The sequence below is a fragment of the Coregonus lavaretus genome, assembly GCF_964263955.1.
Source record: "Coregonus lavaretus genome assembly, chromosome: 35".
Classification (NCBI taxonomy): Eukaryota; Metazoa; Chordata; class Actinopteri; order Salmoniformes; family Salmonidae; genus Coregonus; species Coregonus lavaretus.
The window spans coordinates 12,811,273-12,876,106 of NC_140022.1; the positions used below are offsets into that span (position 1 = coordinate 12,811,273).

Here is a 64,834-nt window from a genome sequence, read left to right on the forward strand (position 1 = left end):
ATGGGGGAAATCTTAGCAAATGGCTTAGTGGTGATTCATGAGAATCGTTTTTTTTGTTTGTTTAGGGTTTATCAAGGGATCTTAACTGTAACCTGTGGCTTGACTTTCAATGCGGCGAGTTCCAATTCCCTTGCAGACTATCTTTTTTCACTGACAAACACCGACCAGTTGTCCATTCCGAGATTCTTTTGTTATTTGCCTGTTTGTGGCCGCCTGTGAGCTTGCGTGATTCTTGCAATTTTCTTTCAACCTCTCATCAACTAGCTGTTTTTGCAGAATGTCAAAAATAGGATAGTTATTCACTACTCATACTAACTGTTAGTTCCATTATCTGAAGTAATTTATTCATCAACTGGTTATTACAAAGCAGCATGACATGCAGGCGCTGAAGGTTTGTCAGAAGTGGGATTCGAACCCACGCCTCCAGGGGAGACTGCGACCTGAACGCAGCACCTTAGACCGCTCGGCCATCCTGACTACATACAATTTAGTTGGGTATCGGGATGAACAGTATCGGTTAAAAGTAGGATTAGGTTTGCTGGTGCTAGTGTCTTCAGAATATGTGTCTGGAAGTATCGACAACCGTCAGGGTAAGAGTGCCAACAGGTCCACATGTCAAAATGGGGGAAATCTTAGCAAATGGCTTAGTGGTGATTCATGAGAATCGTTTATTTTTTTTTTAGGGTTTATCAAGGGATCTTACCTGTAACCTGTGGCTTGACTTTCAATGCGGCGAGTTCCGATTCCCTTGCAGACTATCTTTTTTCACTGACAAACACCGACCAGTTGTCCATTCCGAGATCCTTTTGTTATTTGCCTGTTTGTGGCCGCCTGTGAGCTTGCGTGATTCTTGCAATTTTCTTTCAACCTCTCATCAACTAGCTGTTTTTGCAGAATGTCAAAAATAGGATAGTTATTCACTACTCATACTAACTGTTATTTCCATTATCTGAAGTAATTTATTCATCAACTGGTTATTACAAAGCAGCATGACATGCAGGCGCTAAAGGTTTGTCAGAAGTTGAATTCGAACCCACGCCTCCAGGGGAGACTGCGACCTGAACGCAGCGCCTTAGACCGCTCGGCCATCCTGACTACATACAATTTAGTTGGGTATCGGGATGAACAGTATCGGTTAAAAGTAGGATTAGGTTTGCTGGTGCAAGTGTCTTCAGAATATGTGTCTGGAAGTATCGACAACCGTCAGGGTAAGAGTGCCAACAGGTCCACATGTCAAAATGGGGGAAATCTTAGCAAATGGCTTAGTGGTGATTCATGAGAATCGTTTTTTTGTTGTTTTTTAGGGTTTATCAAGGGATCTTACCTGTAACCTGTGGCTTGACTTTCAATGCGGCGAGTTCCGATTCCCTTGCAGACTATCTTTTTTCACTGACAAACACCGACCAGTTGTGCATTCCGAGATCCTTTTGTTATTTGCCTGTTTGTGGCCGCCTGTGAGCTTGCGTGATTCTTGCAATTTTCATTCAACCTCTCATCAACTAGCTGTTTTTGCAGAATGTCAAAAATAGGATAGTTATTCACTACTCATACTAACTGTTATTTCCATTATCTGAAGTAATTTATTCATCAACTGGTTATTACAAAGCAGCATGACATGCAGGCGCTAAAGGTTTGTCAGAAGTGGGATTCAATCCCACGCCTCCAGGGGAGACTGCGACCTGAACGCAGCGCCTTAGACCGCTCGGCCATCCTGACTACATACAATTTAGTTGGGTATCGGGATGAACAGTATCGGTTAAAAGTAGGATTAGGTTTGCTGGTGCTAGTGTCTTCAGAATATGTGTCTGGAAGTATCGACAACCGTCAGGGTAAGAGTGCCAACAGGTCCACATGTCAAAATGGGGGAAATCTTAGCAAATGGCTTAGTGGTGATTCATGAGAATCGTTTTTTTGTTGTTTTTTAGGGTTTATCAAGGGATCTTACCTGTAACCTGTGGCTTGACTTTCAATGCGGCGAGTTCCGATTCCCTTGCAGACTATCTTTTTTCACTGACAAACACCGACCAGTTGTGCATTCCAAGATCCTTTTGTTATTTGCCTGTTTGTGGCCGCCTGTGAGCTTGCGTGATTCTTGCAATTTTCATTCATCCTCTCATCAACTAGCTGTTTTTGCAGAATGTCAAAAATAGGATAGTTATTCACTACTCATACTAACTGTTATTTCCATTATCTGAAGTAATTTATTCATCAACTGGTTATTACAAAGCAGCATGACATGCAGGCGCTAAAGGTTTGTCAGAAGTGGGATTCAATCCCACGCCTCCAGGGGAGACTGCGACCTGAACGCAGCGCCTTAGACCGCTCTGCCATCCTGACTACATACAATTTAGTTGGGTATCGGGATGAACAGTATCGGTTAAAAGTAGGATTAGGTTTGCTGGTGCTAGTGTCTTCAGAATATGTGTCTGGAAGTATCGACAACCGTCAGGGTAAGAGTGCCAACAGGTCCACATGTCAAAATGGGGGAAATCTTAGCAAATGGCTTAGTGGTGATTCATGAGAATCTTTTTTTTTTTTTTTTTAGGGTTTATCAAGGGACCTTACCTGTAACCTGTGGCTTGACTTTCAATGCGGCGAGTTCCGATTCCCTTGCAGACTATCTTTTTTCACTGACAAACACCGACCAGTTGTCCATTCCGAGATCCTTTTGTTATTTGCCTGTTTGTGGCTGCCTGTGAGCTTGCGTGATTCTTGCAATTTTCTTTCAACCTCTCATCAACTAGCTGTTTTTGCAGAATGTCAAAAATAGGATAGTTATTCACTACTCATACTAACTGTTATTTCCATTATCTGAAGTAATTTATTCATCAACTGGTTATTACAAAGCAGCATGACATGCAGGCGCTAAAGGTTTGTCAGAAGTGGGATTCGAACCCACGCCTCCAGGGGAGACTGCGACCTGAACGCAGCACCTTAGACCGCTCGGCCATCCTTACTACATACAATTTAGTTGGGTATCGGGATGAACAGTATCGGTTAAAAGTAGGATTAGGTTTGCTGGTGCTAGTGTCTTCAGAATATGTGTCTGGAAGTATCCACAACCGTCAGGGTAAGAGTGCCAACAGGTCCACATGTCAAAATGGGGGAAATCTTAGCAAATGGCTTAGTGGTGATTCATGAGAATCGTTTATTTTTTTTTTAGGGTTTATCAAGGGATCTTACCTGTAACCTGTGGCTTGACTTTCAATGCGGCGAGTTCCGATTCCCTTGCAGACTATCTTTTTTCACTGACAAACACCGACCAGTTGTCCATTCCGAGATCCTTTTGTTATTTGCCTGTTTGTGGCCGCCTGTGAGCTTGCGTGATTCTTGCAATTTTCTTTCAACCTCTCATCAACTAGCTGTTTTTGCAGAATGTCAAAAATAGGATAGTTATTCACTACTCATACTAACTGTTATTTCCATTATCTGAAGTAATTTATTCATCAACTGGTTATTACAAAGCAGCATGACATGCAGGCGCTAAAGGTTTGTCAGAAGTTGAATTCAAACCCACGCCTCCAGGGGAGACTGCGACCTGAACGCAGCGCCTTAGACCGCTCGGCCATCCTGACTACATACAATTTAGTTGGGTATCGGGATGAACAGTATCGGTTAAAAGTAGGATTAGGTTTGCTGGTGCTAGTGTCTTCAGAATATGTGTCTGGAAGTATCGACAACCGTCAGGGTAAGAGTGCCAACAGGTCCACATGTCAAAATGGGGGAAATCTTAGCAAATGGCTTAGTGGTGATTCATGAGAATCGTTTTTTTGTTGTTTTTTAGGGTTTATCAAGGGATCTTACCTGTAACCTGTGGCTTGACTTTCAATGCGGCGAGTTCCGATTCCCTTGCAGACTATCTTTTTTCACTGACAAACACCGACCAGTTGTGCATTCCGAGATCCTTTTGTTATTTGCCTGTTTGTGGCCGCCTGTGAGCTTGCGTGATTCTTGCAATTTTCATTCATCCTCTCATCAACTAGCTGTTTTTGCAGAATGTCAAAAATAGGATAGTTATTCACTACTCATACTAACTGTTATTTCCATTATCTGAAGTAATTTATTCATCAACTGGTTATTACAAAGCAGCATGACATGCAGGCGCTAAAGGTTTGTCAGAAGTGGGATTCAATCCCACGCCTCCAGGGGAGACTGCGACCTGAACGCAGCGCCTTAGACCGCTCGGCCATCCTGACTACATACAATTTAGTTGGGTATCGGGATGAACAGTATCGGTTAAAAGTAGGATTAGGTTTGCTGGTGCTAGTGTCTTCAGAATATGTGTCTGGAAGTATCGACAACCGTCAGGGTAAGAGTGCCAACAGGTCCACATGTCAAAATGGGGGAAATCTTAGCAAATGGCTTAGTGGTGATTCATGAGAATCGTTTTTTTTTTTTTTTTAGGGTTTATCAAGGGATCTTACCTGTAACCTGGGGCTTGACTTTCAATGCGGCGAGTTCCGATTCCCTTGCAGACTATCTTTTTTCACTGACAAACACCGACCAGTTGTCCATTCCGAGATCCTTTTGTTATTTGCCTGTTTGTGGCCGCCTGTGAGCTTGCGTGATTCTTGCAATTTTCTTTCAACCTCTCATCAACTAGCTGTTTTTGCAGAATGTCAAAAATAGGATAGTTATTCACTACTCATACTAACTGTTATTTCCATTATCTGAAGTAATTTATTCATCAACTGGTTATTACAAAGCAGCATGACATGCAGGCGCTAAAGGTTTGTCAGAAGTTGGATTCGAACCCACGCCTCCAGGGGAGACTGCGACCTGAAAGCAGCGCCTTAGACCGCTCGGCCATCCTGACTACATACAATTTAGTTGGGTATCGGGATGAACAGTATCGGTTAAAAGTAGGATTAGGTTTGCTGGTGCTAGTGTCTTCAGAATATGTGTCTGGAAGTATCCACAACCGTCAGGGTAAGAGTGCCAACAGGTCCACATGTCAAAATGGGGGAAATCTTAGCAAATGGCTTAGTGGTGATTCATGAGAATGTTTTTTTTTTTTTTTTTGGGGGTTTATCAAGGGATCTTACCTGTAACCTGTGGCTTGACTTTCAATGCGGCGAGTTCCGATTCCCTTGCAGACTAACTTTTTTCACTGACAAACACCGACCAGTTGTCCATTCCGAGATCCTTTTGTTATTTGCCTGTTTGTGGCCGCCTGTGAGCTTGCGTGATTCTTGCAATTTTCTTTCAACCTCTCATCAACTAGCTGTTTTTGCAGAATGTCAAAAACAGGATATTTATTCACTACTCATACTAACTGTTATTTCCATTATCTGAAGTAATTTATTCATCAACTGGTTATTACAAAGCAACATGACATGCAGGCGCTAAAGGTTTGTCAGAAGTGGGATTCGAACCCACGCCTCCAGGGGAGACTGCGACCTGAACGCAGCGCCTTAGACCGCTCGGCCATCCTGACTACATGCAATTTAGTTGGGTATCGGGATGAACAGTATCGGTTAAAAGTAGGATTAGGTTTGCTGGTGCTAGTGTCTTCAGAATATGTGTCTGGAAGTATCGACAACCGTCAGGGTAAGAGTGCCAACAGGTCCACATGTCAAAATGGGGGAAATCTTAGCAAATGGCTTAGTGGTGATTCATGAGAATCGTTTTTTTTTTTTGTTTAGGGTTTATCAAGGGATCTTAACTGTAACCTGTGGCTTGACTTTCAATGCGGCGAGTTCCAATTCCCTTGCAGACTATCTTTTTTCACTGACAAACACCGACCAGTTGTCCATTCCGAGATTCTTTTGTTATTTGCCTGTTTGTGGCCGCCTGTGAGCTTGCGTGATTCTTGCAATTTTCTTTCAACCTCTCATCAACTAGCTGTTTTTGCAGAATGTCAAAAATAGGATAGTTATTCACTACTCATACTAACTGTTAGTTCCATTATCTGAAGTAATTTATTCATCAACTGGTTATTACAAAGCAGCATGACATGCAGGCGCTAAAGGTTTGTCAGAAGTGGGATTTGAACCCACGCCTCCAGGGGAGACTGCTACCTGAACGCAGCGCCTTAGACCGCTCGGCCATCCTGACTACATACAATTTAGCTGGGTATCGGGATGAACAGTATCGGTTAAAAGTAGGATTAGGTTTGCTGGTGCTAGTGTCTTCAGAATATGTGTCTGGAAGTATCGACAACCGTCAGGGTAAGAGTGCCAACAGGTCCACATGTCAAAATGGGGGAAATCTTAGCAAATGGCTTAGTGGTGATTCATGAGAATCTTTTTTTTTTTTTTTTTAGGGTTTATCAAGGGACCTTACCTGTAACCTGTGGCTTGACTTTCAATGCGGCGAGTTCCGATTCCCTTGCAGACTATCTTTTTTCACTGACAAACACCGACCAGTTGTCCATTCCGAGATCCTTTTGTTATTTGCCTGTTTGTGGCTGCCTGTGAGCTTGCGTGATTCTTGCAATTTTCTTTCAACCTCTCATCAACTAGCTGTTTTTGCAGAATGTCAAAAATAGGATAGTTATTCACTACTCATACTAACTGTTATTTCCATTATCTGAAGTAATTTATTCATCAACTGGTTATTACAAAGCAGCATGACATGCAGGCGCTAAAGGTTTGTCAGAAGTGGGATTCGAACCCACGCCTCCAGGGGAGACTGCGACCTGAACGCAGCACCTTAGACCGCTCGGCCATCCTTACTACATACAATTTAGTTGGGTATCGGGATGAACAGTATCGGTTAAAAGTAGGATTAGGTTTGCTGGTGCTAGTGTCTTCAGAATATGTGTCTGGAAGTATCCACAACCGTCAGGGTAAGAGTGCCAACAGGTCCACATGTCAAAATGGGGGAAATCTTAGCAAATGGCTTAGTGGTGATTCATGAGAATGTTTTTTTTAATTTTTTTTTAGGGTTTATCAAGGGATCTTACCTGTAACCTGTGGCTTGACTTTCAATGCGGCGAGTTCCGATTCCCTTGCAGACTAACTTTTTTCACTGACAAACACCGACCAGTTGTCCATTCCGAGATCCTTTTGTTATTTGCCTGTTTGTGGCCGCCTGTGAGCTTGCGTGATTCTTGCAATTTTCTTTCAACCTCTCATCAACTAGCTGTTTTTGCAGAATGTCAAAAACAGGATATTTATTCACTACTCATACTAACTGTTATTTCCATTATCTGAAGTAATTTATTCATCAACTGGTTATTACAAAGCAGCATGACATGCAGGCGCTAAAGGTTTGTCAGAAGTGGGATTCGAACCCACACCTCCAGGGGAGACTGCGACCTGAACGCAGCGCCTTAGACCGCTCGGCCATCCTGACTACATGCAATTTAGTTGGGTATCGGGATGAACAGTATCGGTTAAAAGTAGGATTAGGTTTGCTGGTGCTAGTGTCTTCAGAATATGTGTCTGGAAGTATCGACAACCGTCAGGGTAAGAGTGCCAACAGGTCCACATGTCAAAATGGGGGAAATCTTAGCAAATGGCTTAGTGGTGATTCATGAGAATCGTTTTTTTTGTTTGTTTAGGGTTTATCAAGGGATCTTAACTGTAACCTGTGGCTTGACTTTCAATGCGGCGAGTTCCAATTCCCTTGCAGACTATCTTTTTTCACTGACAAACACCGACCAGTTGTCCATTCCGAGATTCTTTTGTTATTTGCCTGTTTGTGGCCGCCTGTGAGCTTGCGTGATTCTTGCAATTTTCTTTCAACCTCTCATCAACTAGCTGTTTTTGCAGAATGTCAAAAATAGGATAGTTATTCACTACTCATACTAACTGTTAGTTCCATTATCTGAAGTAATTTATTCATCAACTGGTTATTACAAAGCAGCATGACATGCAGGCGCTGAAGGTTTGTCAGAAGTGGGATTCGAACCCACGCCTCCAGGGGAGACTGCGACCTGAACGCAGCACCTTAGACCGCTCGGCCATCCTGACTACATACAATTTAGTTGGGTATCGGGATGAACAGTATCGGTTAAAAGTAGGATTAGGTTTGCTGGTGCTAGTGTCTTCAGAATATGTGTCTGGAAGTATCGACAACCGTCAGGGTAAGAGTGCCAACAGGTCCACATGTCAAAATGGGGGAAATCTTAGCAAATGGCTTAGTGGTGATTCATGAGAATCGTTTATTTTTTTTTTAGGGTTTATCAAGGGATCTTACCTGTAACCTGTGGCTTGACTTTCAATGCGGCGAGTTCCGATTCCCTTGCAGACTATCTTTTTTCACTGACAAACACCGACCAGTTGTCCATTCCGAGATCCTTTTGTTATTTGCCTGTTTGTGGCCGCCTGTGAGCTTGCGTGATTCTTGCAATTTTCTTTCAACCTCTCATCAACTAGCTGTTTTTGCAGAATGTCAAAAATAGGATAGTTATTCACTACTCATACTAACTGTTATTTCCATTATCTGAAGTAATTTATTCATCAACTGGTTATTACAAAGCAGCATGACATGCAGGCGCTAAAGGTTTGTCAGAAGTTGAATTCGAACCCACGCCTCCAGGGGAGACTGCGACCTGAACGCAGCGCCTTAGACCGCTCGGCCATCCTGACTACATACAATTTAGTTGGGTATCGGGATGAACAGTATCGGTTAAAAGTAGGATTAGGTTTGCTGGTGCAAGTGTCTTCAGAATATGTGTCTGGAAGTATCGACAACCGTCAGGGTAAGAGTGCCAACAGGTCCACATGTCAAAATGGGGGAAATCTTAGCAAATGGCTTAGTGGTGATTCATGAGAATCGTTTTTTTGTTGTTTTTTAGGGTTTATCAAGGGATCTTACCTGTAACCTGTGGCTTGACTTTCAATGCGGCGAGTTCCGATTCCCTTGCAGACTATCTTTTTTCACTGACAAACACCGACCAGTTGTGCATTCCGAGATCCTTTTGTTATTTGCCTGTTTGTGGCCGCCTGTGAGCTTGCGTGATTCTTGCAATTTTCATTCAACCTCTCATCAACTAGCTGTTTTTGCAGAATGTCAAAAATAGGATAGTTATTCACTACTCATACTAACTGTTATTTCCATTATCTGAAGTAATTTATTCATCAACTGGTTATTACAAAGCAGCATGACATGCAGGCGCTAAAGGTTTGTCAGCAGTGGGATTCAATCCCACGCCTCCAGGGGAGACTGCGACCTGAACGCAGCGCCTTAGACCGCTCGGCCATCCTGACTACATACAATTTAGTTGGGTATCGGGATGAACAGTATCGGTTAAAAGTAGGATTAGGTTTGCTGGTGCTAGTGTCTTCAGAATATGTGTCTGGAAGTATCGACAACCGTCAGGGTAAGAGTGCCAACAGGTCCACATGTCAAAATGGGGGAAATCTTAGCAAATGGCTTAGTGGTGATTCATGAGAATCGTTTTTTTGTTGTTTTTTAGGGTTTATCAAGGGATCTTACCTGTAACCTGTGGCTTGACTTTCAATGCGGCGAGTTCCGATTCCCTTGCAGACTATCTTTTTTCACTGACAAACACCGACCAGTTGTGCATTCCAAGATCCTTTTGTTATTTGCCTGTTTGTGGCCGCCTGTGAGCTTGCGTGATTCTTGCAATTTTCATTCATCCTCTCATCAACTAGCTGTTTTTGCAGAATGTCAAAAATAGGATAGTTATTCACTACTCATACTAACTGTTATTTCCATTATCTGAAGTAATTTATTCATCAACTGGTTATTACAAAGCAGCATGACATGCAGGCGCTAAAGGTTTGTCAGAAGTGGGATTCAATCCCACGCCTCCAGGGGAGACTGCGACCTGAACGCAGCGCCTTAGACCGCTCGGCCATCCTGACTACATACAATTTAGTTGGGTATCGGGATGAACAGTATCGGTTAAAAGTAGGATTAGGTTTGCTGGTGCTAGTGTCTTCAGAATATGTGTCTGGAAGTATCGACAACCGTCAGGGTAAGAGTGCCAACAGGTCCACATGTCAAAATGGGGGAAATCTTAGCAAATGGCTTAGTGGTGATTCATGAGAATCTTTTTTTTTTTTTTTTTAGGGTTTATCAAGGGACCTTACCTGTAACCTGTGGCTTGACTTTCAATGCGGCGAGTTCCGATTCCCTTGCAGACTATCTTTTTTCACTGACAAACACCGACCAGTTGTCCATTCCGAGATCCTTTTGTTATTTGCCTGTTTGTGGCTGCCTGTGAGCTTGCGTGATTCTTGCAATTTTCTTTCAACCTCTCATCAACTAGCTGTTTTTGCAGAATGTCAAAAATAGGATAGTTATTCACTACTCATACTAACTGTTATTTCCATTATCTGAAGTAATTTATTCATCAACTGGTTATTACAAAGCAGCATGACATGCAGGCGCTAAAGGTTTGTCAGAAGTGGGATTCGAACCCACGCCTCCAGGGGAGACTGCGACCTGAACGCAGCACCTTAGACCGCTCGGCCATCCTTACTACATACAATTTAGTTGGGTATCGGGATGAACAGTATCGGTTAAAAGTAGGATTAGGTTTGCTGGTGCTAGTGTCTTCAGAATATGTGTCTGGAAGTATCCACAACCGTCAGGGTAAGAGTGCCAACAGGTCCACATGTCAAAATGGGGGAAATCTTAGCAAATGGCTTAGTGGTGATTCATGAGAATCGTTTATTTTTTTTTTAGGGTTTATCAAGGGATCTTACCTGTAACCTGTGGCTTGACTTTCAATGCGGCGAGTTCCGATTCCCTTGCAGACTATCTTTTTTCACTGACAAACACCGACCAGTTGTCCATTCCGAGATCCTTTTGTTATTTGCCTGTTTGTGGCCGCCTGTGAGCTTGCGTGATTCTTGCAATTTTCTTTCAACCTCTCATCAACTAGCTGTTTTTGCAGAATGTCAAAAATAGGATAGTTATTCACTACTCATACTAACTGTTATTTCCATTATCTGAAGTAATTTATTCATCAACTGGTTATTACAAAGCAGCATGACATGCAGGCGCTAAAGGTTTGTCAGAAGTTGAATTCAAACCCACGCCTCCAGGGGAGACTGCGACCTGAACGCAGCGCCTTAGACCGCTCGGCCATCCTGACTACATACAATTTAGTTGGGTATCGGGATGAACAGTATCGGTTAAAAGTAGGATTAGGTTTGCTGGTGCTAGTGTCTTCAGAATATGTGTCTGGAAGTATCGACAACCGTCAGGGTAAGAGTGCCAACAGGTCCACATGTCAAAATGGGGGAAATCTTAGCAAATGGCTTAGTGGTGATTCATGAGAATCGTTTTTTTGTTGTTTTTTAGGGTTTATCAAGGGATCTTACCTGTAACCTGTGGCTTGACTTTCAATGCGGCGAGTTCCGATTCCCTTGCAGACTATCTTTTTTCACTGACAAACACCGACCAGTTGTGCATTCCGAGATCCTTTTGTTATTTGCCTGTTTGTGGCCGCCTGTGAGCTTGCGTGATTCTTGCAATTTTCATTCATCCTCTCATCAACTAGCTGTTTTTGCAGAATGTCAAAAATAGGATAGTTATTCACTACTCATACTAACTGTTATTTCCATTATCTGAAGTAATTTATTCATCAACTGGTTATTACAAAGCAGCATGACATGCAGGCGCTAAAGGTTTGTCAGAAGTGGGATTCAATCCCACGCCTCCAGGGGAGACTGCGACCTGAACGCAGCGCCTTAGACCGCTCGGCCATCCTGACTACATACAATTTAGTTGGGTATCGGGATGAACAGTATCGGTTAAAAGTAGGATTAGGTTTGCTGGTGCTAGTGTCTTCAGAATATGTGTCTGGAAGTATCGACAACCGTCAGGGTAAGAGTGCCAACAGGTCCACATGTCAAAATGGGGGAAATCTTAGCAAATGGCTTAGTGGTGATTCATGAGAATCGTTTTTTTTTTTTTTTTAGGGTTTATCAAGGGATCTTACCTGTAACCTGGGGCTTGACTTTCAATGCGGCGAGTTCCGATTCCCTTGCAGACTATCTTTTTTCACTGACAAACACCGACCAGTTGTCCATTCCGAGATCCTTTTGTTATTTGCCTGTTTGTGGCCGCCTGTGAGCTTGCGTGATTCTTGCAATTTTCTTTCAACCTCTCATCAACTAGCTGTTTTTGCAGAATGTCAAAAATAGGATAGTTATTCACTACTCATACTAACTGTTATTTCCATTATCTGAAGTAATTTATTCATCAACTGGTTATTACAAAGCAGCATGACATGCAGGCGCTAAAGGTTTGTCAGAAGTTGGATTCGAACCCACGCCTCCAGGGGAGACTGCGACCTGAAAGCAGCGCCTTAGACCGCTCGGCCATCCTGACTACATACAATTTAGTTGGGTATCGGGATGAACAGTATCGGTTAAAAGTAGGATTAGGTTTGCTGGTGCTAGTGTCTTCAGAATATGTGTCTGGAAGTATCCACAACCGTCAGGGTAAGAGTGCCAACAGGTCCACATGTCAAAATGGGGGAAATCTTAGCAAATGGCTTAGTGGTGATTCATGAGAATGTTTTTTTTTTTTTTTTTGGGGGTTTATCAAGGGATCTTACCTGTAACCTGTGGCTTGACTTTCAATGCGGCGAGTTCCGATTCCCTTGCAGACTAACTTTTTTCACTGACAAACACCGACCAGTTGTCCATTCCGAGATCCTTTTGTTATTTGCCTGTTTGTGGCCGCCTGTGAGCTTGCGTGATTCTTGCAATTTTCTTTCAACCTCTCATCAACTAGCTGTTTTTGCAGAATGTCAAAAACAGGATATTTATTCACTACTCATACTAACTGTTATTTCCATTATCTGAAGTAATTTATTCATCAACTGGTTATTACAAAGCAACATGACATGCAGGCGCTAAAGGTTTGTCAGAAGTGGGATTCGAACCCACGCCTCCAGGGGAGACTGCGACCTGAACGCAGCGCCTTAGACCGCTCGGCCATCCTGACTACATGCAATTTAGTTGGGTATCGGGATGAACAGTATCGGTTAAAAGTAGGATTAGGTTTGCTGGTGCTAGTGTCTTCAGAATATGTGTCTGGAAGTATCGACAACCGTCAGGGTAAGAGTGCCAACAGGTCCACATGTCAAAATGGGGGAAATCTTAGCAAATGGCTTAGTGGTGATTCATGAGAATCGTTTTTTTTTTTTGTTTAGGGTTTATCAAGGGATCTTAACTGTAACCTGTGGCTTGACTTTCAATGCGGCGAGTTCCAATTCCCTTGCAGACTATCTTTTTTCACTGACAAACACCGACCAGTTGTCCATTCCGAGATTCTTTTGTTATTTGCCTGTTTGTGGCCGCCTGTGAGCTTGCGTGATTCTTGCAATTTTCTTTCAACCTCTCATCAACTAGCTGTTTTTGCAGAATGTCAAAAATAGGATAGTTATTCACTACTCATACTAACTGTTAGTTCCATTATCTGAAGTAATTTATTCATCAACTGGTTATTACAAAGCAGCATGACATGCAGGCGCTGAAGGTTTGTCAGAAGTGGGATTCGAACCCACGCCTCCAGGCGAGACTGCGACCTGAACGCAGCGCCTTAGACCGCTCGGCCATCCTGACTACATACAATTTAGTTGGGTATCGGGATGAACAGTATCGGTTAAAAGTAGGATTAGGTTTGCTGGTGCTAGTGTCTTCAGAATATGTGTCTGGAAGTATCGACAACCGTCAGGGTAAGAGTGCCAACAGGTCCACATGTCAAAATGGGGGAAATCTTAGCAAATGGCTTAGTGGTGATTCATGAGAATCGTTTTTTTTTTTTTTTAGGGTTTATCAAGGGATCTTACCTGTAACCTGTGGCTTGACTTTCAATGCGGCGAGTTCCGATTCCCTTGCAGACTATCTTTTTTCACTGACAAACACCGACCAGTTGTCCATTCCGAGATCCTTTTGTTATTTGCCTGTTTGTGGCCGCCTGTGAGCTTGCGTGATTCTTGCAATTTTCTTTCAACCTCTCATCAACTAGCTGTTTTTGCAGAATGTCAAAAATAGGATAGTTATTCACTACTGATACTAACTGTTATTTCCATTATCTGAAGTAATTTATTCATCAACTGGTTATTACAAAGCAGCATGACATGCAGGCGCTAAAGGTTTGTCAGAAGTTGAATTCGAACCCACGCCTCCAGGGGAGACTGCGACCTGAACGCAGCGCCTTAGACCGCTCGGCCATCCTGACTACATACAATTTAGTTGGGTATCGGGATGAACAGTATCGGTTAAAAGTAGGATTAGGTTTGCTGGTGCTAGTGTCTTCAGAATATGTGTCTGGAAGTATCGACAACCGTCAGGGTAAGAGTGCCAACAGGTCCACATGTCAAAATGGGGGAAATCTTAGCAAATGGCTTAGTGGTGATTCATGAGAATCGTTTTTTTGTTGTTTTTTAGGGTTTATCAAGGGATCTTACCTGTAACCTGTGGCTTGACTTTCAATGCGGCGAGTTCCGATTCCCTTGCAGACTATCTTTTTTCACTGACAAACACCGACCAGTTGTGCATTCCGAGATCCTTTTGTTATTTGCCTGTTTGTGGCCGCCTGTGAGCTTGCGTGATTCTTGCAATTTTCATTCAACCTCTCATCAACTAGCTGTTTTTGCAGAATGTCAAAAATAGGATAGTTATTCACTACTCATACTAACTGTTATTTCCATTATCTGAAGTAATTTATTCATCAACTGGTTATTACAAAGCAGCATGACATGCAGGCGCTAAAGGTTTGTCAGAAGTGGGATTCAAACCCACGCCTCCAGGGGAGACTGCGACCTGAACGCAGCGCCTTAGACCGCTCGGCCATCCTGACTACATACAATTTAGTTGGGTATCGGGATGAACAGTATCGGTTAAAAGTAGGATTAGGTTTGCTGGTGCTAGTGTCTTCAGAATATGTGTCTGGAAGTATCGACAACCGTCAGGGTAAGAGTGCCAACAGGTCCACATGTCAAAATGGGGGAAATCTTAGCAAATGGCTTAGTGGTGATTCATGAGAATCGTTTTTTTTTTTTTTTTAGGGTTTATCAAGGGATCTTACCTGTAACCTGTGGCTTGACTTTCAATGCGGCGAGTTCCGATTCCCTTGCAGACTATCTTTTTTCACTGACAAACACCGACCAGTTGTCCATTCCGAGATCCTTTTGTTATTTGCCTGTTTGTGGCCGCCTGTGAGCTTGCGTGATTCTTGCAATTTTCTTTCAACCTCTCATCAACTAGCTGTTTTTGCAGAATGTCAAAAATAGGATAGTTATTCACTACTCATACTAACTGTTATTTCCATTATCTGAAGTAATTTATTCATCAACTGGTTATTACAAAGCAGCATGACATGCAGGCGCTAAAGGTTTGTCAGAAGTTGGATTCGAACCCACGCCTCCAGGGGAGACTGCGACCTGAACGCAGCGCCTTAGACCGCTCGGCCATCCTGACTACATACAATTTAGTTGGGTATCGGGATGAACAGTATCGGTTAAAAGTAGGATTAGGTTTGCTGGTGCTAGTGTCTTCAGAATATGTGTCTGGAAGTATCGACAACCGTCAGGGTAAGAGTGCCAACAGGTCCACATGTCAAAATGGGGGAAATCTTAGCAAATGGCTTAGTGGTGATTCATGAGAATCGTTTTTTTTTTTTTTTAGGGTTTATCAAGGGATCTTACCTGTAACCTGTGGCTTGACTTTCAATGCGGCGAGTTCCGATTCCCTTGCAGACTATCTTTTTTCACTGACAAACACCGACCAGTTGTCCATTCCGAGATCCTTTTGTTATTTGCCTGTTTGTGGCCGCCTGTGAGCTTGCGTGATTCTTGCAATTTTCTTTCAACCTCTCATCAACTAGCTGTTTTTGCAGAATGTCAAAAATAGGATAGTTATTCACTACTGATACTAACTGTTATTTCCATTATCTGAAGTAATTTATTCATCAACTGGTTATTACAAAGCAGCATGACATGCAGGCGCTAAAGGTTTGTCAGAAGTTGAATTCGAACCCACGCCTCCAGGGGAGACTGCGACCTGAACGCAGCGCCTTAGACCGCTCGGCCATCCTGACTACATACAATTTAGTTGGGTATCGGGATGAACAGTATCGGTTAAAAGTAGGATTAGGTTTGCTGGTGCTAGTGTCTTCAGAATATGTGTCTGGAAGTATCGACAACCGTCAGGGTAAGAGTGCCAACAGGTCCACATGTCAAAATGGGGGAAATCTTAGCAAATGGCTTAGTGGTGATTCATGAGAATCGTTTTTTTGTTGTTTTTTAGGGTTTATCAAGGGATCTTACCTGTAACCTGTGGCTTGACTTTCAATGCGGCGAGTTCCGATTCCCTTGCAGACTATCTTTTTTCACTGACAAACACCGACCAGTTGTGCATTCCGAGATCCTTTTGTTATTTGCCTGTTTGTGGCCGCCTGTGAGCTTGCGTGATTCTTGCAATTTTCATTCAACCTCTCATCAACTAGCTGTTTTTGCAGAATGTCAAAAATAGGATAGTTATTCACTACTCATACTAACTGTTATTTCCATTATCTGAAGTAATTTATTCATCAACTGGTTATTACAAAGCAGCATGACATGCAGGCGCTAAAGGTTTGTCAGAAGTGGGATTCGAACCCACGCCTCCAGGGGAGACTGCGACCTGAACGCAGCACCTTAGACCGCTCGGCCATCCTGACTACATACAATTTAGTTGGGTATCGGGATGAACAGTATCGGTTAAAAGTAGGATTAGGTTTGCTGGTGCTAGTGTCTTCAGAATATGTGTCTGGAAGTATCGACAACCGTCAGGGTAAGAGTGCCAACAGGTCCACATGTCAAAATGGGGGAAATCTTAGCAAATGGCTTAGTGGTGATTCATGAGAATCGTTTTTTTTTTTTTTTTAGGGTTTATCAAGGGATCTTACCTGTAACCTGTGGCTTGACTTTCAATGCGGCGAGTTCCGATTCCCTTGCAGACTATCTTTTTTCACTGACAAACACCGACCAGTTGTCCATTCCGAGATCCTTTTGTTATTTGCCTGTTTGTGGCCGCCTGTGAGCTTGCGTGATTCTTGCAATTTTCTTTCAACCTCTCATCAACTAGCTGTTTTTGCAGAATGTCAAAAATAGGATAGTTATTCACTACTCATACTAACTGTTATTTCCATTATCTGAAGTAATTTATTCATCAACTGGTTATTACAAAGCAGCATGACATGCAGGCGCTAAAGGTTTGTCAGAAGTTGGATTCGAACCCACGCCTCCAGGGGAGACTGCGACCTGAACGCAGCGCCTTAGACCGCTCGGCCATCCTGACTACATACAATTTAGTTGGGTATCGGGATGAACAGTATCGGTTAAAAGTAGGATTAGGTTTGCTGGTGCTAGTGTCTTCAGAATATGTGTCTGGAAGTATCGACAACCGTCAGGGTAAGAGTGCCAACAGGTCCACATGTCAAAATGGGGGAAATCTTAGCAAATGGCTTAGTGGTGATTCATGAGAATCGTTTTTTTGTTGTTTTTTAGGGTTTATCAAGGGATCTTACCTGTAACCTGTGGCTTGACTTTCAATGCGGCGAGTTCCGATTCCCTTGCAGACTATCTTTTTTCACTGACAAACACCGACCAGTTGTGCATTCCGAGATCCTTTTGTTATTTGCCTGTTTGTGGCCGCCTGTGAGCTTGCGTGATTCTTGCAATTTTCTTTCAACCTCTCATCAACTAGCTGTTTTTGCAGAATGTCAAAAATAGGATAGTTATTCACTACTCATACTAACTGTTATTTCCATTATCTGAAGTAATTTATTCATCAACTGGTTATTACAAAGCAGCATGACATGCAGGCGCTAAAGGTTTGTCAGAAGTTGAATTCGAACCCACGCCTCCAGGGGAGACTGCGACCTGAACGCAGCGCCTTAGACCACTCGGCCATCCTGACTACATACAATTTAGTTGGGTATCGGGATGAACAGTATCGGTTAAAAGTAGGATTAGGTTTGCTGGTGCTAGTGTCTTCAGAATATGTGTCTGGAAGTATCGACAACCGTCAGGGTAAGAGTGCCAACAGGTCCACATGTCAAAATGGGGGAAATCTTAGCAAATGGCTTAGTGGTGATTCATGAGAATCGTTTTGTTGTTGTTTTTTAGGGTTTATCAAGGGATCTTACCTGTAACCTGTGGCTTGACTTTCAATGCGGCGAGTTCCGATTCCCTTGCAGACTATCTTTTTTCACTGACAAACACCGACCAGTTGTGCATTCCGAGATCCTTTTGTTATTTGCCTGTTTGTGGCCGCCTGTGAGCTTGCGTGATTCTTGCAATTTTCATTCAACCTCTCATCAACTAGCTGTTTTTGCAGAATGTCAAAAATAGGATAGTTATTCACTACTCAAACTAACTGTTATTTCCATTATCTGAAGTAATTTATTCATCAACTGGTTATTACAAAGCAGCATGACATGCAGGCGCTAAAGGTTTGTCAGAAGTTGAATTCAAACCCACGCCTCCAGGGGAGACTGCGACCTGAACGCAGCGCCTTAGACCACTCGGCCATCCTGACTACATACAATTTAGTTGGGTATCGGGATGAACAGTATCGGTTAAAAGTAGGATTAGGTTTGCTGGTGCTAGTGTCTTCAGAATATGTGTCTGGAAGTATCGACAACCGTCAGGGTAAGAGTGCCAACAGGTCCACATGTCAAAATGGGGGAAATCTTAGCAAATGGCTTAGTGGTGATTCATGAGAATCGTTTTTTTGTTGTTTTTTAGGGTTTATCAAGGGATCTTACCTGTAACCTGTGGCTTGACTTTCAATGCGGCGAGTTCCGATTCCCTTGCAGACTATCTTTTTTCACTGACAAACACCGACCAGTTGTGCATTCCGAGATCCTTTTGTTATTTGCCTGTTTGTGGCCGCCTGTGAGCTTGCGTGATTCTTGCAATTTTCATTCAACCTCTCATCAACTAGCTGTTTTTGCAGAATGTCAAAAATAGGATAGTTATTCACTACTCAAACTAACTGTTATTTCCATTATCTGAAGTAATTTATTCATCAACTGGTTATTACAAAGCAGCATGACATGCAGGCGCTAAAGGTTTGTCAGAAGTGGGATTCGAACCCACGCCTCCAGGGGAGACTGCGACCTGAACGCAGCGCCTTAGACCGCTCGGCCATCCTGACTACATACAATTTAGTTGGGTATCGGGATGAACAGTATCAGTTAAAAGTAGGATTAGGTTTGCTGGTGCTAGTGTCTTCAGAATATGTGTCTGGAAGTATCGACAACCGTCAGGGTAAGAGTGCCAACAGGTCCACATGTCAAAATGGGGGAAATCTTAGCAAATGGCTTAGTGGTGATTCATGAGAATCGTTTTTTTTTTTTTTTTAGGGTTTATCAAGGGATCTTACCTGTAACCTGTGGCTTGACTTTCAATGCGGCGAGTTCCGATTCCCTTGCAGACTATCTTTTTTCACTGACAAACACCGACCAGTTGTCCATTCCGAGATCCTTTTGTTATTTGCCTGTTTGTGGCCGCCTGTGAGCTTGCGTGATTCTTGCAATTTTCTTTCAACCTCTCATCAACTAGCTGTTTTTGCAGAATGTCAAAAATAGGATAGTTATTCACTACTCATACTAACTGTTATTTCCATTATCTGAAGTAATTTATTCATCAACTGGTTATTACAAAGCAGCATGACATGCAGGCGCTAAAGGTTTGTCAGAAGTTGAATTCGAACCCACGCCTCCAGGGGAGACTGCGACCTGAACGCAGCGCCTTAGACCGCTCGGCCATCCTGACTACATACAATTTAGTTGGGTATCGGGATGAACAGTATCGGTTAAAAGTAGGATTAGGTTTGCTGGTGCTAGTGTCGTCAGAATATGTGTCTGGAAGTATCGACAACCGTCAGGGTAAGAGTGCCAACAGGTCCACATGTCAAAATGGGGGAAATCTTAGCAAATGGCTTAGTGGTGATTCATGAGAATCGTTTTTTTGTTGTTTTTTAGGGTTTATCAAGGGATCTTACCTGTAACCTGTGGCTTGACTTTCAATGCGGCGAGTTCCGATTCCCTTGCAGACTATCTTTTTTCACTGACAAACACCGACCAGTTGTGCATTCCGAGATCCTTTTGTTATTTGCCTGTTTGTGGCCGCCTGTGAGCTTGCGTGATTCTTGCTATTTTCTTTCAACCTCTCATCAACTAGCTGTTTTTGCAGAATGTCAAAAATAGGATAGTTATTCACTACTCATACTAACTGTTATTTCCATTATCTGAAGTAATTTATTCATCAACTGGTTATTACAAAGCAGCATGACATGCAGGCGCTAAAGGTTTGTCAGAAGTGGGATTCGAACCCACGCCTCCAGGGGAGACTGCGACCTGAACGCAGCGCCTTAGACCGCTCGGCCATCCTGACTACATACAATTTAGTTGGGTATCGGGATGAACAGTATCGGTTAAAAGTAGGATTAGGTTTGCTGGTGCTAGTGTCTTCAGAATATGTGTCTGGAAGTATCGACAACCGTCAGGGTAAGAGTGCCAACAGGTCCACATGTCAAAATGGGGGAAATCTTAGCAAATGGCTTAGTGGTGATTCATGAGAATCGTTTTTTTTTTTTTTTTAGGGTTTATCAAGGGATCTTACCTGTAACCTGTGGCTTGACTTTCAATGCGGCGAGTTCCGATTCCCTTGCAGACTATCTTTTTTCACTGACAAACACCGACCAGTTGTCCATTCCGAGATCCTTTTGTTATTTGCCTGTTTGTGGCCGCCTGTGAGCTTGCGTGATTCTTGCAATTTTCTTTCAACCTCTCATCAACTAGCTGTTTTTGCAGAATGTCAAAAATAGGATAGTTATTCACTACTCATACTAACTGTTATTTCCATTATCTGAAGTAATTTATTCATCAACTGGTTATTACAAAGCAGCATGACATGCAGGCGCTAAAGGTTTGTCAGAAGTGGGATTCGAACCCACGCCTCCAGGGGAGACTGCGACCTGAACGCAGCGCCTTAGACCGCTCGGCCATCCTGACTACATGCAATTTAGTTGGGTATCGGGATGAACAGTATCGGTTAAAAGTAGGATTAGGTTTGCTGGTGCTAGTGTCTTCAGAATATGTGTCTGGAAGTATCCACAACCGTCAGGGTAAGAGTGCCAACAGGTCCACATGTCAAAATGGGGGAAATCTTAGCAAATGGCTTAGTGGTGATTCATGAGAATCGTTTTTTTTTTTTTTTTAGGGTTTATCAAGGGATCTTACCTGTAACCTGTGGCTTGACTTTCAATGCGGCGAGTTCCGATTCCCTTGCAGACTATCTTTTTTCACTGACAAACACCGACCAGTTGTCCATTCCGAGATCCTTTTGTTATTTGCCTGTTTGTGGCCGCCTGTGAGCTTGCGTGATTCTTGCAATTTTCTTTCAACCTCTCATCAACTAGCTGTTTTTGCAGAATGTCAAAAATAGGATAGTTATTCACTACTCATACTAACTGTTATTTCCATTATCTGAAGTAATTTATTCATCAACTGGTTATTACAAAGCAGCATGACATGCAGGCGCTAAAGGTTTGTCAGAAGTGGGATTCGAACCCACGCCTCCAGGGGAGACTGCGACCTGAACGCAGCGCCTTAGACCGCTCGGCCATCCTGACTACATACAATTTAGTTGGGTATCGGGATGAACAGTATCGGTTAAAAGTAGGATTAGGTTTGCTGGTGCTAGTGTCTTCAGAATATGTGTCTGGAAGTATCGACAACCGTCAGGGTAAGAGTGCCAACAGGTCCACATGTCAAAATGGGGGAAATCTTAGCAAATGGCTTAGTGGTGATTCATGAGAATCGTTTTTTTTTTTTTTTTAGGGTTTATCAAGGGATCTTACCTGTAACCTGTGGCTTGACTTTCAATGCGGCGAGTTCCGATTCCCTTGCAGACTATCTTTTTTCACTGACAAACACCGACCAGTTGTCCATTCCGAGATCCTTTTGTTATTTGCCTGTTTGTGGCCGCCTGTGAGCTTGCGTGATTCTTGCAATTTTCTTTCAACCTCTCATCAACTAGCTGTTTTTGCAGAATGTCAAAAATAGGATAGTTATTCACTACTCATACTAACTGTTATTTCCATTATCTGAAGTAATTTATTCATCAACTGGTTATTACAAAGCAGCATGACATGCAGGCGCTAAAGGTTTGTCAGAAGTGGGATTCGAACCCACGCCTCCAGGGGAGACTGCGACCTGAACGCAGCGCCTTAGACCGCTCGGCCATCCTGACTACATACAATTTAGTTGGGTATCGGGATGAACAGTATCGGTTAAAAGTAGGATTAGGTTTGCTGGTGCTAGTGTCTTCAGAATATGTGTCTGGAAGTATCGACAACCGTCAGGGTAAGAGTGCCAACAGGTCCACATGTCAAAATGGGGGAAATCTTAGCAAATGGCTTAGTGGTGATTCATGAGAATCGTTTTTTTTTTTTTTTTAGGGTTTATCAAGGGATCTTACCTGTAACCTGTGGCTTGACTTTCAATGCGGCGAGTTCCGATTCCCTTGCAGACTATCTTTTTTCACTGACAAACACCGACCAGTTGTGCATTCCGAGATCCTTTTGTTATTTGCCTGTTTGTGGCCGCCTGTGAGCTTGCGTGATTCTTGCAATTTTCTTTCAACCTCTCATCAACTAGCTGTTTTTGCAGAATGTCAAAAATAGGATAGTTATTCACTACTCATACTAACTGTTATTTCCATTATCTGAAGTAATTTATTCATCAACTGGTTATTACAAAGCAGCATGACATGCAGGCGCTAAAGGTTTGTCAGAAGTGGGATTCGAACCCACGCCTCCAGGGGAGACTGCGACCTGAACACAGCGCCTTAGACCGCTCGGCCATCCTGACTACATACAATTTAGTTGGGTATCGGGATGAACAGTATCGGTTAAAAGTAGGATTAGGTTTGCTGGTGCTAGTGTCTTCAGAATATGTGTCTGGAAGTATCGACAACCGTCAGGGTAAGAGTGCCAACAGGTCCACATGTCAAAATGGGGGAAATCTTAGCAAATGGCTTAGTGGTGATTCATGAGAATCGTATTTTTTTTTTTTTTAGGGTTTATCAAGGGATCTTACCTGTAACCTGTGGCTTGACTTTCAATGCGGCGAGTTCCGATTCCCTTGCAGACTATCTTTTTTCACTGACAAACACCGACCAGTTGTCCATTCCGAGATCCTTTTGTTATTTGCCTGTTTGTGGCCGCCTGTGAGCTTGCGTGATTCTTGCAATTTTCTTTCAACCTCTCATCAACTAGCTGTTTTTGCAGAATGTCAAAAATAGGATAGTTATTCACTACTCATACTAACTGTTATTTCCATTATCTGAAGTAATTTATTCATCAACTGGTTATTACAAAGCAGCATGACATGCAGGCGCTAAAGGTTTGTCAGAAGTGGGATTCGAACCCACGCCTCCAGGGGAGACTGCGACCTGAACACAGCGCCTTAGACCGCTCGGCCATCCTGACTACATACAATTTAGTTGGGTATCGGGATGAACAGTATCGGTTAAAAGTAGGATTAGGTTTGCTGGTGCTAGTGTCTTCAGAATATGTGTCTGGAAGTATCGACAACCGTCAGGGTAAGAGTGCCAACAGGTCCACATGTCAAAATGGGGGAAATCTTAGCAAATGGCTTAGTGGTGATTCATGAGAATCGTATTTTTTTTTTTTTTAGGGTTTATCAAGGGATCTTACCTGTAACCTGTGGCTTGACTTTCAATGCGGCGAGTTCCGATTCCCTTGCAGACTATCTTTTTTCACTGACAAACACCGACCAGTTGTCCATTCCGAGATCCTTTTGTTATTTGCCTGTTTGTGGCCGCCTGTGAGCTTGCGTGATTCTTGCAATTTTCTTTCAACCTCTCATCAACTAGCTGTTTTTGCAGAATGTCAAAAATAGGATAGTTATTCACTACTCATACTAACTGTTATTTCCATTATCTGAAGTAATTTATTCATCAACTGGTTATTACAAAGCAGCATGACATGCAGGCGCTAAAGGTTTGTCAGAAGTGGGATTCGAACCCACGCCTCCAGGGGAGACTGCGACCTGAACGCAGCGCCTTAGACCGCTCGGCCATCCTGACTACATACAATTTAGTTGGGTATCGGGATGAACAGTATCGGTTAAAAGTAGGATTAGGTTTGCTGGTGCTAGTGTCTTCAGAATATGTGTCTGGAAGTATCGACAACCGTCAGGGTAAGAGTGCCAACAGGTCCACATGTCAAAATGGGGGAAATCTTAGCAAATGGCTTAGTGGTGATTCATGAGAATCGTTTTTTTTTTTTTTTTAGGGTTTATCAAGGGATCTTACCTGTAACCTGTGGCTTGACTTTCAATGCGGCGAGTTCCGATTCCCTTGCAGACTATCTTTTTTCACTGACAAACACCGACCAGTTGTCCATTCCGAGATCCTTTTGTTATTTGCCTGTTTGTGGCCGCCTGTGAGCTTGCGTGATTCTTGCAATTTTCTTTCAACCTCTCATCAACTAGCTGTTTTTGCAGAATGTCAAAAATAGGATAGTTATTCACTACTCATACTAACTGTTATTTCCATTATCTGAAGTAATTTATTCATCAACTGGTTATTACAAAGCAGCATGACATGCAGGCGCTAAAGGTTTGTCAGACGTGGGATTCGAACCCACGCCTCCAGGGGAGACTGCGACCTGAACGCAGCGCCTTAGACCGCTCGGCCATCCTGACTACATACAATTTAGTTGGGTATCGGGATGAACAGTATCGGTTAAAAGTAGGATTAGGTTTGCTGGTGCTAGTGTCTTCAGAATATGTGTCTGGAAGTATCGACAACCGTCAGGGTAAGAGTGCCAACAGGTCCACATGTCAAAATGGGGGAAATCTTAGCAAATGGCTTAGTGGTGATTCATGAGAATCGTTTTTTTTTTTTTTTTTAGGGTTTATCAAGGGATCTTACCTGTAACCTGTGGCTTGACTTTCAATGCGGCGAGTTCCGATTCCCTTGCAGACTATCTATTTTCACTGACAAACACCGACGAGTTGTCCATTCCGAGATTCTTTTGTTATTTGCCTGTTTGTGGCCGCCTGTGAGCTTGCGTGATTCTTGCAATTTTCTTTCAACCTCTCATCAACTAGCTGTTTTTGCAGAATGTCAAAAACAGGATAGCTATTCACTACTCATACTAACTGTTATTTCCATTATCTGAAGTAATTTATTCATCAACTGGTTATTACAAAGCAGCATGACATGCAGGCGCTAAAGGTTTGTCAGAAGTGGGATTCGAACCCACGCCTCCAGGGGAGACTGCGACCTGAACACAGCGCCTTAGACCGCTCAGCCATCCTGACTACATACAATTTAGTTTGGTATCGGGATGAACAGTATCGGTTAAAAGTAGGATTAGGTTTGCTGGTGCTAGTGTCTTCAGAATATGTGTCTGGAAGTATCGACAACCGTCAGGGTAAGAGTGCCAACAGGTCCACATGTCAAAATGGGGGAAATCTTAGCAAATGGCTTAGTGGTGATTCATGAGAATCGTTTTGTTGTTGTTTTTTAGGGTTTATCAAGGGATCTTACCTGTAACCTGTGGCTTGACTTTCAATGCGGCGAGTTCCGATTCCCTTGCAGACTATCTTTTTTCACTGACAAACACCGACCAGTTGTGCATTCCGAGATCCTTTTGTTATTTGCCTGTTTGTGGCCGCCTGTGAGCTTGCTTGATTCTTGCAATTTTCTTTCAACCTCTCATCAACTAGCTGTTTTTGCAGAATGTCAAAAATAGGATAGTTATTCACTACTCATACTAACTGTTATTTCCATTATCTGAAGTAATTTATTCATCAACTGGTTATTACAAAGCAGCATGACATGCAGGCGCTAAAGGTTTGTCAGAAGTTGGATTCGAACCCACGCCTCCAGGGGAGACTGCGACCTGAACGCAGCGCCTTAGACCGCTCGGCCATCCTGACTACATACAATTTAGTTGGGTATCGGGATGAACAGTATCGGTTAAAAGTAGGATTAGGTTTGCTGGTGCTAGTGTCTTCAGAATATGTGTCTGGAAGTATCGACAACCGTCAGGGTAAGAGTGCCAACAGGTCCACATGTCAAAATGGGGGAAATCTTAGCAAATGGCTTAGTGGTGATTCATGAGAATCGTTTTTTTGTTGTTTTTTAGGGTTTATCAAGGGATCTTACCTGTAACCTGTGGCTTGACTTTCAATGCGGCGAGTTCCGATTCCCTTGCAGACTATCTTTTTTCACTGACAAACACCGACCAGTTGTGCATTCCGAGATCCTTTTGTTATTTGCCTGTTTGTGGCCGCCTGTGAGCTTGCGTGATTCTTGCAATTTTCTTTCAACCTCTCATCAACTAGCTGTTTTTGCAGAATGTCAAAAATAGGATAGTGTCGTAGTAAATATAAAATGTTATAGCTTGGTCTGACTAAAATGTTGTGCATGACCCATTCTGTGTTAGGAGCTTGTTTTCAATCAATGCTCTTCCTATGCGAGAACAATGGACAGAGGACCATCTCTTGTCAAGGACAACACCCACGCCTCCAGGCCACAATCTATGTGGCTCCCCACGAGTTTTCCATTTAGACATACACATTCATACACACATCTCAATGTGGACGCACACTCATTATCATGCCTCACGAGTTCTTTTGACACAAACAATTCTCTGTGGAAACTATACTTCTTTCTACTGGTCGGTTGCCTAGGGCAGAGGACTCTCCCGTGCACAAATGGGGCTTCTGCTCGGGACAGAGCAGACGCGCCTCCTACGCCTCGGGAACTAATCAAGGGACTAGAAGAGGGACCCCTTTCATTGTGTTGCATGGTATAAAGTAATGCTGAAAACTCTGTTTTTGATCCTTCTCAACTGTCTCCATAAGAGGCAATTGATTGGGTCCATGCATTGGGCCCATGCATGTAGCTTGAGAAGTACCAGCTATCTCTGTGTTTAATAAACTGCCTTTTGCTTAAGCATATTCCTCTCTGTCTAGCGTCGTTGGTTTGTACTTCCTCTCCTTATGGTTTCACCAACAATAGTTATTCACTACTCATACTAACTGTTATTTCCATTATCTGAAGTAATTTATTCATCAACTGGTTATTACAAAGCAGCATGACATGCAGGCACTAAAGGTGTGTCAGAAGTGGGATTTGAACCCACGCCTCCAGGGGAGACTGCGACCTGAACGCAGCGCCTTAGACCGCTCGGCCATCCTGACTACATACAATTTAGTTGGGTATCGGGATGAACAGTATCGGTTAAAAGTAGGATTAGGTTTGCTGGTGCTAGTGTCTTCAGAATATGTGTCTGGAAGTATCGACAACCGTCAGGGTAAGAGTGCCAACAGGTCCACATGTCAAAATGGGGGAAATCTTAGCAAATGGCTTAGTGGTGATTCATGAGAATCGTTTTTTTGTTGTTTTTTAGGGTTTATCAAGGGATCTTACCTGTAACCTGTGGCTTGACTTTCAATGCGGCGAGTTCCGATTCCCTTGCAGACTATCTTTTTTCACTGACAAACACCGACCAGTTGTGCATTCCGAGATCCTTTTGTTATTTGCCTGTTTGTGGCCGCCTGTGAGCTTGCGTGATTCTTGCAATTTTCTTTCAACCTCTCATCAACTAGCTGTTTTTGCAGAATGTCAAAAATAGGATAGTTATTCACTACTCATACTAACTGTTATTTCCATTATCTGAAGTAATTTATTCATCAACTGGTTATTACAAAGCAGCATGACATGCAGGCGCTAAAGTTTTGTCAGAAGTGGGATTCGAACCCACGCCTCCAGGGGAGACTGCGACCTGAACGCAGCGCCTTAGACCGCTCGGCCATCCTGACTACATACAATTTAGTTGGGTATCGGGATGAACAGTATCGGTTAAAAGTAGGATTAGGTTTGCTGGTGCTAGTGTCTTCAGAATATGTGTCTGGAAGTATCGACAACCGTCAGGGTAAGAGTGCCAACAGGTCCACATGTCAAAATGGGGGAAATCTTAGCAAATGGCTTAGTGGTGATTCATGAGAATCGTTTTTTTTTTTTTTTTTAGGGTTTATCAAGGGATCTTACCTGTAACCTGTGGCTTGACTTTCAATGCGGCGAGTTCCGATTCCCTTGCAGACTATCTTTTTTCACTGACAAACACCGACCAGTTGTGCATTCCGAGATCCTTTTGTTATTTGCCTGTTTGTGGCCGCCTGTGAGCTTGCGTGATTCTTGCAATTTTCTTTCAACCTCTCATCAACTAGCTGTTTTTGCAGAATGTCAAAAATAGGATAGTTATTCACTACTCATACTAACTGTTATTTCCATTATCTGAAGTAATTTATTCATCAACTGGTTATTACAAAGCAGCATGACATGCAGGCACTAAAGGTGTGTCAGAAGTGGGATTTGTACCCACGCCTCCAGGGGAGACTGCGACCTGAACGCAGCGCCTTAGACCGCTCGGCCATCCTGACTACATACAATTTAGTTGGGTATCGGGATGAACAGTATCGGTTAAAAGTAGGATTAGGTTTGCTGGTGCTAGTGTCTTCAGAATATGTGTCTGGAAGTATCGACAACCGTCAGGGTAAGAGTGCCAACAGGTCCACATGTCAAAATGGGGGAAATCTTAGCAAATGGCTTAGTGGTGATTCATGAGAATCGTTTTTTTGTTGTTTTTTAGGGTTTATCAAGGGATCTTACCTGTAACCTGTGGCTTGACTTTCAATGCGGCGAGTTCCGATTCCCTTGCAGACTATCTTTTTTCACTGACAAACACCGACCAGTTGTGCATTCCGAGATCCTTTTGTTATTTGCCTGTTTGTGGCCGCCTGTGAGCTTGCGTGATTCTTGCAATTTTCTTTCAACCTCTCATCAACTAGCTGTTTTTGCAGAATGTCAAAAATAGGATAGTTATTCACTACTCATACTAACTGTTATTTCCATTATCTGAAGTAATTTATTCATCAACTGGTTATTACAAAGCAGCATGACATGCAGGCGCTAAAGGTTTGTCAGAAGTGGGATTCGAACCCACGCCTCCAGGGGAGACTGCGACCTGAACGCAGCGCCTTAGACCGCTCGGCCATCCTGACTACATACAATTTAGTTGGGTATCGGGATGAACAGTATCGGTTAAAAGTAGGATTAGGTTTGCTGGTGCTAGTGTCTTCAGAATATGTGTCTGGAAGTATCGACAACCGTCAGGGTAAGAGTGCCAACAGGTCCACATGTCAAAATGGGGGAAATCTTAGCAAATGGCTTAGTGGTGATTCATGAGAATCGTTTTTTTTTTTTTTTTAGGGTTTATCAAGGGATCTTACCTGTAACCTGTGGCTTGACTTTCAATGCGGCGAGTTCCGATTCCCTTGCAGACTATCTTTTTTCACTGACAAACACCGACCAGTTGTCCATTCCGAGATCCTTTTGTTATTTGCCTGTTTGTGGCCGCCTGTGAGCTTGCGTGATTCTTGCAATTTTCTTTCAACCTCTCATCAACTAGCTGTTTTTGCAGAATGTCAAAAATAGGATAGTTATTCACTACTCATACTAACTGTTATTTCCATTATCTGAAGTAATTTATTCATCAACTGGTTATTACAAAGCAGCATGACATGCAGGCGCTAAAGGTTTGTCAGAAGTGGGATTCGAACCCACGCCTCCAGGGGAGACTGCGACCTGAACGCAGCACCTTAGACCGCTCGGCCATCCTGACTACATACAATTTAGTTGGGTATCGGGATGAACAGTATCGGTTAAAAGTAGGATTAGGTTTGCTGGTGCTAGTGTCTTCAGAATATGTGTCTGGAAGTATCCACAACCGTCAGGGTAAGAGTGCCAACAGGTCCACATGTCAAAATGGGGGAAATCTTAGCAAATGGCTTAGTGGTGATTCATGAGAATGTTTTTTTTTTTTTTTTTTTGGGTTTATCAAGGGATCTTACCTGTAACCTGTGGCTTGACTTTCAATGCGGCGAGTTCCGATTCCCTTGCAGACTAACTTTTTTCACTGACAAACACCGACCAGTTGTCCATTCCGAGATCCTTTTGTTATTTGCCTGTTTGTGGCCGCCTGTGAGCTTGCGTGATTCTTGCAATTTTCTTTCAACCTCTCATCAACTAGCTGTTTTTGCAGAATGTCAAAAACAGGATAGTTATTCACTACTCATACTAACTGTTATTTCCATTATCTGAAGTAATTTATTCATCAACTGGTTATTACAAAGCAGCATGACATGCAGGCGCTAAAGGTTTGTCAGAAGTGGGATTCGAACCCACGCCTCCAGGGGAGACTGCGACCTGAACGCAGCGCCTTAGACCGCTCGGCCATCCTGACTACATGCAATTTAGTTGGGTATCGGGATGAACAGTATCGGTTAAAAGTAGGATTAGGTTTGCTGGTGCTAGTGTCTTCAGAATATGTGTCTGGAAGTATCGACAACCGTCAGGGTAAGAGTGCCAACAGGTCCACATGTCAAAATGGGGGAAATCTTAGCAAATGGCTTAGTGGTGATTCATGAGAATCGTTTTTTTTTTTTTTTTAGGGTTTATCAAGGGATCTTACCTGTAACCTGTGGCTTGACTTTCAATGCGGCGAGTTCCGATTCCCTTGCAGACTATCTTTTTTCACTGACAAACACCGACCAGTTGTCCATTCCGAGATCCTTTTGTTATTTGCCTGTTTGTGGCCGCCTGTGAGCTTGCGTGATTCTTGCAATTTTCTTTCAACCTCTCATCAACTAGCTGTTTTTGCAGAATGTCAAAAATAGGATAGTTATTCACTACTCATACTAACTGTTATTTCCATTATCTGAAGTAATTTATTCATCAACTGGTTATTACAAAGCAGCATGACATGCAGGCGCTAAAGGTTTGTCAGACGTGGGATTCGAACCCACGCCTCCAGGGGAGACTGCGACCTGAACGCAGCGCCTTAGACCGCTCGGCCATCCTGACTACATACAATTTAGTTGGGTATCGGGATGAACAGTATCGGTTAAAAGTAGGATTAGGTTTGCTGGTGCTAGTGTCTTCAGAATATGTGTCTGGAAGTATCGACAACCGTCAGGGTAAGAGTGCCAACAGGTCCACATGTCAAAATGGGGGAAATCTTAGCAAATGGCTTAGTGGTGATTCATGAGAATCGTTTTTTTTTTTTTTTTTAGGGTTTATCAAGGGATCTTACCTGTAACCTGTGGCTTGACTTTCAATGCGGCGAGTTCCGATTCCCTTGCAGACTATCTATTTTCACTGACAAACACCGACGAGTTGTCCATTCCGAGATTCTTTTGTTATTTGCCTGTTTGTGGCCGCCTGTGAGCTTGCGTGATTCTTGCAATTTTCTTTCAACCTCTCATCAACTAGCTGTTTTTGCAGAATGTCAAAAACAGGATAGCTATTCACTACTCATACTAACTGTTATTTCCATTATCTGAAGTAATTTATTCATCAACTGGTTATTACAAAGCAGCATGACATGCAGGCGCTAAAGGTTTGTCAGAAGTGGGATTCGAACAAACGCTTCCAGGGGAGACTGCGACCTGAACGCAGCGCCTTAGACCGCTCAGCCATCCTGACTACATATAATTTAGTTTGGTATCGGGATGAACAGTATCGGTTAAAAGTAGGATTAGGTTTGCTGGTGCTAGTGTCTTCAGAATATGTGTCTGGAAGTATCGACAACCGTCAGGGTAAGAGTGCCAACAGGTCCACATGTCAAAATGGGGGAAATCTTAGCAAATGGCTTAGTGGTGATTCATGAGAATCGTTTTGTTGTTGTTTTTTAGGGTTTATCAAGGGATCTTACCTGTAACCTGTGGCTTGACTTTCAATGCGGCGAGTTCCGATTCCCTTGCAGACTATCTTTTTTCACTGACAAACACCGACCAGTTGTGCATTCCGAGATCCTTTTGTTATTTGCCTGTTTGTGGCCGCCTGTGAGCTTGCGTGATTCTTGCAATTTTCTTTCAACCTCTCATCAACTAGCTGTTTTTGCAGAATGTCAAAAATAGGATAGTTATTCACTACTCATACTAACTGTTATTTCCATTATCTGAAGTAATTTATTCATCAACTGGTTATTACAAAGCAGCATGACATGCAGGCACTAAAGGTGTGTCAGAAGTGGGATTTGAACCCACGCCTCCAGGGGAGACTGCGACCTGAACGCAGCGCCTTAGACCGCTCGGCCATCCTGACTACATACAATTTAGTTGGGTATCGGGATGAACAGTATCGGTTAAAAGTAGGATTAGGTTTGCTGGTGCTAGTGTCTTCAGAATATGTGTCTGGAAGTATCGACAACCGTCAGGGTAAGAGTGCCAACAGGTCCACATGTCAAAATGGGGGAAATCTTAGCAAATGGCTTAGTGGTGATTCATGAGAATCGTTTTTTTTTTGTTTTTTAGGGTTTATCAAGGGATCTTACCTGTAACCTGTGGCTTGACTTTCAATGCGGCGAGTTCCGATTCCCTTGCAGACTATCTTTTTTCACTGACAAACACCGACCAGTTGTGCATTCCGAGATCCTTTTGTTATTTGCCTGTTTGTGGCCGCCTGTGAGCTTGCGTGATTCTTGCAATTTTCTTTCAACCTCTCATCAACTAGCTGTTTTTGCAGAATGTCAAAAATAGGATAGTTATTCACTACTCATACTAACTGTTATTTCCATTATCTGAAGTAATTTATTCATCAACTGGTTATTACAAAGCAGCATGACATGCAGGCGCTAAAGGTTTGTCAGAAGTGGGATTCCAACCCACGCCTCCAGGGGAGACTGCGACCTGAACGCAGCGCCTTAGACCGCTCGGCCATCCTGACTACATACAATTTAGTTGGGTATCGGGATGAACAGTATTGGTTAAAAGTAGGATTAGGTTTGCTGGTGCTAGTGTCTTCAGAATATGTGTCTGGAAGTATCGACAACCGTCAGGGTAAGAGTGCCAACAGGTCCACATGTCAAAATGGGGGAAATCTTAGCAAATGGCTTAGTGGTGATTCATGAGAATCGTTTTTTTTTTTTTTTTAGGGTTTATCAAGGGATCTTACCTGTAACCTGTGGCTTGACTTTCAATGCGGCGAGTTCCGATTCCCTTGCAGACTATCTTTTTTCACTGACAAACACCGACCAGTTGTCCATTCCGAGATCCTTTTGTTATTTGCCTGTTTGTGGCCGCCTGTGAGCTTGCGTGATTCTTGCAATTTTCTTTCAACCTCTCATCAACTAGCTGTTTTTGCAGAATGTCAAAAATAGGATAGTTATTCACTACTCATACTAACTGTTATTTCCATTATCTGAAGTAATTTATTCATCAACTGGTTATTACAAAGCAGCATGACATGCAGGCGCTAAAGGTTTGTCAGAAGTGGGATTCGAACCCACGCCTCCAGGGGAGACTGCGACCTGAACGCAGCACCTTAGACCGCTCGGCCATCCTGACTACATACAATTTAGTTGGGTATCGGGATGAACAGTATCGGTTAAAAGTAGGATTAGGTTTGCTGGTGCTAGTGTCTTCAGAATATGTGTCTGGAAGTATCCACAACCGTCAGGGTAAGAGTGCCAACAGGTCCACATGTCAAAATGGGGGAAATCTTAGCAAATGGCTTAGTGGTGATTCATGAGAATGTTTTTTTTTTTTTTTTTTAGGGTTTATCAAGGGATCTTACCTGTAACCTGTGGCTTGACTTTCAATGCGGCGAGTTCCGATTCCCTTGCAGACTAACTTTTTTCACTGACAAACACCGACCAGTTGTCCATTCCGAGATCCTTTTGTTATTTGCCTGTTTGTGGCCGCCTGTGAGCTTGCGTGATTCTTGCAATTTTCTTTCAACCTCTCATCAACTAGCTGTTTTTGCAGAATGTCAAAAACAGGATAGTTATTCACTACTCATACTAACTGTTATTTCCATTATCTGAAGTAATTTATTCATCAACTGGTTATTACAAAGCAGCATGACATGCAGGCGCTAAAGGTTTGTCAGAAGTGGGATTCGAACCCATGCCTCCAGGGGAGACTGCTACCTGAACGCAGCGCCTTAGACCGCTCGGCCATCCTGACTACATGCAATTTAGTTGGGTATCGGGATGAACAGTATCGGTTAAAAGTAGGATTAGGTTTGCTGGTGCTAGTGTCTTCAGAATATGTGTCTGGAAGTATCGACAACCGTCAGGGTAAGAGTGCCAACAGGTCCACATGTCAAAATGGGGGAAATCTTAGCAAATGGCTTAGTGGTGATTCATGAGAATCGTTTTTTTTTTTTTTTTAGGGTTTATCAAGGGATCTTACCTGTAACCTGTGGCTTGACTTTCAATGCGGCGAGTTCCGATTCCCTTGCAGACTATCTTTTTTCACTGACAAACACCGACCAGTTGTCCATTCCGAGATCCTTTTGTTATTTGCCTGTTTGTGGCCGCCTGTGAGCTTGCGTGATTCTTGCAATTTTCTTTCAACCTCTCATCAACTAGCTGTTTTTGCAGAATGTCAAAAATAGGATAGTTATTCACTACTCATACTAACTGTTATTTCCATTATCTGAAGTAATTTATTCATCAACTGGTTATTACAAAGCAGCATGACATGCAGGCGCTAAAGGTTTGTCAGAAGTGGGATTCGAACCCACACCTCCAGGGGAGACTGCGACCTGAACGCAGCGCCTTAGACCGCTCGGCCATCCTGACTACATACAATTTAGTTGGGTATCGGGATGAACAGTATCGGTTAAAAGTAGGATTAGGTTTGCTGGTGCTAGTGTCTTCAGAATATGTGTCTGGAAGTATCGACAACCGTCAGGGTAAGAGTGCCAACAGGTCCACATGTCAAAATGGGGGAAATCTTAGCAAATGGCTTAGTGGTGATTCATGAGAATCGTATTTTTGTTGTTTTTTAGGGTTTATCAAGGGATCTTACCTGTAACCTGTGGCTTGACTTTCAATGCGGCGAGTTCCGATTCCCTTGCAGACTATCTTTTTTCACTGACAAACACCGACCAGTTGTGCATTCCGAGATCCTTTTGTTATTTGCCTGTTTGTGGCCGCCTGTGAGCTTGCGTGATTCTTGCAATTTTCTTTCAACCTCTCATCAACTAGCTGTTTTTGCAGAATGTCAAAAATAGGATAGTTATTCACTACTCATACTAACTGTTATTTCCATTATCTGAAGTAATTTATTCATCAACTGGTTATTACAAAGCAGCATGACATGCAGGCGCTAAAGGTTTGTCAGAAGTGGGATTCGAACCCACGCCTCCAGGGGAGACTGCGACCTGAACGCAGCACCTTAGACCGCTCGGCCATCCTGACTACATACAATTTAGTTGGGTATCGGGATGAACAGTATCGGTTAAAAGTAGGATTAGGTTTGCTGGTGCTAGTGTCTTCAGAATATGTGTCTGGAAGTATCGACAACCGTCAGGGTAAGAGTGCCAACAGGTCCACATGTCAAAATGGGGGAAATCTTAGCAAATGGCTTAGTGGTGATTCATGAGAATCGTTTTTTTTTTTTTTTTAGGGTTTATCAAGGGATCTTACCTGTAACCTGTGGCTTGACTTTCAATGCGGCGAGTTCCGATTCCCTTGCAGACTATCTTTTTTCACTGACAAACACCGACCAGTTGTCCATTCCGAGATCCTTTTGTTATTTGCCTGTTTGTGGCCGCCTGTGAGCTTGCGTGATTCTTGCAATTTTCTTTCAACCTCTCATCAACTAGCTGTTTTTGCAGAATGTCAAAAATAGGATAGTTATTCACTACTCATACTAACTGTTATTTCCATTATCTGAAGTAATTTATTCATCAACTGGTTATTACAAAGCAGCATGACATGCAGGCGCTAAAGGTTTGTCAGAAGTGGGATTCGAACCCACGCCTCCAGGGGAGACTGCGACCTGAACGCAGCGCCTTAGACCGCTCGGCCATCCTGACTACATACAATTTAGTTGGGTATCGGGATGAACAGTATCGGTTAAAAGTAGGATTAGGTTTGCTGGTGCTAGTGTCTTCAGAATATGTGTCTGGAAGTATCGACAACCGTCAGGGTAAGAGTGCCAACAGGTCCACATGTCAAAATGGGGGAAATCTTAGCAAATGGCTTAGTGGTGATTCATGAGAATCGTTTTTTTTTTTTTTTTAGGGTTTATCAAGGGATCTTACCTGTAACCTGTGGCTTGACTTTCAATGCGGCGAGTTCCGATTCCCTTGCAGACTATCTTTTTTCACTGACAAACACCGACCAGTTGTCCATTCCGAGATCCTTTTGTTATTTGCCTGTTTGTGGCCGCCTGTGAGCTTGCGTGATTCTTGCAATTTTCTTTCAACCTCTCATCAACTAGCTGTTTTTGCAGAATGTCAAAAATAGGATAGTTATTCACTACTCATACTAACTGTTATTTCCATTATCTGAAGTAATTTATTCATCAACTGGTTATTACAAAGCAGCATGACATGCAGGCGCTAAAGGTTTGTCAGAAGTGGGATTCGAACCCACGCCTCCAGGGGAGACTGCGACCTGAACGCAGCGCCTTAGACCGCTCGGCCATCCTGACTACATACAATTTAGTTGGGTATCGGGATGAACAGTATCGGTTAAAAGTAGGATTAGGTTTGCTGGTGCTAGTGTCTTCAGAATATGTGTCTGGAAGTATCGACAACCGTCAGGGTAAGAGTGCCAACAGGTCCACATGTCAAAATGGGGGAAATCTTAGCAAATGGCTTAGTGGTGATTCATGAGAATCGTATTTTTGTTGTTTTTTAGGGTTTATCAAGGGATCTTACCTGTAACCTGTGGCTTGACTTTCAATGCGGCGAGTTCCGATTCCCTTGCAGACTATCTTTTTTCACTGACAAACACCGACCAGTTGTGCATTCCGAGATCCTTTTGTTATTTGCCTGTTTGTGGCCGCCTGTGAGCTTGCGTGATTCTTGCAATTTTCTTTCAACCTCTCATCAACTAGCTGTTTTTGCAGAATGTCAAAAATAGGATAGTTATTCACTACTCATACTAACTGTTATTTCCATTATCTGAAGTAATTTATTCATCAACTGGTTATTACAAAGCAGCATGACATGCAGGCGCTAAAGGTTTGTCAGAAGTGGGATTCGAACCCACGCCTCCAGGGGAGACTGCGACCTGAACGCAGCGCCTTAGACCGCTCGGCCATCCTGACTACATACAATTTAGTTGGGTATCGGGATGAACAGTATCGGTTAAAAGTAGGATTAGGTTTGCTGGTGCTAGTGTCTTCAGAATATGTGTCTGGAAGTATCGACAACCGTCAGGGTAAGAGTGCCAACAGGTCCACATGTCAAAATGGGGGAAATCTTAGCAAATGGCTTAGTGGTGATTCATGAGAATCGTTTTTTTTTTTTTTTTAGGGTTTATCAAGGGATCTTACCTGTAACCTGTGGCTTGACTTTCAATGCGGCGAGTTCCGATTCCCTTGCAGACTATCTTTTTTCACTGACAAACACCGACCAGTTGTCCATTCCGAGATCCTTTTGTTATTTGCCTGTTTGTGGCCGCCTGTGAGCTTGCGTGATTCTTGCAATTTTCTTTCAACCTCTCATCAACTAGCTGTTTTTGCAGAATGTCAAAAATAGGATAGTTATTCACTACTCATACTAACTGTTATTTCAATTATCTGAAGTAATTTATTCATCAACTGGTTATTACAAAGCAGCATGACATGCAGGCGCTAAAGGTTTGTCAGAAGTGGGATTCGAACCCACGCCTCCAGGGGAGACTGCGACCTGAACGCAGCGCCTTAGACCGCTCGGCCATCCTGACTACATACAATTTAGTTGGGTATCGGGATGAACAGTATCGGTTAAAAGTAGGATTAGGTTTGCTGGTGCTAGTGTCTTCAGAATATGTGTCTGGAAGTATCGACAACCGTCAGGGTAAGAGTGCCAACAGGTCCACATGTCAAAATGGGGGAAATCTTAGCAAATGGCTTAGTGGTGATTCATGAGAATCGTTTTTTTTTTTTTTTTAGGGTTTATCAAGGGATCTTACCTGTAACCTGTGGCTTGACTTTCAATGCGGCGAGTTCCGATTCCCTTGCAGACTATCTTTTTTCACTGACAAACACCGACCAGTTGTCCATTCCGAGATCCTTTTGTTATTTGCCTGTTTGTGGCCGCCTGTGAGCTTGCGTGATTCTTGCAATTTTCTTTCAACCTCTCATCAACTAGCTGTTTTTGCAGAATGTCAAAAATAGGATAGTTATTCACTACTCATACTAACTGTTATTTCCATTATCTGAAGTAATTTATTCATCAACTGGTTATTACAAAGCAGCATGACATGCAGGCGCTAAAGGTTTGTCAGAAGTGGGATTCGAACCCACGCCTCCAGGGGAGACTGCGACCTGAACGCAGCGCCTTAGACCGCTCGGCCATCCTGACTACATGCAATTTAGTTGGGTATCGGGATGAACAGTATCGGTTAAAAGTAGGATTAGGTTTGCTGGTGCTAGTGTCTTCAGAATATGTGTCTGGAAGTATCGACAACCGTCAGGGTAAGAGTGCCAACAGGTCCACATGTCAAAATGGGGGAAATCTTAGCAAATGGCTTAGTGGTGATTCATGAGAATCGTATTTTTGTTGTTTTTTAGGGTTTATCAAGGGATCTTACCTGTAACCTGTGGCTTGACTTTCAATGCGGCGAGTTCCGATTCCCTTGCAGACTATCTTTTTTCACTGACAAACACCGACCAGTTGTGCATTCCGAGATCCTTTTGTTATTTGCCTGTTTGTGGCCGCCTGTGAGCTTGCGTGATTCTTGCAATTTTCTTTCAACCTCTCATCAACTAGCTGTTTTTGCAGAATGTCAAAAATAGGATAGTTATTCACTACTCATACTAACTGTTATTTCCATTATCTGAAGTAATTTATTCATCAACTGGTTATTACAAAGCAGCATGACATGCAGGCGCTAAAGGTTTGTCAGAAGTGGGATTCGAACCCACGCCTCCAGGGGAGACTGCGACCTGAACGCAGCGCCTTAGACCGCTCGGCCATCCTGACTACATACAATTTAGTTGGGTATCGGGATGAACAGTATCGGTTAAAAGTAGGATTAGGTTTGCTGGTGCTAGTGTCTTCAGAATATGTGTCTGGAAGTATCGACAACCGTCAGGGTAAGAGTGCCAACAGGTCCACATGTCAAAATGGGGGAAATCTTAGCAAATGGCTTAGTGGTGATTCATGAGAATCGTTTTTTTTTTTTTTTTAGGGTTTATCAAGGGATCTTACCTGTAACCTGTGGCTTGACTTTCAATGCGGCGAGTTCCGATTCCCTTGCAGACTATCTTTTTTCACTGACAAACACCGACCAGTTGTCCATTCCGAGATCCTTTTGTTATTTGCCTGTTTGTGGCCGCCTGTGAGCTTGCGTGATTCTTGCAATTTTCTTTCAACCTCTCATCAACTAGCTGTTTTTGCAGAATGTCAAAAATAGGATAGTTATTCACTACTCATACTAACTGTTATTTCCATTATCTGAAGTAATTTATTCATCAACTGGTTATTACAAAGCAGCATGACATGCAGGCGCTAAAGGTTTGTCAGAAGTGGGATTCGAACCCACGCCTCCAGGGGAGACTGCGACCTGAACGCAGCGCCTTAGACTGCTCGGCCATCCTGACTACATACAATTTAGTTGGGTATCGGGATGAACAGTATCGGTTAAAAGTAGGATTAGGTTTGCTGGTGCTAGTGTCTTCAGAATATGTGTCTGGAAGTATCGACAACCGTCAGGGTAAGAGTGCCAACAGGTCCACATGTCAAAATGGGGGAAATCTTAGCAAATGGCTTAGTGGTGATTCATGAGAATCGTTTTTTTTTTTTTTTTTAGGGTTTATCAAGGGATCTTACCTGTAACCTGTGGCTTGACTTTCAATGCGGCGAGTTCCGATTCCCTTGCAGACTATCTTTTTTCACTGATAAACACCGACCAGTTGTGCATTCCGAGATCCTTTTGTTATTTGCCTGTTTGTGGCCGCCTGTGAGCTTGCGTGATTCTTGCAATTTTCTTTCAACCTCTCATCAACTAGCTGTTTTTGCAGAATGTCAAAAATAGGATAGTTATTCACTACTCATACTAACTGTTATTTCCATTATCTGAAGTAATTTATTCATCAACTGGTTATTACAAAGCATCATGACATGCAGGCGCTAAAGGTTTTTCAGAAGTGGGATTCGAACCCACGCCTCCAGGGGAGACTGCAACCTAAATGCAGCGCCTTTGACCGCTCGGCCTGACTACGAGAAACTTAGTTGGGCGTCGGGATGAAGAGCATGCCGTAAAAGTAGACATAGTTATGACCTCCCGAGAGCGCCACAGAGACCAGTAAATGCACCATACAGACCTGCATTTTCAACATGAGATGGTAATTGGTTTTGTGTGGACCCCAAATGTTCATTCATTTTGATGGCATCTTGTGCATGTGCGTTTGAAATTATATAAGTGACAGTGTATCGGGTAACAGTAGAAATAGGCATAGGCTACTAATAATTTTCCCTCGCTCAGCCATCACCAAAGATAAATAAATCATTTATCCTCGATTAGTCAGCCCAGGGTGCCGATACACCATCTCACCACTAAGTGTCGCTAAAGGAACATGGGAACTGGTCTAATAAGCAATTAGTAGGCACAGCTTTTCTGACTTACCATAAATAACACTGATTGACGTAATTATCGTCGTATTATGTACTGCTATTTCCCCTTTCGTTCTTAAGTATGATCACTAGGCCTATCTCTAAGTTCAAATATATGTTCAAAAAACTGTAGGAAAACTAAAATAATCACTAAAACTTGGAAACATTTCGATTCTAAATTGTGTGTGTGTGTTTGTGTTGTGGATTGTGGGGGGCGTGTGTGCTGTCACGGATCACATGACGCGGAATATGGCCTCCTGACTTGATTCCGTTCTCTTGACAATCGCCAGCTGTGTCTTCTAGCTCAGTTGCTACCGAAAAACTCCCGTTAAACACTTAATCGAGCACTCCAGACCCTCCCGAGCTACAGCCACACCGAATAACGGATCATGGCGGGTAAGACAGCAGGTTCATAAGGATGACAGGAATCGCCTATAACCATTAAAATGTGACAACAGTGTTGCTATATTATGTTAGGTTGTTTTATATTATTATTGTTTGATAATATTATATAAGCCTATGCTTTGGAGCTATAGCCGAATAACACGAAAATTCCAGTAGCTTTGTTTTGCCATCAATCTGCAACACAGTGATTATATATAGTTTGGTTGGTGCGCATATTCTACGCAGTTACACAGTCCTCCCATTTATATGTAGATTGTCGTTTTATGCCGCGATGTATTTAAAGTAACGTTATCCGTGTGGGCAACAAATATGATGACATCGTGTGCTTGTTGTGTTTACCGTGCTGCAGTGTCTGTGCGGCTCGGCCATTGCTGAATTCCAACTCTCTCCTCCATCCCAAAGTGTGCACTTGTTCACGCTGCGTAGTGATATATCAAACACGCATTTTTGCTATGTGCCTATGTAATCTACAATATGTACCCGAGATCTCATACGTAGTGGTGAGTTTATTTTTTAAGGATTAAAAACATCACTCGTTTTAAACACGACGCGTTTCTTGTCTGTATGGTCAATCTCACAAGTGGAAACGGCCCGTGCAGAACTGCCTTTGACATTTCCACCACAAGTTCACATATGGTAGTTATATTACAGTGTGTAAACTATAGGGCTATTCTCTGGTAGGGACGGGTAGAGGTTATATGGTTACCCTAGCTGTAGTCTTATAGACCATTTGATATGATGTATCGATATAAGCCATGTAGAGAGGGTGCAGGTGCCAAATAACTAGTCAAATACATGGTTGTGTATGTGTGTTATAATACTGTGTGTGTGTGTGATCAGACCAAGCATATGTGACTCTGGCCACGAATGACAACTATGCTAAAGGAGCGATGGTTCTGGGGAGGTCGCTACGCAAAAATAACACAACCAAACAACTGGTGGTTCTGATTGGACCGCACGTAGCAGAGCCCTGCAGGTAACACACAACCACGCTCGCACTCATACATACTCACACACACACACACCATTATCCATGTTCAGTGTTTGACACACCAATGGCCTTGTCTCTGTTAATTTTGTATTGGCCAAGCCTGAGTACACCTGAGCAGGTAACACACAACTCAAACTGTGTGCGTGTGTGTGTGTGTGTGTGTGTGTGTGTGTGTTGCAGGGCCGTGCTGAGGAGCATCTACGACGAGGTGAGTGTGGTGGAAATCTTGGACTCTGGGGACACGGTCCACCTGGCCCTGATGAAAAGACCGGACCTGGGAGTGACTTTCACCAAGTTACACTGCTGGACACTCACACACTACACCAAGTGTGTGTTTATGGACGCAGACACACTGGTGAGCACTCACACTCCTTACTCAGTACAAATTACAGCAAATATGTGTTCAGGGCTCAGTATTGTGTGTGTGTGTACGCAGGTGTTGTCCAACATTGATGAGCTGTTTGAGAGGGAGGAGTTATCTGCGGCGCCTGATCCTGGTTGGCCAGACTGTTTCAACTCAGGCGTGTTCGTCTTTATACCGTCCAATGAAACATACCGCAGCCTTATGACACACTGCACTGAGAACGGCAGCTTTGACGGTGAGTCAGTTCTGTGTGTTTTTATTGATTTATTCATCCATGTGAGTCCCATTTGAGATATGAATGTGTTTTTCAAGGAAGCGCTGGACAACAGCAAGCAGCAGCAGCTGCAGTACAGAATAAAATACATGGTACAAAGTGTGTGTGTCCGGGGTGGCGCAATACACGCTATATCGCCTATGGATTTTCCTTGAACTCTGCTGCCAACAAGCTCCTATAGATCCTAAAATACCTGTCATGTTCTCGTCTAACCTCTCCCCCTCCCCACTCTCTCTCTCTCTCTCTCTCCTCTCTCTTTTCTTCTCTCAATTAAATTCAATAGACTTTATTGACATGGCAAGTTAAATTACTTACATTGTCAAAGTATACATATAACAAAAATGGTGGGACCAACAGCAATAATAATAGTAGTAGTGGAAATGGGATTACCATTAACAGCAACAACAATATTAATGAGAATAACAATACATTAAAGCAATAGTAGTCAACCAGTCTCAACATGACTGAAGACACATACAGTGAGGGAAAAAAGTATTTGATCCCCTGCTGATTTTGTACGTTTGCCCACTGACAAAGAAATGATCAGTCTATAATTTTAATGGTAGGTTTATTTGAACAGTGAGAGACAGAATAACAACAAAAAAATCCAGAAAAACGCATGTCAAAAATGTTATAAATTGATTTGCATTTTAATGAGGGAAATAAGTATTTGACCCCCTCTCAATCAGAAAGATTTCTGGCTCCCAGGTGTCTTTCATACAGGTAACTCTTAAAGGGAGTGCTCCTAATCTCAGTTTGTTACCTGTATAAAAGACACCTGTCCACAGAAGCAATCAATCAATCAGATTCCAAACTCTCCACCATGGCCAAGACCAAAGAGCTCTCCAAGGATGTCAGGCACAAGATTGTAGACCTACACAAGGCTGGAATGGGCTACAAGACCATCGCCAAGCAGCTTGGTGAGAAGGTGACAACAGTTGGTGCAATTATTCGCAAATGGAAGAAACACAAAATAACTGTCAATCTCCATCGGCCTGGGGCTCCATGCAAGATCTCACCTCGTGGAGTTGCAATGATCATGAGAACGGTGAGGAATCAGCCCAGACCTACACGGGAGGATCTTGTCAGTGATCTCAAGGCAGCTGGAACCATAGTCACCAAGAAAACAATTGGTAACACACTACGCCGTGAAGGACTGAAATCCTGCAGCGCCCGCACGGTCCTTCTGCTCAAGTAAGCACATACAGGGCCATCTGAAGTTTGCCAATGAACATCTGAATGATTCAGAGGAGAACTGGGTGAAAGTGTTGTGGTCAGATGAGACCAAAATCGAGCTCTTTGGCATCAACTCAACTCGCCGTGTTTGGAGGAGGAGGAATGCTGCCTATGACCCCAAGAACACCATCTCCACCGTCAAACATGGAGGTGGAAACATTATGCTTTGGGGGTGTTTTACTGCTAAGGGGACAGGACAACTTCACCGCATCAAAGGGACGATGGACGGGGCCATATACCGTCAAATCTTGGGTGAGAACCTCCTTCCCTCAGCCAGGGCATTGAAAATGGGTCGTGGATGGGTATTCCAGCATGACAATGACCCAAAACACACGGCCAAGGCAACAAAGGAGTGGCTCAAGAAGAAGCACATTAAGGTCCTGGAGTGGCCTAGCCAGTCTCCAGACCTTAATCCCATAGAAAATCTGTGGAGGGAGCTGAAGGTTTGAGTTGCCAAACGTCAACCTCAAAACCTTAATGACTTGGAGAAGATCTGCAAAGAGGAGTGGAACAAAATCCCTCCTGAGATGTGTGCAAACCTGGTGGCCAACTACAAGAAACGTCTGACCTCTGTGATTGCCATCAAGGGTTTTGCCACCAAGTACTAAGTCATGTTTTGCAGTGGGGTCAAATACTTATTTCCCTCATTAAAATGCAAATCAATTTATAACATTTTTTACATGTGTTTTTCTGGATTTTTTGTTGTTATTCTGTCTCTCACTGTTCAAATAAACCTACCATTAAAATTATAGACTGATCATTCCTTTGTCAGTGGGCAAACGTATAAAATCAGCAGGGGATCAAATACTTTTTTCCCTCACTGTAGATGGTTGTAAAATTTGATGGCTCTTTTTTCTAATCGAATAAGGAGGGGGTATTGGCCCAATTCTGATCTAAATGTTATTTGGAGTTTTTCTTTGCACTTGCAATACAGTCTTGCAAAACTCTGCATGCAGTATTTTGATTGGATGTTTGTCCCATTTGGTAAATTCAGTATTAGAGAGCGGACCCCAAACTTCGCTGCCATATAGAGCAATTGGTTCTATAACTGATTGGAACATTTTGAGCCAGATTCTAATTGGAATTTCGATTTTAATATTCCTTTTAATTGCATAGAATGCTCTTCTTGCTTTGTCTCTCAGCTCATTCACAGCCATCTGAAAGCTTCCTGTGTTGCTGATATTTAGTCCTAGATACGTGTAATGCTGTGTTCTAATAGAACTGTGTCCAAATAGAATTTATATTTGCATCCTGATTTCCGGACCTTTTTTGGAATATCATTATATTCGTTTTTCTTAGATTAACGGTCAGGGCCCAGGTCTGGCAGAACCTGTGCAGATGATCTAGATGCTGCTGTAACCCCTCCTTAGTGGGAGACAGTAGCACCAGGTCATCTGCATACAGAAGACACTTGATTTCAGTGTTGTGTAGGGTGAGACCAGGTGCTGCCGATTCTTCTAATGTTTTTGCCAATTCATTAATGTAGATGTTAAATAGTGTTGGACTTATTGGCAGCCCTGTTTCACTCCACGTCCCTGAGAGAAGAAGTCTGTTTGCTTGTTGCCGATTTTAACCACATTTGTTTAGTTGATTTAATAACCTCATATGTTTTCCCTCCAATACCACTTTCTATTAGTTTGTAAAAAAGACCTTTGTGCCAAATTGAATCAAATGCTTTCTTGAAGCCTACAAAACACGAATAGATTTTTCCTTTTGTTTTGGTTTACTTGTTTGTCAATTAGAGTGTGGAGGGTGTAAATGTGGTCTGTTGTATGATACGTTTTTACAAATCCAATCTGGCTTCTGCTTAGGACGTTGTGTTCATCAAGGAAATTATGTAGTCTGCTGTTTATGATACGCAAATTCCTCTGTAATTATTTGGGTCAAATGTGTCTCCATTTTTATAAATTGGTGTGATCAATCCTTGGTTCCAAATATCGGGGAAAAAACTTGCAGTTATGATAATGTTGAAGAGTTTGAGTATAGCCAATTTGAATTTGTGGTCTGTATATTTGATCATTTCATTTAAAATACCATCAGCACCACAGGCCTTTTTGGGTTGGAGAGTGCAAAGTCTTTCCAATAATTCTTGTTCTGTAATTGGGGTATCCACAGGATTCTGATATTCTTTGACTGCTGATTCAAGGATTTGTAATTTTTCTTGTATATCTTGTTGTTCTGGGCTCTTTGTTATATTGCTGTAGAGATTTGCACAGTGATTTCTCCACATATCCCCATTTTGGATAGCCAATTTCTCATTATGAGGTTTGTTTAATTTATTCAAATTCTCCCAGAAGTGGTTTGATTCTATGGATTCCTCAATTACATCCAGCTGATTTCTAATGTGCTGTTCCTTTTTTGTTCTTAGGGTGTGTTTGTATTACTTCAGTGTTTCCCCATATTGAAGGCGTATATTTTTGTTGTCTGGGTCTCTGTGTTTTTGATTAGATATATTTCTCAATTACTTTCTTAGATTTTTGCAATCATTATCAAACCATTTTTTATTATCTATTATTTTTGGTTTGCTCTTATGTTTCTTTAGATTAGCCAAGGAGGCTAATTTGTCAAATATAAAGTTTATGTTCCAAACAGCCAAATGTACACCTTCATTGCTGTAGGAGAATGTTAAGGCTAAAAAGTTGTCCAGGAGAGATTGTATTTTTTGGCTACTAATTGCTTTTTGGTAGATTTCTGTACTGTTTGCACTCCATCTATAGGCCTGTTTAGTACCATGTAATTTATTGGGCCGTGATGCTTCATGGTTGGGTTTTGCTCTTCTCAGTTACACTGTGATTTTACTGTGGTCTGAGAGAGGTGTTAGTGGGCTGACTGTGAAGGCTCTGAGAGACTCTGGGTTGAGGTCGGTGTTGAAGTAGTCTACAGTACTGCTGCCAAGGGATGAGATGTAGGTGTACCTACCAAAATAGTCCCCTCTTAGCCTACCATTAACTATGTACAGACCCAGTGTTCGACAGAGCTTCAGGAGCTGTACTCCATTTTAGTTTTTCACTTTGTCATAGTTGTTTCTGGGGGGGTATGTGGGGAGGGAAAGGTTGTTGCTTCCCGGTAGATGTGTCTAGTTCTTCTGCTGTTCTAGCATTCAGGTCTCCACAGACCAGCACATTGCCTTGGGCCTGAAAGTGACTAATCTCCCCCTCTAGAATGGAGAAACTCTTCATTGAAGTAGGGTGACTCTGAGGGTGGAATGTATGTAGCACAGAGGAAGATGTTTTTATCTGTTAAGATAGCCTCCTTGTTGATTTTAAGCCAGAAGGAATTCTCCTGTTTTGATCAATTCGATTGAATTAGTTAGTTCAGATTTATACCATATTAGCATTCCCCCTGAGTCTCTGCCCTGTGTGATTCCTTTTAATTTGGTGGATGGTACGATTATCTCCCTATATCCTAGTGGACAGCCAGTGGAAACATCACCTCTGCACCATGTTTCCTGTAGTACTACAATATCAACATCATCAATTTCTTTAAGGAAGTCTGGGTTTCTGCTCTTTAGCCCAAAAGCAGAGGACTTCAATCCTTGTAAATTCCAACATGCAACGTAAAAATATTTCATAACTGTTTTTTCTTTACCTTCAAAATGAGATGAACACTCACAATCCAACAAGAACTATTAAAATAGGATGTTTCAATTAACGTAAACTCTCTTATTATGCAAATGTAATTTGTTTATCATTTAAGATAGTATTTGTGTCATGCCACTTGGGTGGATGTAGTGTGAGGATGGTGGAGTTCTTGTGCTCATCTTACCATGACCCACGGCCTATCACATGTGAGCATAGTAGATTCAGCATTTGTTTGATGTCACTCATTTCGTTGGTGGGAGCTGAGCCAGTTGCTCCTCTCACAGCTTGTGCATAGCTCTGCCTGCCGGGCTGTGGCTCCTCCAAGGGTGGGGGGGGGGGGGGGGGGGGTCTGAAGCTGGGCTGGGGTGGTCTGTGCTGCGCTGGCTGTGGTGGGCATTGAGATTGGTGGTGCTGTGGTCGTGGCTGTGGGGTCCAGGGTGCTGGTCCGGGGTGTTGTCTCGGTGATCTCGGGGGGGGGGTGGAGATGGCTCCGCTGTTCTTGGGTGGAGAGGTCGAGATGCGGTTTAAAGCGACATCCTTGAGAGTCTTAGCAAGGATGGGGACTGTCTCCCTGTACAGGTGAACATGGTCATAGAGACAGTCCAGATCGAGGGTGGGATGGTGGACCAGGTGTACATTGGGTCGCAGGGCACAGTCCCGGGAGAGGCTGGCGTTTTATTCTTTGGATTGTGGCAGGGTGGAAGTCCTTCCTCTGTAGAAGGGTTGACACCACGATCCTTGAGTTGGGGAATATTGCGGAGGCCTTCTCAACCACTCCCCGTAGTGAAGTCGCCATCCTCTCCTGCTGAGCACGCAGGTCGTTGCTTCCGGTGTGTATGATTATGTGGCTTGGTGACCCGAGCTGGGCCTTATCAAGCAGCGCCATGGCACTCTTGAGTTGTTGGGCACCACACCTTTCTCGTTTTGTGTCTAGGGAAAAGTGTATTCTCCTGAACAAACTTCCCATTTGAGTCCATCAACAGGACAATCTCACCCAGTGTTTCTTCTGGACTGGAGTGGGTAGAGTTGGGGCTGGTGGGTGTTGGAGCTGGGGTGTGGCTGGTCTGTGTGAGTGCCGCTGTCAGTGGGAGGCTGTTCTGTGGGCTGGGGGAGGCGTGCAGCCGGCAGGGCTGGGGAGGCCTGGCTGGTTGAGGTGGGCTCCTCTGCTGTGTGAGGGCAGGTCATAGAGTGGTGAACTAGCTGCTCCTGCAGCCTGTCCTCTGTTCTCTTTCTCTCCTGCAGCTCCTCTCTTAGTGTGGTCAGCTCGTTATTACTGCTCTGCCTGTCTTTTTGGAGCTCTCTCTCCTCCTTTGTTAGATCAGCCAGCTCTCTCTTGAGTCCGTCTCTCTCTTGCTGAACTTCTTTCAGCTGTGTTGCAAGGCTGCTGTCCTGCTCTGTCCGCACCTTGGTTAGGAGCTCCTCTAAGGTGTGGATGTCTGGTTGCTGTTTGCTCTCACTCTCCCTGAGCAGGACCACCTCCCCCTCCAGTTTGGTGAACTGATCCCTCATGGCAGCCATGGTGGTGAGGAGGGCCTGAGCCTGCTCTGCACTGAGGGGGTCGCTCTCCTCCTGGGGCGTGTCCTCCACTATGGTGGGAAGAGGTGCTGGATGTGCCTTTTTGGGTGGGAATAGTGGGGATGAGGGTGGTGCTGGTGGAGTTTGTCTTGTGGGAGGGCATGTCACTGGTGGTGTCCTTCTCTCTCTGCTCTCTCCTTAATGGTCTGAAAGTCTGTTTCAAACAGCCTAAGGTTACCTTGCACCATGACAGTCCCAGTCTTGTAGAGGTTGATTGTTATCACGGTGCTGTCAGGGTCGTCTGTCTCTGACTTTCAGCTTCCACCCATTACAGATTCCCTCTTTCTTTATGGATGGGTAGTGAGAGCAGACTGCTGAGAGCCATGCATTTGGCTGGTCAGTGAGAAAGATGAGATTACTCACATCTCTCTCTCTCTATCTCTCTATCTCTCTAGGTGGGGACCAAGGGGTTCTGAACAGTTTCTTCAATACCTGGTCAACAGCAGACATTTCCAAACACCTGCCTTTTATCTACAACCTCAGCAGTATCGCTATATACACCTATCTACCAGCCTTCAAACAGTAGGTACACACACATATATACACACACACATGCTCCAGTGTTGTGTCACAGTAGAACTGTAGTACTTTTTAGCTCCAAATCCCTGTCTCTCAACAGTGTGTGTGTCAGAGAGAGAGAGAGTGACTGATAGACAGAGTGACAGAGACCGAGTGAGTGAGAGTGAGCGAAAGAGAGAGTAAAAGAGTGAGTGAGAGAGAGGATCTGTTTTGTTGTTTATAAGGTAAGCTAAGCCAAGGTCAGTTGGAAAGGGTGTCTGGTGTTGAGTTTCAAGAGAGGAGTGGCTCAGGCCTGCCCTCAAATAACACACACTGGTACTACCGGCAAGCCCAAACCACAGTGTAGCTTTGTCACATACATACACACTCTCCTAGTTAAGCCTAATTTATTCTATAAGTACGCAACGCACGAACGCACACTTCACACACACACACACTAAGACTTACAACCTCTGGTGTGTGTGTTTGTAGGTACGGTCGTGAGGCTAAGGTGGTCCACTTCCTGGGGAAGGTGAAGCCGTGGAACTACTCCTATGACACCCAGACCGGGAAGGTCAAAGGTCATACCCTGACCCCTGGCTTGGGTGACCTGCACCCTGACTTCCTAGTTCAGTGGTGGAACCTCTACTCCTCTGGTGTCCTACCTGCTCTCAGAGACGCATATGGAGACGCACTGTTCTGCTCTGGCTGCACTGAGGTACTGTGTGTGTGTGTGTGTGTGTGTGTGTGAGTTTGACTCACCCCTGGCCCATCTTCTCATAGTGGGTGTACTTCTTCTTGGGATCTCCAGTACTGACAATGGTTTCTGAATCTTGAAAGATGTACAATAACACTGGTGAGATATGTTCAGTGCCTTCGGAAAGTATTCACACCCGTTGACTTTTTCCACGTTTTGTTGTGTTACAACCTAAATTTAAAACAGATTAATTTGAGATGTTGTGTCACTGGTCTACACACAATACCCCATAATGTCAAAGTGGAATTATGTTTAATATTTTACAAATTAATAAAAAATGAAAAGTTGAAATGTCTTGAGTCAAAGTATTCAACCGCTTTGTTATGGCAAGCCTAAATAAGTGACTGAACAAATCACATAAGTTGCATGGACTCACTGTGTTTAACATGATTTTTGAATGACTACCTCATCTCTGTACCCCACACATACAATTTATATGTAAGGTCCCTCAGTCGAGCAGTGAATTTCAAAAACAGATTCAACCACAAAGAACAGGGAGGTTTTTAATGCCTCGCAAAGAAGGGCACCTATTGGTAGATGGTTAAAAATAAACAGATTGAATATCCCTTTGAGCATGGTGAAGTTATGAATTACACTTTGGATGGTGTATCAATACACCCAGTCACTACAAAGATACAGGCGTCCTTCCGAACTCAGTTGCTGGAGAGGAAGGAAACCACTCAGGGATTTCATCATGAGGATAATGGTGACTTTAAAACAGTTACAGAGTTTAATGGCTGTGATAGGAGAAAACTGAGGATGGATCAACAACCTTGTAGTTACTCCACAATACTAACTTAATTTACAATGTGAAAAGAAGGAAGCCTGTAAAGAATAAAACATATTCCAAAACATGCATTCTGTTTGCAATAAGGCATTAAAGTAAAACTGCTAAAAATGTGTCAAATAAATTAACTTTGTCCTGAATACAAAGCATTATGTTTGGGGCAAATCCAACACATCACTGAGTACCACGCTTCATATTTTCAAGCATGGTGGTGGCTGCATCATGTTATGGGTATGCTTGTCATCGGCAATGACTAGGGAGTTTTTTAGGATAAAAAGAAACGGAATAGAGCTAAGCACAGGCAAAATCCTAAAGGGGAAACCTGGTTCAGTCTGCTTGGGATACAAATTCACCTTTCAGCAGGACAGTAACCTAAAACACAAGGCCAAGTATACATTGGAGTTGCTTACCAAGACGACATTGAATGTTCCTGAGTGGCCTAGTTAGACAGTTTTTGACTTAAATCGGCTTGAAAATCCATGGCAAGACTTGAAAATAGCTGTCTAGCAATGATCAACAACCAACTTGACAGAGCTTAAAGAATATTTAAAGAATTTGCAAATATTGTACAATCCAGGTGTGCAAAGCTCTTAGACTTATCCAGAAAGACTCACAGCTGTAATCGCTGCTAAAGTTGATTCTAACGTATTGACTAAGGTGTGTGAATACTTACTTGTGTAAATTTAAATATATATAAAAATATATATAATATTTCATTTTCAATAAATTTGCTAACATTTCAAAAAACATGTTTTCACTTTGTCATTATGGGGTATGGTGTGTAGATGGGTGAGGAAAAAATAATTTTAATCCATTTTGAATTCAGGCTGTAACAACCAAATTTGGAATAAGTCAAGGGGTATGAATACTTTCTGAAGGCACTGTATGTGTTTGAGGGAACTGTTGAAGGACAGTGTGTGTGTGTGAGTACAGTGTGTTCACAGTGTAATCGCACAGAAGTTTAAGTACAGTATTTGCTGGTTTCAGTCGCTGATGATGATGATGATGATGATGATGATGATGGTGTGTGTGTTGACCCTCTGTAGTGGCAGGTCATTGACATGGTAACCTCTCTCCATGTCTCTCATGGATACTTTAAACAGGTAATCTAAGGGCATGTCTCAAATGCACTCTATGCCCTATGTAGTGCAATAATGATATTGCAGTAGGGTGATGATGTAGTCACCTATGTAGTGCTATACTTTTGACACCCTAGTCCAACTCTAGTAACCGGCCGGCTGTGCTTATTGGAGTTGCCACGGTAACAGGAAGAAGCTGATTGGCTCTTCGCTCCCACTGACCCCGGCTCCTGCCCTTAGTTCTGTTTCTCTGTAGAGGAAGCTGCTGACCTCAGTGATGGCGACACGGTGCTCTGCTATTGGTCAACGCTTTGGGTTGAGGGGAAACGCTTCATGGCTGTCACTGTAGCCCTTGTATTAGTGAGTATTTCTCCATGTCTCAGATTGCTCATCTTGTTTGCCTCCCCTGTCTCTCCCTCCACCCCCTGTAGGATGAGGTCTGTGACAGTGTGGTTGAGATCATCCGCCCCCCGCCTCCCCCCCAGGCCCCCCAGGTGTCCAGTGAGGAGAGGAGGCAGCGATGGGAGGCGGGCCAGGCGGATTACATGGGAGCCGACTCCTTCGAAAGCATCCAGAAGAAACTAGACTGCTTCCTCAAGTAGAGGGCCAGAGGAGGGCATCCATTGGCAGGCCTGAGACACGTTATTCAGGGCGGGGATCAACTGCCAATCGACCAATCAGAAGAGAAAGCTGTAGAGCATGACGTATTGAAAAATAGTCCCATCATGGGTCTCTCTCTCTCTGTTTTCTCTCACTGTGCGTGTGTATGTCTGTGCGTGTGTATGTCTGTGCGTGTGTGCGTGCGTCTGTGTGTGGCCTGGTCCTGCAGAAACAACCCCTGCAGAGACTGGTCCAGTCAGTGTTTGAACACCAGTTTACTACACTATGCAACCCCATACCACCACCTCAGCGCAGAAGCCTTGGTCAGTAAGTAATGACTCCGTAATAAACTCACTGTGACTCTGCCTCACCAAGTCCCATCCAGACCCCATGACTCTAACAGCTCTAACCCAGTTACTCAGTCAAGCCTGATAATGATAGAGATAGGGCAGTCGTGTAACTCTTTAAAGTATTCAGAGATGCATGGGTATGAAGTATTTTAGTCTATGAAAGGGAAGAATGTTTATTTTGTTTATTATTGTGTGTGAGAGTGTAATATTAATAAAAGTTTGCATCCCAGTGGTTATTTTCTCTCTCTGTATGCGTGTTGTGCATGGTTGTTTCTGTATATTATGATTATTGTGAAGGAAGCACATTTCTAAAGTGTAAAACCCACCGTAGCACTTTCCTCTCCCAACTGGGAGAAGTTGTCATTTCGCCATGTCCTGTTTGTTGTCATCACATCCTGTTGGGTTTCATCACTTCCTGTGTAGTCTGACCAATTGCCTTACCGCCATCAGACTCTTATTACACAATTAGGCCTATCCTCATTGTCACCGTTCGCTGTTTACAGAAAACACTCCTCTGCTGCTGCCATACCTCCCCCTCCACCTCTACTCCATTCAACCCTCCTACAGACTTACCTCCACGCTTCCCCTGTTCCACTCTACTCCCTCTCCTCCATCCTCAACATGCCACTCCCCCAACTCAATTCACCCCTCCTACAGCCCCACCTTGTCAATCCCCCCCCCTCCACCACCATTCTGCCTCCACCCTCCAACATCCCCACCCTGATGTCTCTTCCTCTCCCTGAAGTGTGTACCTTCACTCCCTCTTGTGGATTTAAAAGGAATGGACTGGTGTGAGGAAAATCCTATCAGAAATTATTTTAACATGGTGAAACCTCGTCCATGATTAATCCAATGCTTTAACATCCATGAAGGGGACTGAGTGAGCAAGTCAAGTGCACACAGGGGTACAGTAGAGAATCATAACACACACACAGCCTATTATGATCTAGCCCACAAACGGCTCTATAGAGAAGTTTCCAAACGCTGTAAAGCCTTGTGTGTTCTGAACACACCCCAGTAGTTCTATCACTGTTTCTGTTCTCTGTAGAAGCCTAATAAAGGACTGGTGAAGAAGTCTGAATCTGTCTTTTTATTCTAGCTATGTGGCTACTACTAACACAGCCTAGCTACTAGTACTACTGAACTGTGTGTGTGTGCATCGGAGCAGACTTTATCTCCCAGTGTGTTAAAGAATATTCTGTGACACCATAGTGTTCCTATCTGTGTGTGTGCGCGCTCAATGATGGTATTGAAATCATAACAAATGGTTCTGATTTTAGGTGCGCTCTGTTTCAGACCTGGGATAAATATAGTTTTTAACTGTGCTTTGTGGAAAGTAAAAATCTTTCCGGGGGAACAAATAGCTACTTTGGAGGTGACTACAACTATTTGAATACAGATTCCAAAAACGGACCACTTCTTAAAACGAAGTACAGACCTCAGAAAGTGACTATTTTTCAAAACTATTTCAATACGGATCTGATAAAGCAACTACTTTTTTTTACAAATATTTGAATACAGATATCAGGAAGTGAGTCCTTTTCTGAAACTATTGGATTGGCTGCCTTCAACTAATGGCAGGGCTGAATCTGGAACGGCATGTTGAAGATAGAAATAGAATGAATAGAGCACACACAATTGCCCATACTATTCCAATCTATCTGACAGCATATTGGATCTATGCTTAGCCAAAACAACTTCTAAACACACACTATAACATCTTTAAATGGATAGTTTACTCAGAATACAAACTAACATGATTTTCAACCTACCTTGTCTGTAGTTGATTCAAGAAGGCAGTTTTGAGATATTTAGTTTCCTTTCGACACTTAATAGCCATATTTTGTTACTGTTAGCATTCTCAGTAACACTTAACATTAAACTGTTCTTGTGCCTGTGTAATAAAACTGTAATTACTTTTGGAGCAACATTTTATTAGGATGTTATTACATAATCCTTTGGTAATCACATTTGAATTGGATCGCAATGAGCTGAGAGTTTTTAACTACTGTACACGAGGAATAGTGACTTCCTTATTCCACTTCTGTAATAACTGTAATAACATTTCCAAAGTCCTACATAACAACAATGTTGCTATTGTAATAATCACAAAGTTAATACACATGTATAAGAAATTGATGTCACTCATTATGAAAATATATTTGTTATTAGTCATTTTGAAGCTGCAAAAGTGGTTTTCTCTAATGTTGAGGGGGTTCCATGTCCTCCATGTATTTAATTCTAGGCTATAGGCTATATTAAGAGTAATATCTAAGAGCCCTCCAAACCATGTGCTTATGCTACACTATGTAGTATATGTGATGAATACCTGGATAGAATAGTATATGTACAGCAATAGTTGAATAGGATGGCCTTGACTAGAATACAGAATGGGTAAAACATGGGTAAACAGTATTGTAAAAGCAGTATGTAAACATTATTAAAGTGACCAGTGTTCCGTTATTAAAGTGACCAGTGTGCATATGTACCGTCCGCAACTGCACCGTCCGCTACCGCAGGGCTCTCCAGAGGGTGGTGCGGTCAGCCCAACGCATCACCGGGAGCACACTGCCTGCCCTTCAGGACATCTACAGCACCCAGTGTTGTAGGAAGGCCAAGAACATTATCAAGGACCTCAGCCACTCGAGTCACGGACTGTTCACTCCGCTATCATCCAGAAGGCGAGGTCAGTACAGGTGCATCAAAGCTGGGACCGAGAGACTGAAAAACAGCTTCTATCTCAAGGCCATCAGACTGTTAAATAGAAATCACTAGCTGGCCTCCACCCAGTACCCAGCCCAGAACTTAGTCACTGTCACTAGCCGGCTACCACCCAGTTACTCATCCCTGCACCTTAGAGGCTGCTGCCACATAGACATGGAACACTGGTCACTTTAATAATGGAACACTGGTCACTTTAATAATGTTTACATAGTTTTACCCATTTCATATGTATATACTGTATTCTAGTCAAGGTCTATCCTATTTAACTATTGCTGTACATATACTATTCTATCCACGTATTCTTCAGATATACTGCATATTCTATCCACATACTGTCCATAATGTCTATACATCCCATCACATATACAGTACCAGTCAAAAGTTTGGACACACCTACTCATTCAAGGATTTGTCTTTATTTTACTATTTTCTACATTGTAGAATAATAATAATGAATACGTCAAAACTATAAAATAACACATATGGAATCATGTAGTAACCAAATAAGTGTTAAACAAATCAAAATATTTGTTATATTTGAGATTCTTCAAAGTAGCCACCCTTTGCCTTGATGACAGCTTTGCACACTATTGGCATTCTCTCAACCAGCTTCACCTGGAATGCTTTTCCAACAGTCTTGAAGGAGTTCCCACATATGCTGAGCACTTGTTGGCTGCTTTTCCTTCACTCTGCGGTCCAACTCATCCCATACAATCTCAATTGGGTTGAGGTCGGGGGATTGTGGAGGCCAGATCATCTGATGCAGCACTCCATCACTCTGCTTCTTGGTCAAATAGCCCTTACACAGCCTGGAGGTGTGTTGGGTCATTGTCCTGTTGAAAAACAAATGATTGTCCCACCAATCCCAAACCAGATGAGATGGCGTATCGATGCAGAATGCTGTGGTAGCCATGCTGGTTAAGTGTGCCTTGAATTCTAAATAAATCACAGACAGTGTCACCAGCAAAGCACCATCACACCTCCTCCTCCATGCTTCACGGTGGGAACTACACATGCGGAGATCATCTGTTCACCTACACTGCGTCTCACAAAGACACAGCGGTTGGAACCAAAAATCTTCAATTTGGACTCCAGACCAAAGGATAGATTTCCACTGGTTTAATGTCCATTGCTCGTGTTTCTTGGCCAAAGTAAGTCTCTTCTTCTTATTGGTTTCCTTTAGTAGTGGTTTCTTTGCAGCAATTCAACCATTAAGGCCTGATTCACGCAGTCTACTCTGAACAGTTGATGTTGAGATGTGTCTGTTACTTGAACTCTGTGAAGCACTTTTTTGGGCTGCAATTTCGGAGGCTTGTAACTCTAATGAACTTATCCTCTGCAGCAGAGGTAACTTTGGGTCTTCCTTTCCTGTGGTGGTCCTCATGAGAGCCAATTTCATCATAGCGCTTGATGGTTTTTGCGACTGCACTTGAAGAAACTTTCAAAGTTCTTCACATTTTCCGGATTGACTGACCTTCATGTCTTAAAGTAATGATGGACTGTAATTTATCTTTGATTATTTGAGCTGTTCTTGCCATAATATGGACTTGGTCTTTTACCAAATAGGGCTCTCTTCTGTATACCCCCCTCCCTACCTTGTCACAATACAACTGATTGGCTGAAACGCATTAAGAAGGAAAGAAATTCCACAAATTAACTCTTAAGAAGGCACACCTGTAAATTGAAATGCATTCCAGGTGACTACCTCATGAATCTGGTTGAGAGAATGCCAATAGTGTGCAAAGCTGTCATCAAGGCAAAGGGTGGTTACTTTGAACTTTTTCGGTTACTACATGATTCCATATGTGTTATTTCATAGTTTTGATGTCTTCACTATTATTCTACAATGTAAAAAATAAAGAAAAACCCTTGAATGAGTAGGTGTGTCCAAACTTTTGACTGGTACTCTATACAGTGAGGGAAAAAAGTATTTGATCCCCTGCTGAGTTTGTACGTTTGCCCACTGACAAAGAAATGATCAGTCTATAATTTTAATGGTAGGTTTATTTGAACAGTGAGAGACAGAATAACAACAACAAAATCCAGAAAAACGCATGTCAAAAATGTTATAAATTGATTTGCATTTTAATGAGTGTCACGAGAATTTCTATCTCTAATTCAACCTAAACTTGAATCATTACCAGCGGTTGTAAGGCTCTGGTTTTAATCATAAATGATTCAAGGTCCACAACCAGCAAGAATGATCTGTATATTTAATCATGGAGAGCTCTGGCGCCAAAAAACATACATACAGCTTTTATATCCCTTGACACACAAAGGCACTTTGCTCCGCACACCTTTAAACAGTTTCTTAGTCCCCTTCACCCTGGAATGCTTTCTCAACAGTTTCTAACTTCCCCCCCTCTGTTAGTGGGTTGACACTACAAGATAACTCTAACACCGTTCACACATTTATACTGTATTTGGGGTGAAATCCTTTAGTCATTATTCTTAAAATACAAATTAATCTATCAATGAGGGCAATAAGTATTTGACCCCTCTGCAAAACATGACTTAGTACTTGGTGGCAAAACCCTTGTTGGCAACCACAGAGGTCAGACGTTTCTTGTAGTTGGCCACCAGGTTTGCACACATCTCAGGAGGGATTTTGTCCCACTCCTCTTTGCAGATCTTCTCCAAGTCATTAAGGTTTCGAGGCTGACGTTTGGCAACTCGAACCTTCAGCTCCCTCCACAGATTTTCTATGGGATTAAGGTCTGGAGACTGGCTAGGCCACTCCAGGACCTTAATGTGCTTCTTCTTGAGCCACTCCTTTGTTGCCTTGGCCGTGTGTTTTGGGTCATTGTCATGCTGGAATACCCATCCACGACCCATTTTCAATGCCCTGGCTGAGGGAAGGAGGTTCTCACCCAAGATTTGACGGTACATGGCCCCGTCCATCGTCCCTTTGATGCGGTGAAGTTGTCCTGTCCCCTTAGCAGAAAAACACCCCCAAAGCATAATGTTTCTACCTCCATGTTCGATGGTGGGGATGGTGTTCTTGGGGTCATAGGCAGCATTCCTCCTCCTCCAAACACGGCGAGTTGAGTTGATGCCAAAGAGCTCAATTTTGGTCTCATTTGACCACAACACTTTCACCCAGTTCTCCTCTGAATCATTCAGATGTTCATTGGTAAACTTCAGACGGGCCTGTATATGTGCTTTCTTGAGCAGGGGGACCTTGCGGGCGCTGCAGGATTTCAGTCCTTCACGACGTAGTGTGTTACCAATTATTTTCTTGGTGACTATGATCCCAGCTGTCTTGAGATCATTGACAAGATCCTCCCGTGTAGTTCTGGGCTGATTCTTCACCGTTCTCATGATCATTGCAACTCCACGAGGTGAGATCTTGCATGGAGCCCCAGGCCGAGGGAGATTTACAGTTATTTTGTGTTTCTTCCATTTGCGAATAATCGCACCAACTGTTGTCACCTTCTCACCAAGCTGCTTGGCGATGGTCTTGTAGCCCATTCCAGCCTTGTGTAGGTCTACAATCTTGTCCCTGACATCCTTGGAGAGCTCTTTGGTCTTGGCCATGGTGGAGAGTTTGGAATCTGATTGATTGATTGCTTCTGTGGACAGGTGTCTTTTATACAGGTAACAAGCTGAGATTAGGAGCACTCCCTTTAATAGTGTGCTCCTAATCTCAGCTCATTACCTGTATAAAAGACACCTGGGAGCCAGAAATCTTTCTGATTGAGAGGGGGTCAAATACTTATTTCCCTCATTAAAATGCAAATCAATTTATAACATTTTTGACATGTGTTTTTCTGGATTTTTTTGTTGTTATTCTGTCTCTCACTGTTCAAATAAACCTACCATTAAAATTATAGTCTGATAATTTCTTTGTCAGTGGGCAAACGTACCAAATCAGCAGGGGATCAAATACTTTTTTCCCTCACTGTATATACTGTATGTATATATACACTACCGTTCAAAAGTTTGGGGTCACTCAGAAATGTCCTTGTTGATCGGAAATACAGTGTAGACATTGTTAATGTTGTAAATGGCTATTGTAGCTGGAAACGGCTGATTTTTAATGGAATACAGTGGCTTGCGAAAGTTTCCCAGTCCCTGCTGATGAAAAACGTCCCTGCAGCATGATGCTGCCACACCATGGCGTTCTCGGGGTGATGAGAGGTGTTGGGTTTGCGCCAGACTTAGCGTTTTCCTTGATGGCCAAAAAGCTCAATTTAAGTCTCATCTGACCAGAGTACCATCTTCCATTTGTTTGGGGAGTCTCCCACATGCCTTTTGGCGAATACCAAACGTGTTTGCTTATTTGTTTCTTTAAGCAATGGGTCTTTTCTGGCCACTCTTCCGTAAAGCCCAGCTCTGTGCAGTGTACGGCTTAAAGTGGTCCTATGGACAGATACTCCAATCTCCGCTGTGGAGCTTTGCAGCTCCTTCAGGGTTATCTTTGGTCTCTTTGTTGCCTCTCTGATTAATGCCCTCCTTGCCTGGTCTGTGAGTTTTGGTGGGCAGCTCTCTCTTGGCAGGTTTGTTGTGGTGCCATGTTCTTTCCATTTTTGAATAATGGATTTAATGGTGCTCCGTGGGATGTTCAAAGTTTCTGATATTTTTTTATAACCCAACCCTGATCTGTACTTCTCCACAACTTTGTCCCTGACCTGTTTGGAGAGCTCCTTGGTCTTCATGGTGCCGCTTGCTTGGTGGTGCCCCTTACTTAGTGGTGTTGCAGACTCTGGGGCCTTTCAGAACAGGTGTATATATACTGAGATCATGTGACACTTAGATTGCACACAGGTTATTTTATTCAACTAATTATGTGACTTATGAAGGTAATTGGTTGCACCAGATCTTATTTAGGGCCTACATAGCAAAGGGGATGAATACATATGCACGCACCACTTTTCCGTTATTTATTTTTTATAATTTTTTGAAATAAGTTATTCACTTCACCAATTTGGACAATTTTGTGTCTGTCCATTACATGAAATCCAAATAAAAATTGATTACAGGATCAAAATCGCCAGAAACAAATAACTTTCTTCTGAAACTCGTCAGTCTATTCTTGTCCTGAGAAATGAAGGCTATTCCATGCGAGAAATTGCCAAGAAACTGAAGATCTCGTACAACGCTGTGTCCTACTCCATTCACAGAACAGCTTAAACTGGCTCTAACCAGAATAGAAAGAGGAGTGGGAGTCCCCGGTACACAACTGAGCAAGAGGACAAATACATTAGAGTGTCTAGTTTGAGAAATAGACGCCTCACAGGTCCTCAACTGGTAGCTTCATTAAATAGTACCCGCAAAACACCAGTCTCAACGTCAACAGTGAAGAGGCGACTCCGGGATGCTGACCTTCTAGGCAGAGTTGCATAGAAGAAGCCATATCTCAGACTGGCCTATAAAAATAAAATATTAAGATGGGCAGATATTCCATAAAAAATCAGCCGTTTCCAGCTACAATAGCCATTTACAACATTAACAATGTCTACATTGTATTTCTGATCAATTTGATGTTATTTTAATGGACAAAACAATTGCTTTTCTTTCTAAAACAAGGACATTTCTAAGTGACCCCATACTCTTGAACAGTAGTGTATATTAGGAAATATATAAATATTAGGACAAGCAATATTATTTGGTTTTCTGAGAGGTAGGCCTATTCAAAATACTTTCAGATATTATTTGTTTTTCTCTGACCTGGATTTGAATATCAAAGAAAATATACTGAATAAAAATCTAAACGCAACCTGCAACAATTTCAAAGATTTGACTGAGTTACAGTTCATAAGGAATCAATCAATAGAAATAAATAAACTAGGCTCTAATCTATGGATTTCACATGACTTGGCAAGGGTGCAGCCATGGGTGGGCCTGGGAGGGCATAGACCCACTCACTTGGGAGCCAGGCCCACCCATTGGGGAGCCAGGCCAAGCCAATCAAAATGAGTTTTTCAACACAAAAGGGCTTTATTACAGACAGAAATACTCCTCAGCACCCCCTCAGACAATCCCGCAGGTGAAGTAGCCGAATGTGGAGGTCCTGGGTTGGCGTGGTTACATGTGGTCTGCGTTGTGAGGCCGGTTGGACATACTGCCAAATTCTCTAAAATGACGTTGGAGGTGGCTTATGGTAGAGAAATGAACATTCAATTCTCTGGCAACAGCTCTGGTGGACATTCCTGCAGGCAGTATGCCAATTGCACACTCCCTCAAAACTTGATACATCTGTAGTCTTGTGTTGTGTGACAAAACTGCACATTTGAGTGGCCTTTTCCACAGCACAAGGTGCACCTGTGTAATGTTCATGCTGTTTAATCAGCTTCTTGATATGCCACACCTGTCAGGTGGATGGATTATCTTGGCAAAGAAGAAATGCTCACTAACAGAGATGTAAACAAATTTGTGCACAAAATTGGAGAGAAATAAGCTGTTTGTGCATATGGAAAATGTATTTTTACATTTATATTTTTGTTCAGTATAGTTGCCTTTTAGTTGAAACTATATAAACTATATTAGACTACCTCGAGTATTTAAAAGTTGGTATTTTCTAATAAACTACAAAATAATTTACAACTATTTTCGGCCCAGGTCTGCTCTGTTTAGCTTGATCAATGTTGTTGGCACTTTAGATATAAAGAAATGGTAACAACAAACCTGCGTTTAACTCAGATGTAGTCTTTAGATTGGATATGCGGATTTCGATGCTCTAAAGCTCTTGTATGAAACTTGCCAGAAATGCAAACAACATTTTCAAAATCAATGTACGACCAGGACAGAGAAAGGCTGTTTTGAAAAACCGCTCACTCGGCGCGCCGGCGTGGAAACTAAATCGAGCGTACCGTTCTGTCTGGGCTTGCTCTGTGGTTCGTTCCGTTTCCGCCCTGTCATCCTGTCTTTTCTCAGGTCCTCGGGGCCCAATTCCAGAAGAGGGCAGCTAAACAAGTGAAAACAGCACTAGAATAACCGACTACAGTTTATTAGCTAAAATCTGAAGTAAATCACAGCACCAGATCAGTGTACCGCGGAGAGACAAAGAGAGGAGGCGGGGCGGGGTTTCAGGCGTTTTACATGAGACGAGATATTGCTTCCTACTTCAGCTTACTGGTGAGTAAAAGGCGCACATTACAACATGGCTAAGCTATCCAGCTTTTGCTTAAACTAGCCGTACTATCAGACTTCTGTTAGCTACTGAGACTCACTAGTGAACATAACATAATATTGCATTTCACATGGTTATAAACGTTTTATTACAGTGGATATAGTGCACCGATTCACATAGGCCTTGCTGTTAAACTATGTTTTATAGTGGACAAACACCCACCTATAATAGCCTGGCTGTAACACTATAATTAAAGGCCCGGTGGACATATTAAGCCCAGCCATATAGCTACTTTTATAGTGGACATATCACACCCACCTAGCATAAATGCTAGTTATAACCCTATTATATTATTATTATTATAGTGGAGATATCACACCCACCTATTATATAGCCTGGCTATAAACATATTATTATATTATTATTATAGTGGAGATATCACACCCACCTATTATATAGCCTGGCTATAAACATATTATTAAAGACCTAGTAGAGGACATATCACACCCATTCACATACATCTGTTATTACAGTTGATATACTGTACATAGCCCAAGGCAACTGATTATAAGTTAGTGGGTGGATGGATGGGGTTTTGGCAGCTATTAACTCAACTAACTTTGTTATCCAACTATAATTCTCATTATTTGTATCATTTCAGTAAGCCTACCACTGTCTGTGTGCATCACTTGTAGCCTACCACTGTCTGTGTGCATCACATGTAGCCTACCACTGTCTGTGTGCATCATATGTAACCTACCACTGTCTGTGTGCATCACATGTAGCCTACCACTGTCTGTGTGCATCACATGTAACCTACCACTGCCTGTGTGCATCACATGTAGCCTACCACTGTCTGTGTGCATCATATGTAACCTACCACTGTCTGTGTGCATCACATGTAGCCTACCACTGTCTGTGTGCATCACATGTAACCTACCACTGTCTGTGTGCATCACATGTAGCCTACCACTGTCTGTGTGCATCACATGTAACCTACCACTGTCTGTGTGCATCACATGTAACCTACCACTGTCTGTGTGCATCACATGTAGCCTACCATTGTAAGTGGAATTCTGACGTGTTCTGAAGTGTGATGTGTGCTGGAATGAATGAATACAGTATGAATGGATTGTCTACTCTGTGTAGCCTGGCATGGAGGTGTCTGTGTTTGTGTTTCTGTGTGTGTGTCCTGTGCGGTAAGCTATTTCCTTTTATAGACGTTGAACACAAAAGGCTGCTTCACTCTACTTCCTGTAAAAAACTTTGACTATGTTTGCTTCCTGCTTCTGTCTGATTGGTCAGTTTGGCCGTGTGACCCTCGGGGCCTCTGGGAGTTCCAGGATGAGGAAGTGGGTTTCCCCTAGAAACCGAGAGGAGAGAGTAGAATGTAGAAAGTACGAAAGTATAGAAACGAAGAGAGTAGAATGTAACGGAGAGAGTAGGCCTACAATATAGAAACAGAGGGTGGGTTCAGATTCCCTCTCCTATCCTTGAAGTCTGCACTTGTTCATAGTGTGCATTTGTTCACTCCCTCTTATGGATATAAAAGCATTAGATTGGCTGGGACGAAGCAATATGGTGACAATTCCCTGCAGCCTATCAGAGGGCATGATGGTGGTATAACCAAATTCATTCGTTTCTGTGGCCTTAGGGAAGTGCCTGCGCGTACACACACACAAATGCACGTACACAGACAAACAAACACAAACACACAGACACCAACCCAAACCTTGGAGCAATGGAATTCCTAAGGTAGGAGTTCCAGCCTGGACAGCACCCATTATTACCCTCACACACACAAACACACGCTGCCTGACACGTTGCTAGGCTGGAGCAGGGCGTAACCATGGAGATGAGCTAGAACTGCTGGGCATGATAGAACTGGCTGAGTCTGAGACCACTGTGGAATGAGACTGCCTGTTATAACATGTCCTGGAGAGA

The 64,834-nt window shown here is 43.0% G+C and overlaps 1 protein-coding gene across 1 annotated transcript; it reads left to right on the forward strand.

Annotated features, from left to right (window-relative positions):
• Window positions 1-40,852: 40,852 nt before the first annotated feature.
• On the forward strand, window positions 40,853-53,323 carry LOC311109750 (glycogenin-1-like). Its single transcript, XM_084152726.1, has 7 exons — window positions 40,853-40,993; window positions 41,843-41,978; window positions 42,174-42,348; window positions 42,430-42,592; window positions 49,419-49,545; window positions 50,014-50,239; window positions 52,576-53,323. The coding sequence occupies exons 1-7, from the start codon at window positions 40,987-40,989 to the stop codon at window positions 52,744-52,746; spliced, it is 1,005 nt and encodes a 334-aa protein (XP_084008852.1). The 5' UTR covers window positions 40,853-40,986; the 3' UTR covers window positions 52,747-53,323.
• Window positions 53,324-64,834: the final 11,511 nt, after the last annotated feature.

Excerpts from the sequence above, each read along its gene's own strand:
- LOC311109750 (XM_084152726.1), top strand. Across the intron at positions 42,593-49,418 it reads TGAGAACGGCAGCTTTGACG|GTGGGGACCAAGGGGTTCTG; the intron begins GTGAGTCAGTTC and ends CTATCTCTCTAG. Across the intron at positions 49,546-50,013 it reads TATCTACCAGCCTTCAAACA|GTACGGTCGTGAGGCTAAGG; the intron begins GTAGGTACACAC and ends GTGTGTTTGTAG.